The sequence below is a fragment of the Cupressus sempervirens genome, chromosome 7 (genome assembly GCF_028749045.1).
Source record: "Cupressus sempervirens isolate cs-2001-9-10 chromosome 7, ASM2874904v1, whole genome shotgun sequence".
Classification (NCBI taxonomy): domain Eukaryota; kingdom Viridiplantae; phylum Streptophyta; class Pinopsida; order Cupressales; family Cupressaceae; genus Cupressus; species Cupressus sempervirens.
The window spans coordinates 99,688,738-99,760,826 of NC_143124.1; the positions used below are offsets into that span (position 1 = coordinate 99,688,738).

The 72,089-nt window shown below is 33.9% G+C and overlaps 1 pseudogene across 1 annotated transcript; it reads right to left on the reverse strand.

The window, feature by feature from the left end:
* Nucleotides 1-29,299: 29,299 nt before the first annotated feature.
* On the reverse strand, nucleotides 29,300-33,228 carry LOC149545683 (protein VARIATION IN COMPOUND TRIGGERED ROOT growth response-like; annotated as a pseudogene). The gene is made up of 6 exons (XR_016354241.1): nucleotides 32,418-33,228; nucleotides 31,256-32,297; nucleotides 31,109-31,219; nucleotides 30,731-31,012; nucleotides 30,319-30,602; nucleotides 29,300-30,264 (listed from the first exon to the last, which is right to left on the reverse strand). The product of XR_016354241.1 is annotated as a protein VARIATION IN COMPOUND TRIGGERED ROOT growth response-like (transcript).
* Nucleotides 33,229-72,089: the final 38,861 nt, after the last annotated feature.

The window sequence follows — 72,089 nt, forward strand, 5'->3', positions numbered from 1 at the left end:
GATCCTCCTTGAATGATTTTCTTGCTACAGGTTCTTGGACTATCAAGGCCATAAAGGATTTAGCCTTCTGACACATGCAATAAGCATAGGAGTAGTTGCAAGATGGGCAAAAATCTTGATCTTGAGCCACATTCTTTTGGGGGACTATGGCCCTACTTTGATTTATATTTGAGGTTGAAGCATGGCCACCTTGCCTATTCTGATCAAAAGAATTATTCCAATGATTAGGATTTGCAGGCCTACCACCGCTTGGAGTCTGATACTACAATTGATGTGATTTATTACTTTGAGCTTGCTGTCTTTCTAAGGTTAGCACCGTCTTACTCACTTTCTATATTATAGAGGAATTATCCTCTAGCCTCTTTCCATGATTCTTTAACTCCTTATTTATATTCAGCATCATAGATTGCATCATCTCTTTAATTTCATCTATCCCATTTGAGGATGTGGAAGCTTGAGGGACTGGGACAAGGGATTGAGATGCAGAAGTTGTAGGAAGGGGAGCCACTGCAGGTTGATGATTTGGGACATCAGGAAAGAAGGGCATAGGAGGCCTTGGAGCTAACTTACCTCCTTGTATTAGGATGTTCTCTGATTTTATTGTTATTTCATAAGCATTAGGTAAGGTATCTCCTCCCATAGTTTGAATTGTGGTGGCAATATCACTATTAAAAGCTCTAAGATAATGCAAGAAGGCATTACCAGGGGTAGGCTTCACTGAAGCAAGTATTCTATCCCATGTCTTTTGAAATCTATAATTAAAATCAGTCATACATTCATGGAGGGCTCTTTTTATGGTATTCAACTACTCTAAAAGTGACAAATAGTCACTTTTATCCTCAAAATGTTTGCATAATCCTGCTCCTAATCCATCCCAATCTGTTATAGAACCATGAGCTAAACCTCCATACCATTGTAGTGCTTTTCCTTTCAAAGATGAGGCTAAAAGCCTAACTGCAACATCATCCTCTGTAACACCATGAATATTACAAACATTTGTAACCTCTTGAATATGTTCTAAGGGAGAAATAGAAGTCTCACCAATAAACTCAAGTATGCTTTTGAGAGTAGCTACTGGTATATCATGTCTTTGGGCTAATAAGGGAGGGCTCCCACCATTAAAGGTGGCAAAATTATGAGCTCTAGGCAATGCCATATAGACAAGTGATCTATTGATATGTGTTGATGGCAATCTAGGATGAGATCTAACAGTAGGAGGAGTAGAGATAGATCTTGTAGGGGTATTTTTTACTACTACACTCCTAATTGTTGATAAAGATATTCTAGCCTTCCTTCTTCTAGGACTTGAAAGTGAAAGTTCTTGATAATGAAACTTACCTCTAGAAGATGCCCTTGTTTCAGCTCTGGGCATGTATCACTGCAACTTTGGTCTGGAACCAGATATGTATTGAAGCTCAGAGTCACCAAGTACTTTGAAGAATGAGCCTCTTAAAGGCTTGAACATCGAAGCTAGTACTATCTCTTCAACATTAATCTTGAAATCTTCCCTTTTGATACCAGTAGGCTTGAAGTTTTTCTAAGAAGATATGTCCCACCGGGCATGCCAAAAATTGTTGTCACTTAGGTTTGCACCCTTGTCCAGAGCCTATGTGTGAGGAAAACCTAGTGAAACATGGAAACAACCTCCAAGCTATGGGACTTGAACTGTAAGGTTGAGTCTCCGAAGAAGGCCGGCTTCCTCTTACTATCCAGATGCACCTAACTACTCTTGGAGAGGAAAAGGGAGAAAGAGAGCATGAAAGCAAATCTACCTAATCTAGTCTAAAGAGGTGATGCACCAAAATAGAGTGTTCAAACCAATCTTTGCCCATATATGCACTATTGAACTAGAATGAAACTAAGGATATTACACATTTAGAACTATTTCAATCAAATAACCACATGCAGATTAGAAAAGCTAAATGAATGACACAAGGAAGAAGGATTCACTTATATATCATTCAAAGGCTGGAGAGGATACATTCATGCAAATTAAAGATTTCCATAAAACATCAATGAGAGGCAAAAGTTCTACACTTTCATATCAATGGCTGAAGGAGAATACAAAAAAATGTCATACAGTTCAAAGGGAAGGGATTTTTACACTAGAGTTGTAGAGCAATAGCAAAGAAAAATTAGAGAATGATCGACCTTTTCAAAATGTACAAAAATTGCCTTTATAGTGCAAGCATAACTAAGATATTTTCAGCTGGAGTTACCCTTCAACCACTGCATTGAAGTCCTATAATTATGGAAAAAATTTGATCACAGATATGGATCCAAGGAAATGATATCTGATCTTAACTAAAACTAAGCCTTGAGAAGACAAAAATGGCACCATTACTGCGCTTTGATTGGGTAGATGGATTAGTGGAGGTGGTAGAGTGTTCCTTCTTACTCAGGATTCATTTTTGGTGGTTAGAATCGATCATGTAGATCATATTCACATGACAAAACTTGATCTTCACCGCTTCTAGGGCATGAAACAATGAAATCAACAAGTTGAAAACTCATATCATCGGGCCTTCTCATTTTGGAGCCTCCGACCACATAGCTTAACTGTTCCTTTACGCCCTTACGGCTTCCTTCACCTCGTAGGCTCAGAGAGCCTTCACATCTGTCATCTCACCCTTACGTTTGCTCTATATCCGTGAAAGCGTAAAGCCTTCCTCCACCCTTTAGACCAAGCCTTTATGCCACAATGGGTATTATGCCCCTACGGGCTCCTTTTATTTCATAAGCTTGGAGAGACCTCTTCACTGTCATCCCACTCTTGCATTTGGCCTTTATCTGGAAGAGCATAAGGCCCTTTAAGCACTCTTCAAGTTAGGCCTTTATGTCATGACGGGCATTACGCCCTTATGGCTCCTCTTTCCCTCGTATGCTCAGAGAGCCTTCACAACTGACCTCCCCCTCTCTCATTTTCCCTGCCTCGTGAAGGCATAAAGCCCTACTTCTCCTCAGTCACCTTTTATGTTCTTATGGTGAGGCTAATCTCGTAACCATAGAGAGCAAATAACATAACCTCTCACCCATACACTTACACTGCAAACGTAAGATCGTAAAACATGCCACGCAGGCTGAGTCCAATTGTCTTTGGTGACGTGTCTTCATTTGATTCATTGTAACTGGGCCCATCTGACACCTTTTCTGCTTTATCAAAGCTTTTATGGTTGTCCACGAACTTGAGAACATATTCCCATGATCACAGCTGGGCCCTACCTTCGCTCTTTCGCGGACCCCTTATCTGTAAAGTCGTAAAACCCCTTATGCACCCTTCAAACTGGACTTTATGATAGCACAGGCATTACACCTCTACGAGCTTCTGCTCTTACAGGTTCCTTTGAAGTGCATCGACGTAGACCACTAGGCAACACCTCTCTACCCCTTTTCTTACAATGCAAACCATAGCCCCAAGAAATGTCTAGCCAAGCCATTCCGCCATTACAAGCAAAAAAGAATGTATGGCCATGATCATAGTTAAACCCTGTTTCTCTCTTTCGCTGAACTTCACCATGTGACCAATAGAATAGACCCGACATTAAAATAATGTTATCTCTAAAAACTAGCCATTAGCGGGCAAGATATTTAAAATTTGAATCTTTGGCGGGGGGCAAAAATGTATAACAGTTACTTTCACATGAAGAAGCTAAGTAAGCTTGGCACTAAGATAAATTTAACACAAAAGGATGTTGAGTGAGCTCAATCACCAAAGGGAAGGTGGAGCTCAGCATAGTGGTTGCCAAGTGAACTTGATCTCCAAAAGAAGGTGGAGTTTGACAAGCTTGACACCCAACCAAAACTTAGACCAAGAGATCTTGGTCAACAAAGATACCAAGTGAAATCGGTAGGAAGAATAGAAGACAGAGCTTGGTTAAAGAGTGAACTAAGTGACCTATTTAATAGACTTACAATTTGAGCATTATCGCCATTAAAATATAGAGTGGATAACTTCAAAATATGAGTGTATGAATATCTCAAGTCTAAAATATGTAATATAAAATAGAAGAGAGACAACAATATGCCAAGTGTGGTTGATTACTTCTTTGCTATCTATTCAAACTAGGTTAAGATTATTACAAAATCTAGGAGCACTGAACTAGAAAATAATAAAAATTCAAATAGATAAAACTTTAAACTTAAACTTACAACTCTAATGGCTACATACAAAGATGCTTGGAGCAATCGCGACTTCATAGAACAAAACAATATGAACTTATAGAATGAAAAGAAGATACAACACACTAAAAGTTAACCTTCTTCTTGTCCTCTGATCTTTGTTCTAAATATTCTTCCTTTACTCTAATCTATTGATCTTCTTTTTTTCTCTACACTCTTCTCTATTGTTCTTTGATCTCTCTAACTATTTTTCCCCTCTCTTTTTTATTTCAAACTCACCTACTAAGTTAATGAGGGTCAACTAGGTAGTTGGGCATTTGGCTCAAGGGGCAACTGACCAACCACTTTAAATTTTTGACACATTCACATGCCAAATTATGAATAGGGAGTGTTCATACAAAGGAGCTTAGCCTTTACCATCACTACTATATGGTATCATGTTTTAAGACACGTGTTTGAGACAACATTTTTCTTTTATCTTTTATGTTTTATATTTTTCTAAAAAAATTAGATTTTTTATTAACATATACACTTTTTATTTCTAATACAACAAAATATAAAAAATCATGAAAATTTTAAGCACAAATGGTAAATTGTTAGATAGAGGAAAGGGTGAAAAAGGGCACCAATATTGTTATGCAAAGGGTAGGGTTTTAACTAGTGCAAGAGAAATGCATTGAATGGAAGTTAAATAGAACAAAAGGGAAAGAATTTGGAAGTAGATCCATGCTATATAAGGGATTTGACAAAGAAGCCAAGCTTTTCTAGAGTCTTATCTTGGGTAAGACCTTAGTTCTTTATACGATACAATGGTATTTAGAGTCAGATCAATATTTTTTGTCAACATATGTTTGGCAACCAAAGATCTAGGGATGTGTTTCATATATGATTGTGTAACCAAAGGCACCAACATTAAGCATGCTCCCATTTCTATGCCAAGGAGATTTTTTCTGGTAAGATTTTATGCTCCACTCCTATAGTTCAACTAACAAATAGTCAAAGACATTTTTTGCAATATTGGTTTAAAAATAAGGTCTTAAAGTTCATACATTCACACAACCCAATATGTTTTAGGTAATATAAACATTTTTTATTTAGGCAGAAAGTTGTAGATGGGTCATAGATGTGACTGCGTAAGTATAAATCTAAGGGATTGAGTCAAATTTGATCATGTAATCCAAGGAACCAATATTGAGTGCATTTCTAGATCTATAGGCAGGGAAGGCAAGGAGAATATTTATTTTGTTAATATATTAAGCTCCTTTTTTATAGTTATATAGGACATGGATGGAGTGGATAATAGACAAACACATACTCAAAGATAAACATTCAAATCAATAACTAAAACACAAAGACTTATCAATATGTGCTACAACACTTCATTTTCATTAACATAACTAAAATCTATTATAAATCTTGAAAATGCCACAAAATTATTTATCCACTCAAGATCCACAATGATTAGATAAACATCTAATGCTTAAATCCTTAATTTATGCCTTTATTTATAGAAGAATAGGAACAATCTAGATTATAAACTATTGCAGTCAAATAACATGTGAGTAATATGGAAGATGGTGCTAGAAACTTCCATATTTATTGTGGTAGTTGATATATCTATAGTTTTTTTGGAAAACATTAGACAATGACTAAATATGGTAGTTAGTGGTTGGTAGAAATTATCACATGTCAACAAGTTCAACTAGTAAAGAATTTGAGGCATATGCTATAACAAGGGTACAACAAAAGATTTTTTGAGGTAGGGCTTTTCTTAACATAGTGTTCCTCATAAACCTATTCAATCTATTCTTTATCATAAAAATGGATCATATATAGAGAAAAGACTAAAAAAGCCTCCAAAAAACCATATTGTTTCAAACCATATAGCATTTGATATTTTTTTGGAGGATCATATAGTCTAGGATTATTTACCTAACAACAAAAATGGTACAAGATCAATAAGATCTAGGCCTATTATAGAGATCAATAATGCAACTAGGAGAATGGTGTTTAATCCTAAATATGACCTAATTGATAGCAATTTGTAACATGGCATTGATTCTTTGAAATCTCTCTTCAAGACAAATTCTCATAAAAAACCTGGACTTTAGTTCTCATTAGTGTTTCATTTGGGTCCCTACAAAGAGCATCCCAAGTATGAAATCACATAATCTTATTTTTGATATTGATAATCTTATTTTTATAAAGGTCTCATCCTTTGTTCTTTTTTAGAAGGAACCTTATATCCCTAATTTCAAGACCTACATGAGCTAGGGATTTATTTTGTAAACTATGGAATTTAAATTTGGATATTGAACATATCCATATAGTTTTTTAAATCAATGGTCTAATATCTATAAAAAAAATTATGTTGAAAAATTGAGAGGAACTTTTTTGTGTGTTATTTTGAGTCATCCCAATAGAGGGACTTGGTTCATCGCATCAAGCACTAGGTTTTTTATAGTGGTTCTATGACTATGCAAGCATTGTCTCCTAATTTCCAATCTTTGAGTTTCAATGATAGGTTTGTGTCATTCTAGATTCAGCTTCCTAGTCTAGTATTTGAATATAGATAGCATGAGATGATTGAAATTGTAACTAATCAAATTGACATCTCTTTAAACTAGACTCCTTATCCTACTATATGTGATATGTTGGATACAAGTGCCACTATTCCAAAGAAAATTAGATTATCATATGACGTTGGCTACTAGGATATGGCCATCTTTACTAAATCAATAATAAATTTATATTGCAATTACCATGTTTTAGGAACATACAAATAGTATATGAACTTTTGGAGTTTCTAGCTAACCATCAAATCAATAGTCTCATTTCAATGTTTTTATTCAATGGATGGAGAAAAGTTATGTTAATCTCACAATTCCTCCATCTTTAATTGTGGATCAAAATATTCCTTTGCTTGTCGAGCTATCTATAGTTTTTGTTTTTTCTTCTATGAAGATTTCTCTAAGAAACACTTGGAACTTAGTTTGGAATTCATCCATCTTCTATGAATATATCATCATAAAATGCACTCATTGCTTTCTCCAACTTATGTTTCTTCCTCATTTTCTAATCTTCATGCATCTTTTCTTTTTAATCTCCTCCCACTCTTTCTTTTCAACCCTAAAGCTTATATACATCTATGATTTTTCAGCCTTCCTCCCTTTCTCTAACAAAAAGAAGGCTCTTCCAATGATACATTCTTATTTTAGTAGTATTTGGGAGAAAAAATAGACCTAGAAAAGTATTCAAGAGGAAAGTTCAGTATGCTAACCTATTCTAGAGACAGACTTGGGATGGTTAAATAATTTTGTAGAGGAGAATTTTAATATGGCTAGTGAAGAATGTTTCGAGCAATAAAATCCTCTATTGGAAAATTTTAATAATTAATCTCTTCTAGTGAAAGAGAGATTCTTGTAAGTCTCACTCTATATACTTCCCAAGTGAGCTTCCTTTATTATATAATGGATCTTCAATCATTTTTGGGAATCCTGGTCCCTATTTTGTTATTGAGGTCTCATAGAAAGAGTAAACTAGATTATATATAGTTTAACACCCAATATAATAAATACTTAACATTTATATATTGAATATAATGCCACAATGCTTCATATTTCCTATTTCGAATATACATTGATGGAGTGTCATTAATCTTTGATGGACCTATAATTGAAACTCTTAGAATTTTTTAATTTTTTTTTGTAGAAACCTTAGTTGTTCTAGTTTTATTTCTTGTAATGCATGGAAAGCTTTAGACCATTCACATATTACATATTATTTTTCATTACTCTAGATTGTCTTTAATAATATATACATTTTGTTGAGATAATGGGTGTTGCACACATTGCATAATATTGTTATATTTTATTAATTTGTTTTATTATGTAATGTTGCATCTAGATGAATGTGCAACATGTAAAGATTCCCATGGAATATTCTTGATGAGTTGTATTGTAACATTGTGATAATATTTCATGTAATTATTTAATATTGGGGAAAAGGTTTAAATGCTCAATACTAAATGTGGGGTCAGTGGGTTAGGTAGCACATGATTTTAGCACATGGTTTATGTCATACCACTTAGTGGTTTTGTGGGACTTGCTACTATATAAGTAGCCACAAGGGTAGTTGTTGTAGAGTAAGAGTGTGAGAAAGGCAAGAGTCGTGTGGGACAAGGCTTGATAGGTTAACCAAGGGAGAATTTGTGAAGGTTGGAAGCATGGCACTGGATGTGTGGATTCATGCTTGTTCACATGGATTGCTTGGTGGTGGCTATGGCTTTGAAGGCTTCTATGGTTGTATGGCAATGGTATTTTTGCTGAATAATACATGGTGATGGATGCTTTTGGAGACTGGATTTTTCCCTCAGTGATTGTTTCCCAGGGTATATCTTGTGTCACAATTTAGTGGGTATGTTGTCTATTCTCTTGCAAGTGGATTTTAATTTTGTATTTATTTTATATCTATTATGGGTTATGTGGAAATGGTTATATTCTTTGTTGCCAAGTTTCCTTACAAGTGGTATCAGAGCTATGGTTTTATTATTGTAACCCTAGATTGAATCCATGGGAATGCATGAGAGGATAAAAGAAAGGGCAAGATATATGACTTTTATTGCAAATATGAGGGTTTTGGGTATGCTGTTATAATGGGATGTTAAAATATTTGGGCATGTGAAATTGTTGGACAAAAGAGTTTTTTGGATGTTTCATTTAAATGAGGGTTTTGAGGGGTAGCTTGCAGAAATGACCTCTTGGGTAAAAACAGACCTCACCATTGGATCCAGGTCAACATTTCCATAAATTTTGATATATAATATGCCCTAGTTTGGCCATGTTCAGAGGAAATGAAAGAGTTTTTTTGTTTCAACCCATGATGGCCGTCAAATTTAGTACTGTCAGAATTTTCTTAATAAAAAAAAAATGAAAAAATATCAGTGAAAATGGTAAAAATATTGTCTTAGTAAAACGACCATAACTTTCTCTCAGAATATCAGATTTCAGAGTTCTTATAGGTGTCAGAGTCAGATTTTGGACTTTGAGTAGTCAACGGATTTCAAAGTTCTTTACAGGCATATGGAGTCAGATTTTGGACTTTGAGTAGTCAATGGAAAGCTCTTAGAGAGCTCTACACATTGGTTAAGATTTGGTGTAGGTTTGGCATGATATATTTGTTGATATATTTATCTGAACAATTTATGATATATTTTTGACTATGGTAAAATTGTGAGTTTATGGCATTGGAGATTTAAGATTTGATGTCATTGTATACTTATTTCATATTTTAGATTGGTCTCATGATGATATGGTTATCAGTGTTTGGTTTGGATATGTATGATGACTTGTTGGATCTACAAGTTGTGCAGTGTTGTAAGTAGTCTATACTTAAAAGTTGCATTTATGGCTCGGTTATGGGTTGTCTTTGCCCATTGATCTTTCATTATTGATGCATATTCAGATTGGTGGCTTGGATTTGGGTTGTCTATCCCCTAAGTCACATGATTTTGTAATTTTTTCTTCATGTAGAAGGGATAAGATGTTGTTACCATGTACAATCATGGTGGAGGATTGTGGTTGACTATTTTATGCTGACAAGTTGGACACTTTGAAAGCTAGATGCTTAGTTCATGGATGTGATCATGGTGTCATGGATTTTGGCATGACATGATTGGTTATACAGGTATATCCTTTATGTTTATTAGCTTGGATTTTTTGATTTAGTTATGGTGGTATATCTTCTTGGTTGAGGATCATGGTTATTTGGTTTCTTTTAAGGAGATCATGATGTAAACATTGAGTTCTTTGATGGTTTGATGCTTTGGTTGATTCTCATGGTTAGAGGATGGGTTTTCATCATTTGTCATGGATAGCTTGGATATATGGTTTAGTGGGAGCTTGTGATAGTGATGAGGTGACAATGCATGATTAGTTTCAGGTTTGGTTTGGATCTTCATGTAGGAGATAGATTTTATGATGCCATAGGTGACTCGGTACCATAGTTGAGTGGGAGTTCTTGGCATTGATATATTTATTGAGTGTTTGTAGATGTTGGAGGTTTGTCTGAGATCCTATTGCTACAGAAGCATCTTTGACATTTTCATGGTGGACTTGTTAGCTTTATGGTGTGTGGAGATGGTTCTTCATGGTATGTGGAGATGGTTTTCTTCATGGTGTGTGCAGATGGTTACATCTTGAGGACTCACAAGGTTCTTGGTAAAGGTACGATTTATGCTTTTATTTCACATGTTATCCTTGGTATGAGGATGGTTTCATTATTATGTCATGGTATACTCTTGATATGCATTTAGAGTTGTGACATGTTATAGTATGTTCATATGGAGCATGTTATCTCTTTTGGTTGAGATGGTTAGATCATGTTGTCATGTTTATGTCCCTAAGGCCATGGTTGGAACTTTTACATTGATCTTGGTTTAGTTTCTTGATATTGAGTACACTAATCATAAGCTAGATACTTAGAGACGGTGATGATGCTGATTTCTTTTGGATTAGAGAAGTATTTGTTGGGATGGTTGATGGTTTCAACAAGAAGTTTGAGCGGCAGTCACCTGATATGGACTTGAGAGGAGATTGTTCTTAGATGAGTCTTGGTTGGAGACTTGGGTATCTTGATGAGAATTCTCATTCCCCACTCTTGGTCTACTCGGTGATTTGCTACTTGAGAGGTATAGCCCATTTCTTTTCTCAGTTGCATTATATTTATGCTTGTCTTTCATGGATATGGATCTTGAGCTATGGTACATGAGTTAGTTTTGGAGGGTTCATTTGAGATATGGTTTAGCATTGGTTGTCTCCATGTGCATATGTTGGTATGCTGGTTGAGTTTGGGAGATGGTTTTATATTGGGCATATTCTTTGGATTAGGAATGGTTTATTGAGTTTGATCTTCTTGTGAGAGGTTTACATCCATGATTAACTATTTTTTGGGTGTTGTTGAGGCTTCTTGTTGGGGTTTAATGGAAGAGACCATACTTACATAGTTTACATCTAGAGGTGTGTGTAGAAGGACATGATATAGGTTATGATTTGCATGATTTCTCTGGTCTTGGTTATCTTCCTGGATGTTTAGTTTTTCTTACATTGGATTTGAGATTGGTTGGAGATTGTGATCACTAGTTTGTGCTCATGTATGTCATGTGAGAGATGACATAGTTATTCTTTTATCTCTTTCCTCTATTGGTTGTGGAGAAGTTGGGAGACTATTAGAGACTTGTTACAAGAGTTGTTCTTGCAGGATATTAGTTTATGTATTGTGGATGTCCTTGATACTACATGGATTCACTTCTTTGAGATGTTGTGAGTGGATTGGTTATAGATTTGACATTATCTTTTGCAGTGGGAGCTTCTTGGTATATATGTGGTAGGTATTGCTCTTGAGGCTTTTAATTATAGGTTACAGATTGGATATGTTGACGATATAAGATTCACTTGGCATACCTCTGGAGGTATGGATAGTTGGATGGGTTTGGCACTTGCTGTGGGTGTTATTTCAGCTATGGATATTTTGACAACTATGGATACATGTGATTACCTTTGGATCAGGTTTTTGTGTTTGGAATTTTAGTTGGTACATGATTTTATGATCTTCTAATGCAACAGGTTGGGTGGCTTTCTCTTTGCATGGCTTCTATGTATGTTCAGTGGCAGTGGCATAATAGGAGGTGAGATCATTCATGTTTGAGATGTTGGATACTTTGATTTTGTTGTGGGTACTAGGATGGAGCACTTAGTGTACTTTTGATCCATGATGGTGGATGTGCCGGGAGGGATTGTTCCCTTGTTCATTTATGTGGCTACGGATTGACCCTATGCAATGTATACAACAAGTGGGAGATTGTTGAGATAATGGGTGTTGCACACATTGCATAATATTTTTATATTTTATTAATTTATTTTATTATGTAATGTTGCATCTAGATGGACATGCAACATGTAAAGATTCTCATGGAATATTCTTGATAAGTTGTATTGTAACATTGTGATAATATTTCATGTAATTATTTAATATTGGGGAAAAGGATTAAATGCTCAATATTAAATGTGGGGTCAATGGGTTAGGTAGCATACGATTTTAGCACATGGTTTATGTAATACCACTTAGTGGTTTTGTGGGACTTGCTACTATATAAGCAGCCACAAGGGTAGTTGTTGTAGAGTAGGAGTGTGAGAAAGGCAAGAGTCGAGCGGGACAAGGCTTGACAGGTTAGCTAAGGGAGTATTTGTGAAAGTTGGAAGCATGGCATGGGATGTGTGGATTCATGCTTGTTGACATGGATTTCTTGGTGGTGGCTATGGCTTTGAAGGCTTCCATGGTTGTATGGCAATGGTATTTTTGCTGAATAATACATGGTGATGGATGTTTTTGGAGGCTAGGTTTTTCCCTCAATGAGGGTTTCCCAGGGAATATCTTGTGTCACAATTTAGTGGGTATGTTGTCTATTCTCTTGCATATGGATTTTAATTCTGTATTTATTTTAGATCTATTATGGGTTATGTGGAAATGGTTATATTCTTTGTTTCCAAGTTTCCTTACACATTTGGCTTTAAAATGGACATCTAGCTTCCAATCGATTTAAATTTGTTTGATCAATCCCAAAATATTAGGTTCTGGTATAACCTATACAATGGAAGAAATATTTGGAGAATGCAAAAATAAATATAAAAGAGATATATTCTATTGGTAAGCCTTTTCATTCTATATTTTATCTACTTTGAGCAAGAAATTCCAAGTTTGTATTCTCTTATGTATTAGTTTGTGTTGTTAATGCAAAGAATCGTGTTTCCACATCCCAATATTAAATAAATTCAAATTTTGGAAATTGTGGAAATGTAGTTTAAAATAAAATTATTTTTCAATTTATTATCAACATGATTTTTTAAATTTATCTTTTACATTAGTTGAGCCCATTTTTCTTAGGGGTATTTTCTTTACTTTCCATTGAAAAATTAATAATAGCTTGTATAAGTGGAAACCTACAAGCCCATCTGCCTTGGCTATTTTGAGCCATTTTAAATTCATTTTTTATTATCTCTATAATAGTCTCATGGCATATATTTTTGAGTTCATTTAGTGTTGAGGGCAATAGTCTAAGAGAATGAACAATGGTAGCTAGTCAAACAATTTTGCAGATATCATTGATCACAATAATTTTGAGTGTCCAACTACATACAATAGTGTTATTTCACATTTTTGACTTATATGTTTTCAAGAGGAATCATGTAAAACCTATACTTGTTACTTTCTAGGGCTATGTTTCTTTTGATGAATTGTAGATTGCAATTCTTACAACATCCCTCACAATGAATCATTTGGATAGGTACTTCCTTTGAAAATGATCTCAATGTGTCGGAAGTATTAAATAGGAAACAAGATAGTAAGAGAGGAGGTATGAATTAGAATCTATAAAACCTTTTACTCGTTAACTATATTCACACCTAATCCATTTCATTTCCCACTCTCATACCATATAAGCATAAACATGTAACACCAAAATGAAAGCTATCTAAGAATAACATCCATGTTAAATGTCAAATTTTGGTTACCCAGAAACACTTCAAGTTGAAGGTAAAACTAGGGTGGGTAGGAAACCCACAAATTTCACAATTACAACAACAAAGTTAATCTATTAGGGCTATAATTTGATCATATATGATGATCTACCATGTGAGGGGTCTTCTTTGTTAAATTTTTTAAACCTATTAGGTCTTACCCTATTCAATGATTTTATACTTACAATAAAGTAAGGACTCTATTAGGAAACTTAAAATAGGTCTATTAGAACCACTTTGTTAAGAGATTCTCCCTCAATCAATCTGTTAAAATTGATTAAGTATTGTATCCTTCAATTTTCTTTAAAAGTTTATTATGGATCTCCTCTCTTCAAAATATCAATCTAATCTCCTTATCTGATATCTTAGTTTTGTCCTTCACTATTATGGTTTCCCTATCTAATATCCTTTTAGACTTATTTATCCTCTTGATGTAGGAGCATCCAACTTAGTTATCCTTTTGATGTAGGAGCATCTAGTGGTCTAAGGGAAATCCTGTATCACCCAGAAAATATGCTTAGAGATAATTTCTATTTAATGTGTTTTCATTTATGAATACCCATTTTGGGTCAAATAAAGGTTCGAATTCTCATTGTTCCACTATTAGTTTCCTAGGTTAGAGTTTTTGAGAACCTTGGGATATGTGTCAAAGTAAAAAATGGATTATTTTGTAAATGAGACAAAATTATGATGAGTTAGAGAGTACAAGTTGGAGGGATGATTATACTTGTAATTTAAAGTGCTCCAGAAAAAGAATCAGGTCAAAAGACTTTACAGTTAGAAAGTTAATGCAATTTTAAATTTCTTGGAGACCTCATTAGAGTGCTTCAAAGTCATATTTTAGGTACCAAAAAGCCTTATACAGGCTCAAAAAATGGGTGACAAGTGAAGCTGGTCCATAAGGCTATAGAGCACTTCAAGAGCTTTCCAAAAATGTAAACAATTCATCAATCAGAGTCTTGATTTGAAAGTTATGCCTCCTAGAAGTTGGGCTATTGTTTTTGGATTCTTCTAATTTTGTACTGACTTCTAACGTGACTTTTGGAACCTTTTTTTTGGTGGTGGATGACATCTGGCATATTATAGAATGTATTCCTAACCCTAAGCCCTTTGGCATCTATTTAAGAACATTTTTGGCACTATAAAGGGCAGTTATGAGTGCAGTTTTAGACAAGGCATTGTGAGAAGGATTTTTCTCCAGATTCATACTATTGTAAGCCCATAGTGCATATCTTTGAGTCTATTTTCTTTGTACTAAATGTAGTAGTAAATTTTCATTGATAATAATATTTCCCTTTTCTTGTTGTGTTCATTATGGTCTTGGGTTGTGTCCCCATCAAGTGGTATCAAACCAAGTTTTCTTGAGTGTGTAGATAGAGCACGGACTGTGAGGTAGTTTGTACTAGGAATATGTGGTTGTGGGTTTGAGTCAAGTAGATACCTCCTTGAAGAGAGCATGGTGGAAGGGTTGGATTTGTTAATCTTGAGGAGGTCACAACCCTTCAAAGACAAGTTCAAGCATTGCAAGAGGAGATTTGCAGAGGATTGAATGTTTTCACAAGCGATAAAAATGAGGAAGAAAATGAAGAAGAAGAAGATATTGGATAGGAAGGGGAAGGCAAAGGAGAGGCTTTTTAGGGCCATTTCTAAACTTGGAAAAAGATCTAAAATTGATGTGGGTATATTTTTAGGAAATCTAAAACTAGATGAATTGATTGACTGGATCAATGAGCTAGAGGAGTATTTTGAGTATAAGGATATCAAGGACCCATATAGAGTTAAGTTCGCAAAGGCCAAAATGAAAGGCCATGCCAAAATCTAGTGGCAAGATATTTAGCTAGAAATAAATAGAAGAGGAAAGGAGAAAATCACAAGATGGGATCACATGGTGGACAAACTAAAGAATAGTTCATTCCTGTTGATTACAAGCTTGATTTGTTAAAAAAAATGTAAGGGTTGAAGCAAGCAGAAAAATCTATCCAAAAATATATAGAGGAATTTTATCGACTTCTTATTAGGGTATGGCATGCAAAAGAAAATAAGAAGAAGGTTTCTTATTACCTCAGTGGGTTATGACCTAGCATTCAAGAGGAGTTAAGTCTAGTTAGAGTGACCAATGTTGAAGAGGCATATCGGTTTTTCCTATGAGTTGAAAAAAAGCTCAACAAAAGGCCTGAAGGAAGGAAAAGACGGTGCAATCAAGGAGGAAGGGATGGTGATAGGTCATTTGGAGGCTGAAATGAGACCCAGAAGAAAAATAAAGATGTGGGTACTAGCAAGAACCAGAGGAATGAGGGTTTTAACTGCTCTCATGATCAAAACTTTGAAGATCAAAGAGGAAGAGATATAGGATGTGAAGAAGCTTTAAGAAGAGGAGTTCTCCATGGTGCCTATTTTTATTACAATGAAGAAGGTCATCGTTCCTTTGAACACCCTCAATAATAAGGAAGGGTAGATAGGAGAACTGATGGTCAAGCAAGGGTTACTCATGTGGATGAGGATGCAAAACCATCATATTCAAAGGATGCAGAAAGAGGGGAGGTTCTAGTAAATGAAAGGGTCTTACTAAGTAGTGAGACTAAACTTGAACAAAGGAGGAGTTTGTTTCATACTAGGTACAAGTGTGAGGATAAATGTTGTGATGTGATTGTTGATGATGGAAACACTATTAACTTGGTGTCAGAGGAGATGGTCTATAACCTAAAGCTCAAGAGGGAGAAACACTCCCAACCCTATCAGATTGCTTGGGTGAAGGATGATCATAAGGTCCTAGTCAGTGAACAATGTTTCGTGAAGTTCAAGATTGGGAATTACCATGATGAAGTTCTCTGTGACATTATTCCAATGGTTGTTTGTCATTTATTGTTGGGAAGACCATGGTAGTTTGATAGGCATGTTGTACATGATGGTCATGCAAACATACACTCTCTAAAAAAGGATGGATTTCACCACAAACTGAAGCCCATAATAAGGGAAGGTGAAAAGGTACATAGTAGTGCTAGGATTTGTCTTGTTGATGGAAGAAATTTTTTGGATGGCATGAAACATCGATGTATGTGTTATGCTTTGATTCCTAGAAAAGATAAGGAAGGTAGTAGTGAAATTCCACTTGAAGTTGTAGACCTATTAAGTGAGTATGGAGATGTTATCTTTGATAATGTTCCAGAAGGGTTGCCACTAGTAAGGTAGATTAGTCATCAGATAGATTTAATCCTTGAAGCTAGTTTTCCTAACAAGGCTATTCATAGGATGACTCCTACTAAAACTGAGGAGCTAAATAGACAGGTTCATAAGCTATTGAGGAAGGGCTTTATTCAATAGAGCCTAAGTCTATGTGTAGTGCCTATAGTACTAGCACCAAAGAAGAATGGAGAGTGGAGAATGTGCATAGAATCTCAAGCTATAAATTGAATAGCCATCAAGTATCAGTTCCCTTTGCCAAGAATGGATGATCTTATGGACTTCTTGAGTGGAGCTCAGTACTTCACATAGATAGCTCTCAAGAATGACTATTGCTAGATATGGATACAAGAGGGAGATGAGTGGAAGATTGCATTCAAGACCAAGGAGGGTCTAAATGAGTGGTTAGTCATGCCCTTTGAGCTGACTGACGTGCCAAGCACCTTCATACGGCTTATGAATGAGGTACTAAAGAAATTCTTGGGAAATTTTTTATTATCTATTTGGATGATATTTTAACTTTCAACAAGACTTTGGATATACATTTATTGCACATTCGTAGTGTCCTTGAAAGGTTGAGGGAAGAGAAATTGTTGATTAATATGGAAAAGTTTAGCTTTGCTAAAAAAGAGTTAGTCTACTTGGTTTTTGTTGTATCATCTGAAGGTCTCAAAATGGATCCAAAGAAGGTAAAAGCCATCTTAGAATAGCCTACTCCAAGGTTTTCTACTGAGGTGAGATCATTTCATTGTCTAGTTAGTTTTTATAGGAAGTTCATTAAGAATTTCAATGGGGTCTATACACCCCTGACTGACATGATAAGGGGGGATAGAAAGAGTTCAAATGGAATATAGTAGCTATAGTTTTGAATTGTTCAAGAAGAAGGTGACAAAACAACCTATGTTGGCACTTCCTAATTTCAGTAAAGTATTCCAGGTGGATTGTGATGCTAGTGGCAATGATGTTGGGGCTATATTGAGTGAAGAAGGTAAGCCTATTGCATATTTTAGTGAAAAATTGAATGATGCAAAAAAGAAGTATTTTTTTTATGATTAGGAGTTCTATGCAAACATTCAAGCCTTAAAGAAATGGAGGCATTATTTATTAGCAAAAGTATTTGTCCTATTTACTGATCACCAAGCATTGCAGTATCTAAATAGCCAAGGTAAATTGAACCGGAGACATTTGAAGTGGGTAGAGTTCATGTAGAGCTATACATTTTTGTTGAAACATAGAAGTGTAAAGTCTAATATGGTTGCAAATGCATTGAGTAGGAGATAGTTGTTGCTTATAGTAATATAGGTTGAAGTGGTTGGGTTGAATCTGTACCCTGAGGATCCTGATTTTGCTGAAGCATAGAAGGCTTGTAAAGAACTTTTTACTGTGGACAAGACCAAATGGCTAGATTATTTCATTCAAGATGGTATGTTTTTTAAAGGTAGTAAATTGTACATTCCAAGGAGTTGAGGGAAAACTTGATCAAAGAGAAAAACAGTGGAGGGATGGCAGGACACTTTGGTTGAGATACGACCATTGCCGTTCTTAGAGAACATTATTTTTGGCTTCAAATGTCATAGGATGTGAAGAAGTTTGTACATAGTTGTCAAGTATGTCAAGTAGCCAAAGGATTTAGTCACAATTCTAGACTCTATCAGCCATTGCTTATTCCATCGAAGCCTTGGGAGGACATAAGTATAGATTTTGATCTTGGATTACCAAGGACACAAAGGGGTAATGACTTAGTATTTGTCATGGTTGATAGGTTCTCCTAAATGGCACATTTCATTCCATGCCACAAGACTCATGATGTTATACATATTGTAGATTTGTTTTTCAGAGAGGTGGTGAGACTACATGGTCTCCCAAGGAGTATAGTTTCCAATAGAGATGCTAAATTTATGGGGTATTTCTTGAGAACTTTGTGAAAGAATTTGGGGATGGAATTGAAGTTCAATTCTACACATCATCTGCGGACTGATGGACAGACAGAAGTGGTAAATAGAAGTCTAGGAAATTTACTAAGGTGATTAGTGGGAGATAAGCCCAAGGGATGGGATTTGATTCTATCACAAGAAGAATTTGCTTACAATAATTCTATAAATAGGAGTATCAGTAGATCACCATTCCAAATTGTGTATGTGTTAGTGAAATAGGATTTGAACTTGTAATAAGACTTATGGAATTTTTTTTATGTGTTTTCAAAGTTACTATATAAATGACTATATATGAGAAATAAAGAGGCATGTCTCTTTAACATATTAACTTACATTATTATAGTTATAACACAAATAATATATCCTTAACATATTATAATGGTTATATAATATGATATATATATCATTCTTAATATATGTTAAATATCCCATATATAATATTTGTCATATATTATATATCTTATATATATAATATATTTTGTTTCTCATTCCTAAAAATGAATCATGAGCTACAAGTTATTGTAAGGATGTCACTTTACAACAACTTCTCCTAATACAAGTGATAATCATTTAGAAGTCGTCACTTCTTCATGATGTACACAAGGGATAGGCTCATACATGTATGAAATCAAAATTTTTGATGAAGTGTCCATGAATACTATCATGTGGTGTTGTCACAACATTCACCATAAAACATGTCAGAGAATAAGGTTTCTCCCTCTTAGTTTGATATCACCTTTTCTGACCTCTTAGCAAAAGGTTCTTTTCGATGAAGTGTCAAACTTCCTCTAAATTTGTTATCATCCTTCTAACCTCTTGGTAGCAAGTCATGTAATTCTTTCCTAGTTCAATAGGTATCCTAATAGCATAAGGTCTTCTAGCCTACAATCATGAGACTTTATCCCATGAATCATAGTCCTATAGCTCTTATAGTTTCTGACTAGTGGAGAATCCATCAACAAGGTCTACTCCTAAATCAAGATGATCAAAAGTTTGATTGAAGAATTTTTATTTTCTTCTCCCTCTCTTTCTCCAAGGTTTCCTCTAATGAACTGTCAGACTCCCTTTCATAATGTCAATCATCAAGGATATTCACTTCAAGAGACTCAAATTTTCCAACTTGATCATTAGATGATTAATGAATCCTAAATCATAGCTTCTTTGAACCTAATATCATAAGATTGAGTCTGCACAATATTTGGTAGCATGCCTAATGTTCCAATCTTCTTTCATATCTACACATCCTTGATACATGAAGGTCCATATATGAAAATATCTTCTTAGATCCTCTTTTGAGTCAGCTCCTCACTAAGGATGGTTCAAGTGGGAATGAAACATTGTTTACTGCTCCCCACCACAATGTAAAATTCTCACTCTTTTATTGTTGAAAAATTTGAATCACATCAAATATTGCAACCTTATTTGTGCTCTTTTTCTTCTTCACAAAGAATCATTCCTAGGGCTTGTCTCAAATCAACACTTCTGATTTCCAAATTTGCCCTTGATTATCAATGCCACTTTCATCAATCTTCTCTATAAGTCTGATAGAATACATCACAAGTCTGATTTTTTATCCTTGAATTGATGTCATGTATTGCTTCCCAATTCACACATCAATTTTTCCCTTAATTCGCAGCCCATGCAATCAAAATCGCAGGTTATATATATCACAGTCCTTATATATATCACAACACTTATCTCAAGGCTCATAACCAAAATTTGCAGCCCTTGTTATGTATTATTTCTGTACAAAATCGTATGCTAGATTTGCAAACATGATCCTCATAAATTCGATCCTTAATTTGCGAATTATATTTGCACTTCAAGGGCTAAAAGAAATCTAACTTGCAATGCTAGAACATTCACTCATTCAAAGGTCTTTCTGGAGAGAGACTACAAAGAGAATGACTTGAGGTCTTGCATAAGGATCCATCCTTATGAATACCACCTACATTGTTGCATCCCTATGCAACTTAAAGTCAAACATAGTTATGATATAAAAACTTGCTTCATTTATTCAGTTTCAAAGACGCGCCGATGATGTGTATAATATTATTATAAAAAAATGTCAGTCCCACCGTCCACCTCTTTTTCAAACTCGACTTGACATCTATTTCATCATCCTTACTTGATAAGAGAGCCCCACGTTGTATTCAATTTGAGTGGCATTTGTCATGATCAAAATTCAAGGGTCTGACATATTACTAATCTAACTTCTTTGTCTGTGAAACTATATTAGCTTGCTACAGCTTTTAGACAGGTATGGCTTGCCAATCCCAGAGACATTCATTACTACTCTGATACCATGTTAGTGAAATAGGATTTGAACTTGTAATAGCACTTATGAATTTTTTTTTTAATGTGTTTTCCAAGTTACTATATGAATGACTATATATGAGAAATAAAGAGGCGTGTCTCTTTAACATATTAACTTACATTATTATAGTTATAACACAAATAATATATCCTTAACATATTATAATGGTTATATAATAAGATATATATATATATCACTCTTAATATATGTTAAATATCCCATATATAATATTTTTCATTTATTATATATCTCATATATATAATATAATTTATCCAACATAATTATAACATTAACAGTATGGAAGTAGCCCAAGGACTACACTAGAATTGAGGAAGATGGAGCAAGGGGAGAGCACAAGTGTCAAGGTAGAAGAATTTGCTAAACATATAAAGAGCCTACATGAGGAGGTCCATGCACACACTACCAAGATGAATAAACAGTATAAAGCTAGGGCTGATTAAAGGAGGAGATATAAGGAGTTCCAAGTAGAAGATTTGGTTATGGTACACTTACAAAAGGAATGGTTTCTAGTGGGCACTTACAACAAGCTGAAGATAAAGAAATTTGGCTCCTATAAAATTTTGAAGAAACATGACTCGAGAAATGCATATGAGGTGGAGTTTCCATATGGGATTCACATTTCTCCTATCTTCAACATTGCAAACTTAACAAAATATCATGATGATGGTGCAGATGAGGGGTTGAAGCTAGAGCCATGTCCAATTCCTATTTATAAAAAGGAGGACATAGAAGAGATTTTGGATAGTCGTGTGGGTAGGAGTACCAAAAATAGGCAGTATGAAGAGTACCTGGTAAAGTGAAAAGGACAACTAATAGAAGACTCAACTTGAATATCAGCAGCAAAGGTTTCCCATTTGGGCTTTCCTTTACCATCCATAAAGTGACAAAGTCACTTTTCAATCTACCCTGGGTGTCTGATGCAGGAGTATCCAGTGGTGTAAGGGTATTCCCGTATCACCCAAAAAAAAATGCTTAGAAATAGTTTTTGTTTAATGTGTTTTCATTTTTGGATACCCATTTGGGTCAAATAAAGGTTCCAACTCTCACAGTTCCACTATTAGTTTCCTGGGTTAGAGTTTTTGAGCACCTTGGGATACGTGTCAAAAGAGAAAATAGGTTATTTTGTAATTGAGCCAAAATTATGACGAGTTAGAGGGTGCAAGTTGGAGAAATGATTATACTTGCAATTTAAAGCACTTCGTAAAAAGAATCAGGTCAAAAGGCTTCACCATTAGAAAGTTAATGTAGTTTTAAATTTCCTAGAGACCTCCTAAGAGCACTTCAAAGTTAAATTTGAGGCACTAAATGGCCTCGTACGGGCCCAAAAAATGGGCTACCAGCTAAGCTAGTCCATAAGGCTATAGAGCACTTCGAGAACTTTTTGAAAATGTAAATAATTCGTCAATTGGAGTCCAAATTTGAAAGTTATGCCTCTCAAAAGTTGGGCTACCATTTTTGGATTCTTCTAATTTTGGATCGAGTTCTAATACGACTTCTGGAACCTTCTATTTTGGTGGTGGATGCCAACTAGCATATTCTAGAATATATTTCTAACCCTAAGCCCTTTGGGGTCTATTTAAGAACATTTATGGCACCGTAAAGGGCAGTTCTGAGTGGAGTTTTAGAGAAGGTACTATGAGAAGGAATTTCCTCTAGATTCATACTATTGTAAGCCCATAGGGCATGTCTTTGGGTCTGTTTCTTTGTACTTAATGTATAGCAGATTTTCACTGATAATAATATTTCCCTTTTTCTATTGTGTTCATTTTGGTCTTGGGTTGTGTCCCCATTACCTTTGCTCTATTATTAGCTTGTTTGCTCCTTCACTTTGTTTCCATTCTCTCGTACACACACTAAGAAAAATGTCACCCAAGCCAAAAAGACCTTATATTGTAAAAGGCATCAACTACTGTTTTCCTATTTGATGACTCATTCTAGTTGTAATTGTGAAGCAGTGAAAGACTTCTATAAAAAGGCTTAGGGTTAGAGATTTTATAATGTAATGGTGATATTGTAGCTTCTTACAGTGGTATTGAGCTATAAAGGATTGTGGATTGTAATCACTAGATAATAATAATATTGAACTTGTTACTAGTGGACATAGCATAGAGATTGGGTGAACCAAGTTAAATCCTAGTATCTTGTGTTCTCTTCTATGTGATCTATTATTTTTTGATATTTGCTATATTTGCATGTAACTATTATTTCTATCTAAGGTTAATCCTAAAAGCTTGATGTGTGGAATTGACTCTAGACTTAGTTGACTGACTCCCACATCTTTTGTATACTGTTGATGTGGCATCTATTTTTAAGGCTATGGTCTTTACATAATATCTTTAAAAGAATGAACCAAATCAAAATTTCACCCAAAATTACATGCATTTATGAATTCATTTATGAATCTTACACATAATCTTTTAAAGAACAATCATACAATTATCTTAAGTGTTCAACTACATACAATAGTGTTATTTCACATTTTTTACTCATATGTTTTCAAGAACAATCATGTAGAGCATGTACTTGTCACTTTTTGGAGCTATGATTCTTTTGATGAATTGTAGATTACAATTCTTACAACATCCCTCATAATGAATCATTTGGCTAGGTACTTCCTTTGAAAATGATATCAATGTGTTAGAAGTATTAAATGGGAAACAAGATACTAAGAGGAGGGGGCATGAATCAGAATCTATTAAAATTTTCACTCATTAACTATATTCACACTTAATCCATTCCATATTCAAGGTCTCATACCATACAAGCATAAACATGTAATGTCAAAATGAAAGCTATCTAAGAATAACATCCATGTTAAATATCAATGATTTTGGTTACCCAAAACCACTTCAAGTTGAAGGTAAAACTAGAGTGGGCAGGAAACCCACAAATCTTCACTATTACAACAACAAAGTTAACTTGTTAGGGCTACAATTTGATCATACCTGATGATCTGCCATGTGAAGGGTTTTCTTTGTTAAAATTTTTAAACCTATTAGGTCTTCCCCTATTCAATGATTTTACACTTACAATAAAGTAAGGACTCTATTAGGAAACTTGAAATAGGTCTATTAGAACCACTTTATTGAGAGATTTTCCCTAACTCAAGCTATTAAAATTGATTAAGTACCTTATCCTTCAATTTTGTTTGAAAGCTTATTACAAATCTCCTCTCTTCAAAGTCTCAATCTAATCTCCTTATCTGATATCTTTGTTTTGTCCTTCACTACTATGGTTTCCCTGTCTGTTCTCCTTTCAGACTTAGTTATCCTTTGCTCTTATTAGCTTGTTCACTCCTTCACTTTGTTTCCATTCTCTTGTACACATATTGAGAACAACACTCCTGAAGCTAAAAATGACCTTATATTGTAAAAGGCATCAGCTACTATTTTCCTATTGGATGACTTATTCTAGCCCTAATTGTGAAGTAGTGAAAAGCTTGTATAAAAAGGATTACGGTTAGGGATTTCATAATGTAATGGTGATATTGTAGCTTCTTGTAGCAGTATTGAGCTATAAGGGATTGTGGATTGTAATCACTAGATAATTTAATAATATTGGACTTGTTATTGGTGGACGTAGCACAGGGATTGAGTGAACCACATTAAATCTTGGTATCTTGTGTTCTCTTCTGTGTGATCTATTATTGTCTAATATTGGTTATATTTCCATGTAACTATTATTTCTGTTTGAGGTTAATCCTAATAGCTTGATGTGTGGAATTGACTCTAGACTTAGTTGACTAACTCCCACATCTTTTGTATACTATTGATGTGGCATCTATTTTTGAGGCTATGGTCTTTACATAATATCTCTAAAAGAATGAATCAAATCAAAATTTCACCCAAAATTATATGCATTGATGAATTCATTTCCACTATTTTCTTTAAGAAGCGCTAGTAGCATTAATTGCAACTTGAATTTGCTATTGTTCTAATGTGATGTCACTATATATGCTAGTTGGTTGGAAGACAACTCTAAACAGAGAAACAAATACCACATAACAACCTAAAATGGGTATTGTATGATTTATTTATTTTTTCAATCATATACTTTATTTATATAATTAATGACAGAATTGGAAGTTAATGTTTAAGTATTCCAACTTACTAGATAATTAATAAGAGTGAAAATATAATTATTTGTAGATATTCTAGTAGTACTTGTACATAAGATAATTGAAGGGATAAGTTAATAGGAAATTAATAGATGGCTTTATCATAGAGAGATTTTCCATCCATGTGAAAATGTTTTGTAGTTTGAGAAAACTTGTTTTATGTGATAGTTTATGATATGGGATAAGTTTTCTAGCATCACATTACAAGAACGTGCCCTTAATTAAAAGTTAATTAGGTAACTAGATTAAAAATTAATTCAAATTCTTGTGTTTAAAATTAAATAAATTTAATTAATTTTAAAAATCATTATTTTCAAAATAAAACAATAATTTGTAGTTCTTTTAGTTATTTAAAGATCCTTTCCAAATGGGAATCTATTATGAATTTCCATTGTACTTTGGCAATGTACAATATCGTACAAATCACAACATACAATAGTGGAACACAAAATATGTCCTCAAATCCTTTTCAAACTTAATGCACTATCCTGAAAGATTGAAATATTTAGAGACATTTATTGACAAGATTAATATAAATATTTTTGAATATAATATCAAATGATATTTATTTAATTTAATTTCAAATAATATTTCTTTATTTACTAGTATGCCTGATAAATTTTAAGTAAATAAAGGCAATCATATTTATTTTGAAAAGAGAGATAGACCTTGTAGATAACCATAAAATTTATGCATAATGAAAAAAATATTTTAAACTTATTATATTTGTAAAAAAGTTATTCAAATCTTATACATAATCTCTTAAACCATAAACCTAATTATATTCATAGTTTATTTATCTTTAAATCACAATCTTAATCTTAATTCAAATGTAACTATAATAGTTATTTTTAGCATAATTCTAATTAAGCCATAAAGCAAAACAAATCCAAATTGAATGAACATCCAAACCTTAACTATAAAAATAATTGAAATTCAAGTCTAAAGCTCTTTTGCAACCTACTATAAAATAATGATTTTTAAACAACTAAACTCTATACAAATTACCTAGTCTTCCCTTGTTTGGAGTCAACGTTCTCAAAACATGCAGCCAAAGCTCTTCCCGTTCGTTCTACCGCTGATGGGTTTTGAAATTATTTCCGTTCCTCTTCATCTCCCATGCCTCACGCTCTATCACTTATGTTCTGCTCCAAAAGACTCCTCTCTTCCCCCTCACCTCCTCTCTATGCTCTTCCAAATCACTGTATTTCCTCTTCTCTTTCCCTGTGAAATTCTTCCTTAGGCTGCCTTTGTCAAGATTCAAATGCCCCAGTTTTGTAGAAAATGAACTGTAAAACAAGTTTTCTGCTTAAAAATTAGAAAATCTGACAGTTTTTAAGGAACAGAGTTCCTCATTTGAAATCTTCTTACCCTCTTTGTGATGATCACTGTTGATAATTGTATACGTAATACAGTTATGGATCAAAGTAAAAGGCGTAGAATAATTTTCAGTTTTTGTGTGAATAAAGGAAAACTGAAAAATAGAATAACAAATGAAATAAGTTTCGATTTTGTGTATCCGTCTATTTCTCTTCCAATTCTATTGTTCATTCATCTCTCAATTCTATGCAATTGTAAACTGTTCAATATATATTTCTTTCAGTTGTTTACTACTAAGGTTGCTGTCATTGTAGAAGCTTCTGAACTTAATAAAAAGGTCAATTGTTAATTATTAACAACTAAAATTATTGTCACTTTAAAAAGCTTCTAGATTTAATATAAAAATATATATAACTGAATCTTATTTAATAAATATTATAATAATCTTCATAACCATAAATATTTAAGGGGAAGATGCATGGGAAAAGCAAATTGAAAAAAGAAATAAAAATAAGATAATAACATTACTAACATTTTGTATTCATGTTTCAAATCGTATATATATAGCCTTAGATTGCATAGCAAATAATTGACAATTTCTTTTCTTATATTTATATTGATCAATGACAGGAAGGTTGTATGGGTACATGTACCTAGACTCTTGATAAGTATACTACTGCCACGAGCATAATGATGTTTAAGTTTTGTTTCAGCTTTTCATTTGCATATCAGTTGGTTTTTTAAAATTTCAATATATAATCAGTTTGAAACTTTGATACTAAATTGATTAACAATTAACTATTAACTTTTTCCAATTCTCACTATTCAAGTTAGAACTTGAATATTCAGTAAATGAGTCAAGACTCTTATCGATTTTTGTTTCAATTTTTCATTTGCATATCAGCTGGTTGCTTATCAGGCTAATCAATTTCAAACTTTGATTCAATTTTGATTAAAAATAAAATATAAACGTTTTCTAATTTTCACTGTTCAAATTTAACCGTTATACATATGACTTAAAGACTCATATTTTCAGATTTCTCATTTCAAAAAATTAAAGTCATACCTAACTCTTATTTTCAATTTTTCGATAAAATATCAAAAATTTTATTTAAAAAAAAAAGCATACCAACATGTCCTATCCTCTGTCTTGAATAATAGACAGTACCCATAGCAGCAATCACACCCAAAGTACCCAATTATCCTGTACCCGTAAAACCTCATATGACAGTCTAATGAAAATTGTTAAAAAATGAAAAAATGCTTTGAATCAGATTGAAAAATTCCATCAGAACCAACTACTTGACTTTCCCTATTGCAGGGGGTTGGTCACAGGTTCTAGTCTCCCATGTCCTCGTGGTATCGGTGGGCGTGTCGCGCCAGCGCTACCGGTCACGTTAAAAAGTTTACCAGGCACAGTGCAGTTTATAGGGGGCCCGTGTTGCACCGATTCTTGCAGTCTAAAAAAAGAACAATATACAATCCCAATTTGTTATGTTATCTATGCTACACAACAACACATATGTTGTCTCTATCATATTTACAACAATAATATTATTCAAAATATATACCAAGCAAAGTGACAGCAACCAAAATCAAACTTACATAACCAAATGTTAAATAAACAAAAATATATATAATAACATGAAATTATATTCTATGAATAATTTTTTACAATTTTACTGAACTACATAATAATAATTATCAATAATTATCAAGATAAACATCAATTCTCTACATAAAATTAGTTCATAGAGAATGTAGATGGACAGTTGCACACAGAAAATTTCTCGGTTTTCATGACTCTTCACCCCTACCCAAAATCCTCAGAAAGAATGTAGATGGTCAACAACTGTACACAAAACTTTTCTCATGTCGTCATTGTTCTTCACGTCTATCCAAAACCCCTTTTTCATTATTCCAAACCTTCCGAATACATTCTCAATGTCGGTGTAACTGCATGAATCACACCCTACCATTGTAATTATCCATTCTCCTTGACGAATGTCAATGCTATGGCCATTGCCAATGTCAGGATCATAGCAGTAGGCATTCTGTGGAAGTGATTTATTTATTTCTTCTGCCAAAATAGAGCCATCAATCACAACCAAATAGCATCTAATACTTGCACTCGATTTTGACCACTTGAGATAATTTTTGTGAGTACCAATTTCGGTGACTTCATGAACGCCAATATTTTCATCACAAAACAGTTTTTCATTTAAACATGGAACCACTCCATCCACTGCTCTTCCAATCATATCCAGTTCACTTGGCACACTCTAAAAAACAGAAAATAATGGTCTCGGTTAATACACATTAATAAGAATTCATTTACAGATCATCGAAGCGCTTCGCAGCAATACACACTATCTCAAAACAACACAACAAATAAATGACAAAGGAAAGCTGAAAGTCAATTATGGGCATCTTTCTTGCAGGTGTAAATGTTCACAAGAAGAATAAAGATTATTTATGAAAGATTAGATCCACAGCTTAGCGATTCTTTATCTAGAAATTACACGTAGATTAGACTTAATTGACGAAAAATATGATACTTATGATTGTCTATATAAAACAGTATTGAAATCACATGCTAAAGGAAAAATTAAGCCTAAAAATGGATGAAAAATGTGTGAAATGTTTAAATCATCCTGAATTATTACCTTTAACTTATAAATGCAACTTCGTATAATTGCACTGCTGCAATAACCAAGTTTCAATAACCAAGTTTCAAGTACTCTGATGCATGCAACTCTTCAATCCCTGACAGACTTTGCAGCTTCTCACACGACTCAATGACAATTTTCTCTAAGCAGCTAACTCTGCCAGAGCTCAGGGCAATTTTCAATGCTCAGCAATTTAAGCTTTGTAAGATCACCATTCACTGGTACACTCTGCAAATTTCTGCACCACTTTACAGACAGACTCTGAAGTGTTGCCGGCAATTTAATGTTTTCTAGCTTTTCACAAGAGTCGATATTAATTTCCTCCAAGCAGCTCACTCTGGCAAGAAATGGAAACTCCTCGAGCTCAGGACATTCTTTTATGAACAATCGTCTCAGCTTTCTAAGATCACCAACTACTCCTACTCGTTGCAAATTTCTGCAACTTCATGCATTCAGACTGATGAGCGTTGTTGGCAGCGTCATACTCTATAGCTTTTCACAGGATTCAATATTAATTTCCTCCAAGGAGCTCACTGTGCAAAGAAATGGCAACTCCTCAAGCTCGGGGCACTTTTCAATAATCAGCCTCTCAAGCTTTGAAATATCACCAGTTCCTACTACTCTTTGCAAATATCTGCAATTTCTTACGCACAACCTGGTCAGTGTCATTGGCAGCATAATATTCTGAAGCTTCTCGCAATTGTCAATCTCGATTTCCTCCAAGCAGGTCAGTCTGGCCAGACCTGACAACTCCTCAAATTCAGGACAATCTTTAATGTACAAATATGATAGTCTTATGAGATCTCGTGCCAGTGATAATCTTTTAACTTTTGTACAGCCGGTAATGTCGAGAAAATTCAACGTCTGTATCCTTGCTAAATCCACTTCAACAAGTTTTTCCATATAAGAAATTTTTAGAGATTGTAGACGTTGACAGCAAATGCCAGTAATTAAAATCTTTGTTACAAGATTACACCATTTAATCTTTAGATTTTTCACTTCCTTCATTATTGTTCTGGACCACTTCATGTGTATATTTTCATCGCCGCTAGTTGTTGTTCTAGACCACCACTCATTATTGAAAGCCACTTCCCCCTCCAGAATGGGTTTGAAATCATTGATATATGAAGACTCAAAACAGGCACCCTCTGCAGTATCCCCTGTAAATCCCCAGCCCATCATAGATAAACTACGAAGATTCAATCCTAGAGATCCTAATAAAAACCATACATTCATTTCAAATTCCTGAAAACTTAATACTACATCTTCAATATCGTCTGACTTTCGTGACAAATCTGGAAACTCTTTCAGATAGGATCTATGAATGCGCAGCTCTTTTAAGTGGGAGGGTGCCTGATAATCAAAATAAAATTATTTTTAACATTGGCGGTACCCAATAGTCAAGACACTCTCATCACATAATACAGATCTAAGTATATCATTATTGAAGGCTTAATTTTCGATGGAGAAGGACAAAATACCTGCACATCGCTCTGCCATAGTCGTTGGAAACATCCATTTTTTATACCAATGCACTGCAAGTTTTGAAGAGGAATCCATGAAGGAATGCAGCTTGCGTTTATATTGCCTCCTGGTCTAGGCCCTCTAGGGTACTCAAGCTGAAGCCAGAGCGGGGAAATATCAGAACCATATTCCGACTCCCCTAAAAAGTATGTAATTTTACAACCCATGGATTCATCCCAAAATGACTGGAAACATCTGCCTTTGATTTGTGCAAGGATGTTTTGGAATCCCTCTAATTCCTGCATTTACCAGAATACGGCTTACATTTGTGCAGTGGTAGTAATTTTGAAATTTAAATATAGATAAAAAACTAGTATTTGGAGTGGCATGCTTACCAAAGATTGCAGGTGTTGGGGTTGCCACACACAACTAGGATGGCTCAGTTGATTTGCCATTTCTCTTCCCAAGTCTTGCAAGTGGTCATGCATCGTCAAATAAGACCTGTCCTACCTAGTCTTCAGTCTGACTTTCATGACAGGCACTCTAGCGCTTTTACATTGACATTTAAATGTTTCTCTTTCCTCCAGCAGACATTTATCTTTTAAATTTTCCAAAACATGGTGAGAACTCCATCCAGACGCTTCCCATATCCTCATGGCCATAGTCGCTGACTTTCCAATGAAAAAGCATGCCACATCCATGAAAACCCGTTTCTCTTCATTATCTAATGAATCAATGCTTATCTTCAGTCTCCTCTTCACATCTCCTGGCAGCGTCTTACTCACTTTTCTCAATTCATCCCCCCAATATTGCAAATCTCTGCCAAAAACATGCCGGCCCAGAACTTGTAGTGACAGAGGCAAGCCTCCACACACCTTTACAAAGGCCTTTACAAGATCTTCATATCCACTACATGGATGGGATTGGCGGAACACATGCCAACACAACAATTCTTTCCCATCTTTTTTATTTATACCTTTCAAATGGTAAGCAGTTTCAATACCGGCCATTATGAGAACCCCTACATCACGGGTTGTAATAACAGCCAGATAATTATCAAACTTATTTAATAAATCTAGGGGTATTAGAGCTTCTAACTGGTCCACGTGATCGATATCATCCAAAACAACCACGAAGCTCAGAGAGGGCGGGCTCCTTCGGAAACAATCCCTCAGACGGCTTTTCCCTTCCTCGATACTTACAAAATTGTGATCTTCACAGAAGATATGTCTGAGGAGATCACTTTGGAATGCAGGTAATTTACCACTGGCAGAGGCTTCCCGAACATCAAACAGAAAACTTTCTGTTGATTATTTTAATATATTTTGGTTATACAACTCTTTGGAGAGAGCTGTCTTCCCAACTCCGCCCATACCAAAAATGCCAACAACATTGGGTTTTTTATCTCCTGATTTGTTCATTGGACACTGGCTTTCAAAATCTTGAACAAGATCTCGAAGGCACCTTCTTTCAAAATCATTTACAATCTTATCCAGTCCTACTGGATTTTTGGCGACATGCAAATGTTTGGTCCTCTGTACTTCTTTTTCCACAGCGGACACTATTTCTCTGCAGTGACTAGAACTGCGACAGAGAGGAGAATTCTATCACTATGAGGAAGAAAATTCTAATTAATCTGATCGAAAAATGAAAAAATATAAAAATGGATATGCCAAGTACATCGGAAATAGGCATAAAACTTACTCGGAATCCTTGACCTCATAGCCTGTGGTAAATGAAGCTTGTTGCAGGGCTTCCTTCCACCCTTTCAGCTTGTCGAGATATCTGCCCTTCTCTTCATATTTACTGAATGCCTCAGCATATACTCCTTTTTCGACATGGCGGAGCTCCCATGGTTCCACTTGATAAAACACGGGAATAATCCTACCTGTACTTTGTAACATGAGAACCAGTTCAGCCAGACACCAAGGGGATTGTGCGTATCCTTTGGAAAAGATGGCAATGTGTGCTGAAGCGGACAGAATGGCAGTCTCAATAGTGGAAGGAAAGGAAGCTCCAAGTTCTTTCTCTTCTGAGTCAAGAAATGATCTGATATTCACCTTCTCAAGAGCTCTGTAAAGCTGTGTAGCCAATGTCTGTTTGACATCGGGGCCTCGGTGGTTGATGAACACATCAAATAGTCTGGAAGATTGTTCTACTTTTCTTCTATTTCCTGGAGGTTCAATTCCAGAGAAAGCAGTTTGCTGGTGAGATGACGAAGTTGAAGCCATAAATGGAAGGATGGGTATTAAAAAAGAATTGCTCTGTGAAACTCGGAAGCGATGGAGATGTTTGGAGGAAGAATGGAGTGAGTTGGAGTAGGTCAAGACCTGTGTGCCACTGCAGCCTCCTTCCAGTATGGGAAAGTGAAGGATGCAATTACTGCTTCTTTCTTAGTGCAAATAGAAGGATAATATCGCGAGAGACGAAACCACTCTCTGAAAGGCAGAGAGAGGATTGATCCGTCTTTCTTCTTCTAATGAGAAAAGTTTCTGTTAAAAGAAGTATACAAAGATAAAAATACTACTGTATTTTTTTTAATTTTTAATAATTGCGAATAAACTTAGTCACATCCATTAAAAAATAGGCAAATTTTCAGCGCCTTTCTGAATTATATAAATAAATAAATAGATAAATGAAATTAAAAACAAATAGAAAATATGAAATTTAAATTCTAAAAATATTTTTGAATCAACACATCCTTAAATAATATACTCTATGCACACATTCAATTATTTTATTTTTCTAATACATACTATGTTCAAAAATAAAAAAATTATATTTATGCTTACCTTTTATTTTTATCAAATATATATATATATATATATATATATATATATATATATATATATATATATATATATATATATATATAATTTATTTATTTTCTCTATTTTATGATTAATTATAAGGAATGGTGGGAACATAGTACTTCTATAATTTGACAATAGAAATTTATTTATAAAAAATTATTATTAATTGATATGATATTTTAACTATTTTAATCTAAATTAGAATACAATATATTGTGAATCTTAAATAATCATTTTTTTAAATATTAAATTAAAAATTAGATAAAATTATTCTAACAAAATATATCAAAGCAAATAGATTTAGATTATTTTTATCTTCTCTACCTACACCCCCACAATGTTTAAAGAGTTCTTTTCTCCTCATGTCCTTTTTGTCTCCCTCTCTCTTCTTCTCTTCTTTATAAATGCAAATGTAACACAAACACAAATATCATATTTTCCTAAACAACTTTACACACAACTCTATCTCCTTGTAAAGTCTCTCTTCCCCTGTCCCTCTCCTCCATATTTTTCCTAATAGCGCATCACTAAACGAATGTCACATTAAAATATAATAATACACATATCACTAAATTACTGTCACATTAAAATATAATAATACACAAATTTAATTTGGAAACTATTACACCTTGATCTTTTTCCAACTATCTTTTACTTTTCATGCTTTAACATTGATATCTGTCTAATTTCTATCCTGCAGCTTTGATGCATTTCTAATCAATTTCCACGCATTTTTTAATTTTTCGGTTCACTTACGCTTGACTTTCTTTGTTTGATGCATTTCTAATCAATTTCCACGCAATTTCTAATTTTCCGTTTCACTTGCGCGTGACTAACTTTGATTGATGCATTTCTAATCAATTTCCACGCAGTTTCCAATTTTGCGGTTCACTTGCATACTGATCACAGCATACTTGATTAAGGCGTAATCTTTGGGTACACGTTACAAGAGAAACTTGTTACGCAATCTAATTTCCTTTGTGGGGACTCATCGCACTACTTAATGAGTGTGTTTTCTCTAAAAGAGCGTGGAAGGAACGACAGAAGGAAGGACCGAGGCAATGATGTTATGGTCTTATAGCTTTGGTGCATTTCACTTTTCGTACGTTTTGGCCTCTTTTGCGTCGAAGGAGACCAACTTGCATTTTCTTCCTTTTGAAGTCCCATTCCCACTAAGTTGTGACTTTGGGTAACGACTTAGTTTGGGGATAGGAGTTCTACAATTGTTATAGTTTTTGTCATAGATATTTTAAAATTATTATTATTTAAAAAAATAGAAAATAAAAATACATGTATTAATAATTAGTCATACATGTATTAATAGTGACTCATTTTTGGCTATCTTTTTTGTTGATGATTATTCTATTTTTGCACTATTATTGCGACATTTCATAAAGATTGGTGAGACATTTAGCTACAAATATTGACATATTTTAATGAGTGACTAGATTGATGAATGTACATAGCAAGTATTGGATGAGCATTTTAAAATGACACTTTTGGACCACTTTGTGCTCAAGAATTCCTATAGAGAGATTTGTGAATACCCAAAAGCCAAAACCTTAGCTTTAAACCCTTCACTCACCTATAGAGATACATTAAAAAAAAATGGCAAAATTTGACTTACAATTAAAGAGTTCTAGGTGCGCAAAGTTAGCCCAACCAGGGTATTTTATCATATTGAGAAAATTAAAACATAAATTATACAAAGTTTGGAAAAAATATTAATTAGGGGAAGATATTCAATATTGAATCGGATATAGGTTTACTCACTTTTAAATATTGAATTGTCTAACGGTAAATCATGTATATGCCAATAGTTGGTAACTTTTCGGCTTTTGTCTTTTCTGAAACATGGTCAACTCATTTGTACACTACTACTGGTGATTTATGAACCACTATTAGAGATTTGTGAAGTACTATTGGATATTTTGTGAACCACTATTGATGATTGAATGAATAATTATTGGTGCAATGGGGGTCAAATATTGGTGGACACTTTTTAGGACCACTTTTTCACTTTTCTATGCATAATTTATCTCTTGTAGAGTGCATTTTTATTGGTGGGAAGTTAAAACATTATCTTTAAGCAATTAAGTCGCATACAAGAATAATAACAACCAAAATTGGGATATTTAGACATCGTCTGGTACCTCAACTGGGCATGCAAAGTTTTCTATAGCCACTACTAGGTATTTGTTACAAATAAGCAATACAGAGAGGGGGGGTTGAATCAATATTGTAGCACTTTTACACCTATTAATCATCTCAAAAATTAACCATAGGAATCCACAAAGAACAGTACAAAAAGAAAAACACATTATAATAATGAACTCATAACACCATGATTTATTTTCTAGGAAGCTCTAGCCAAGGGAAAACCTCGATGGGATGGTACCCATAACTATATACTAATCTAAAAATACTTTTTTAGGAGTTTTGAACCTATTATGAATCATCACATATATTTAGTACATTATTCCTTGTAGAGGACTTGAACCTATTAGAGCTTTCAACCTTGTTAGGAGTTGTTTTACAAAGAGAGCTCATTGCTCAATAAGGACTCACTGTCCAATATGCAAAAAGTAACAGATGCAATACCAAAATTATTGTTTTGACATCACAATGCTTGATTAGTCCTTAGAGTATCTTGCATATTATTTGATCAAACATCAAATCTCACATCTGATCATCAATATATCATTAAAAAAATCCACATTTAATTATCCATGCTTACTTACAAAAACTATTATTGCTTACACCCTTCCAAAATAATTCTTCAGTTTGTTGTGTTCACTTAACATGTAACACATTAACCAAATCTTGATATTATAATCTTTTATCCATGGGTTAACATCTAGGATGTCATCCCTTCAATGCCAAATAGTTGAACTGACAAGGAAACTCAATTCCTTAAGCCAATTTTCCTAATAGCTAACACTTAACCTAAATTTTGCAATATCGACTAGTTAACATATTTTCCATCCAAAATAGGTATCAACCACTATTTTAACATGAGTGAACATACTTATACCATATATACCTTATAATACCAATATCAAAGATTATGGCTATAACTAACTATCCTTCTAAGTTCGCCAATAGAAACAATCTAATTGTTCACTATTTCTTGCATTATACTTAGACAATTTTCATATACAAAACTTGATCATAGATGAATCTAATGTTATACGATCATTCTTATTATCTTAGTTGTCATCAACAAAGATAGCTAACTCATTATATTTGATCACTGTCTAACAATCACCTCCTTTGGAATTGATGGAAACACTTACTGAAAAATGACTGTGTTAATGTCAAAATAAAACCTTATCATAAAAAAAATTATTAGTACATACTACTCCCCCTTTATACATATTGTATGACTTTACATTCATCACTTATTTTTCACTGCCTATTCTATACTCCCCCTTTGACATCAATTACAAAGGAAATAATCCTAATGGGTACTATATATATCTAGTAAAAATTTGTTTAACCAAAAGCAAACACAAATCTTAGCACATATGCAAAATTATACTTGAGGGCTACAAAATCAATATCACATACCTTCTTCAAGTTTTCTACAACTTGAATTTCACCATAAATTGCATATGCCTCTATTTATGTTTCTTGTAGATCTATTGACCTAAAAACTTCATAAGAATTCTTGGATGTCTTCATAAACTCAAATTCCTTTTGGATAATCTCTAACTTTGGTTAAAGAAGACTTTGCAGTAGTGAAAATATTTGTATCACCCTATCTCACTCCCTTTGTAATACACTAGTTGTATCAAATGTTTGTTCAAATTGTCAATCTCTATAACACGTTGGTTTGATTTCCCTAAAATTTATGCACTTTTCTATAAATTATAAGTCTTTCTCCCTGATTCCCTTATCTACCTCTTTCACATGCTTAACTGAATTAATATAAGTACTATAAGTTATATATATATATATATATATATATGTTTCCTTCTTCTATACATCCCTTAATATTTTTATATTAACTTCATGTTGTTTTCTATAGAAGCACATACCTTGAGGAATTTTTCTGTAATGTAGTTTTGTTATGCTTTTTCTTAAGCAGATCTATCTAGTGAAGTGTAGTGAACAACAAAATCACTAAGAACTATGTCTAAATTTTCCACAATATAATTTCCTTCAAAGGTTATGTGCATGGGAAATGCCTTATGCAATCTATCCAAAGCTCTTCTTATAATATTTGTATTCTTTTATGATTTCTTTTGTTATTTCTCTTTGACCTTAGCAAATTTCATTAATGATATCTTCATAAGAGATTCTTCATCAAAAGATTATAGATCATCATCCTTATGTACACTAGAAAGAATTTTTCTTAAGCCATTTACCAACAATGTCACCATGATAGATGAAGTAGCTGTAACTATCATACTATCCATTACTTTTCCTTCAACCCCTGTACTAGTTGTGATACTGTCATGTGTTATTGCATCCTGATTTGATAGTGTGACTCATGGAATGTCACCTTGTTCAACTATGTCAATTGTGATTAATGAATATTTGTCTTCATTGATAACATTCCTTATTTCTTCATTAGTCATAACATCTTTTCTCTCTTTTTCTTTTTCCTTTTCCTACTCTTAATCATTACTCATTCCATCTACCTCATTTATTGCTTCAAATATGATGTCTTGGATTTCATCATTGGAGATAAAGTTATCCATAAAACCTTATTTTTCTTGTTCTTATTCTTCCTACGAATCGTCAACTGTTATAGGTACACTAGAGAAAAATATGTTTGGTTTCTTAATTATATTGAAGAAATGATTTGCATCCTTTGTTTCATTAGAAATATTCATTGTTTTTTCTCTAATTGTTACTCTAACACATTTTGGTGTAGGTACATGTTCATCGATCATTTTGCATGATGTCAATGAAAGAAACTCTTATCAATTTTTCTCTTGAAAATTTTATCTAATTGGCCAAATCCAAGATACCAGATGGTTATTTTTAAACCTACTAGGTAACCCAATTGAAGATAAATGTGAATGTTCACAAGGAGGTCTTTGTTGATACTTTAATCTACAAGACTTCTAAAGGAATTTAATCCATAGACAAATGAAAAAAATAAAAATGGATATACCAAGTACATCAGAAATAGGCATAAAACTTGCTCAAAATTCTTGACCTCATAGCCTATGGTAAATGAAACTCGTTGTACAGCTTCCTTCCACCCTTTTAGCTTGTCAAGATATCTGACCTTCTCTTCATATTTAGTAAATGCCTTAGCATATACTCCTTTTTCAACATGGTAGAGCTCCCATGGTTCCACTTGATAAAACAAAGGAATAATCTTATCGGTACTTTGTAACATTAGAACTAGCTCAACGAGACACTAGGGGGAGTGTGCATATCCTTTGGAGAAGATGGCAATGTGTGCTGAAGTAAAAAAAATGGGAACTTCAATAGTAGAAGCAAAGGAAGCTCCAAGTTCTTTCTCTTCTAAGTCAAGAAACGCCCTTATGCCCAACTTTTCAAGAGCTTTGTGAAGCTATGTAGCCAATGTCTATTTAACATCAGGACCTCGGTGGTTGACAAACACATCAAATATTCTGGAAGATTGTTGTACTTTTCGTATTTTTCCAAGAGGTTCAATTCTAAAGAAAACATTTTTCTAGTGAGATCCTAGAGTTGAAGCCATAAATTAAAGGATTGGTATTGAACAAAAAAGCTATGTGAAACTTTGAAGCAATGGAGATGTTTTAAGGAAGAATAGAGTGAATGGGAGTAGGTCAAGTCTTGTATGCCACTATAGCCTTCTTTCAGAATGATGAAAGTGAAGGATGTTATTTTTGTTGCTTTCTTTGTGTAGATAAAATGGATGATATCGCGAGAGATGAAATGACTCTCTAAAAAGAAGAGAGATGATTGATCTGTCTTTCTTCTTCGAATGAGAAAAAAAAGTTCGAGCTAAGTTTTTGGCTCCTTTCTGAATTAAAAATAAATAAATAGATAAATGAAAATAAAAACAAATAGAAAAATAAATTTAAATTTAAATTTTTTTTTTGATTCAAAACATGTTTAAACAATATACTTTATGCACACATTTTACTGTTTTGTTTTTCTAACACATACTAAGTCCAATAAAAAAAAAAAGAATTCACAAGTTAATATATTTTAAAATGGAATGTTGCGAGATAAGTGCTAGTCTTAAATGATAGAGAGAGTGTTTAAAAAGAACTTACTTATTAGTTTAAATTATTTATCTTGGGAAGAAGTATTAGAAGAGGTCAAAAGAGACCTATGGGAAGAGAGTTTACATTTTTTGAAATTTAAGATATGAAAATCAAACAATACTTTATTTGAGAACATTATGTCTTTAAGGATTTTAGAATGTTGTGCATTCAAGGATAGAACAAATAAATTTGTACATATTATATCTAATAGCTCTTGACATGACATATTCAACAAAGAGTACTTTGAGAAGTAGGGTCTGAAAACAAATTATTTAGTTGTTTGAATCTTGTAACACCCTGCCAAGGGATCCAAAAGAATTAACCTAAAGTTTTACTAAGTTTGCCAAACATTTTTTTTTTTGAAACAAGAAAGATAAATCATTCACATCAAACACATAGAAGCATAAGCAATAACATACAATAAACTAAAAGCACACATAACAGCTTATATTCCTTAAGGATCCCATTACGTTGAATTACTTTTAAATTTTAATTAATACTAACTCTAAAAATTACTACATCCACATGAAAGAATGATTAAAAGTCCAAAGTCCATTTAAACAATAAACATTTGTTCTAAATGCCTCTTGGCAAATGAAATTCGACATGCTCAATCATCCATTGTACATGTCATAGAGTATGAAAGGCTATATACATATATAGAAATAGAAATACATCATCCTCCTCGGATCCATGATACAAAGCACAATACAAAAAATGAAACCATCCACCACACATGATATATCGATCCATCATAAAAGATATAAACATCCATCATAAGATATAATCGTCCATCATAATGATACATAGATAGATTGAAAGAAAATGCAAACAAGGAGGCTCCAATCATAGTAGAACAGACAGATCTTAATGGTAAGAGTGAAAAAGCACTACCACCAGATTGCGTGGAATCTAAATGGCTCACTCCCACCACACTGAGGAGATAGTCTTAGGTCCCAAACAAGATATCAAACCAAATATCAAAAGTACTCTCTAAGTCTCAAAAATCCTAAAAGAAATCTAACTCAAAGGTTCTAAGATAAATCAAGATCTATAACCAGAGGCACACAAAGACACGTAGGAAACCTACTATGTAAGTGGGCAAGTGTCATTGCATGAATCACGCTAGAGTTATCCTAGTAGTCTCTCAGGACCCAGGCCCCCTAGTGATCCCTATGCAACTACTAGTATCCTCTCATACTGACAAGGCATACTATGAATGCAAGGTCCCAACCAAGCATTCTCTCAACTCCCATCCTAGTTTGTACTAGCATGCAAGGAATGGACTAGAACATACAAAGACTCTTATTAGGTTCATTTTATTCTCATTTAGTGTAATATTTTCACTTATTAAACGACTTACAATGGGTTACTCTGGGAACCACTTAGGGCCCCAGCCCTCATTGCAAGTCACTTCCTGACATTAGAAGCAGATAAACTACCCTAGGCTTATAAAAGTATAAATCAAAGAATAATATAAAATCACCTCTGTCCTATACAAGAGACTAGAGAGCATCAAAAGATAAATCACAATAATCACATCAGTTCTCTACGAGCAACTAGAAAGCATCCCAAAAATAATATTGACTGTAGACTCAAAATGGTTAAGTCAAAGATGTCATAGCATGACATCACCAAGAGAAAATTACACAAACACCTTAGTCCTATAAAAGTGACTGGAAAGCAATCCAAATACAACTAATTGAGGACTTAAAAATGGTTAAGTCAAGTAGGTCATACATTCACCTCAGTGCAACACAAGAACACTGGAAAGCAATAACAATCAACAAATCAATACACATCAAAGAGCATACCAGAGACATTACCATGATTGGGTTTTAGAAGATCAAAATCAAACAATATAACATCACAATCACATAACCCTCAAGCCTCTATTAACATCCTAAAATTGGTCAAAGCTAGGTCAAACCCTGAAAACCCAAACATATAGACAACACACATGGAACAGAGTAGTCATATAAATTGGTTTTCTTTTGAAAATATGTTGAAGGGTTTCAAGTTCTCGTTCAATGTAAGAATTTGAACACCTAAGTTTTGTATTTTAAGCCTTACAAATTAATCCATTTTTTATGTTTGAATATAATACAAAATTACCCCCATTATATTTTAAGTCAAATAATCCTAATTGAATCATATTTAATTAAATTAGTATATAATTCACAAATTTATGATTCCAAAAAAATTTCAAAATAACTTAATTAAGACTTAATTAAATATTATTAAAATTTAAGTCAATTAAATTATTAATAATAATTGTTTATTTAAATATAATTTAAATTATTACTAAACAACTATTAGTTTAGATAATAATATAGTAACTAATAATTATTTATTAACATTTCATAAATTACAAACTTATTAATATTTAATATATATTAAATAATATTTTAATAAAATTAATTAATTAATATACTAATAAAAAAATTAATAACATATGATAAAAACTATGATAAAATTTTAAAAAAACAAACACCATACATTTTTAAAGGCCTATCGGCCTACACAACAACTTTGTTGTTGCCATAGTAGAGGACATTACATCAGTAGTCCTACCTACTGTGTCAGCAGTAGGGTCCACTACGAATGCATGTGGACAAAGGAAATAGAGTGGAGGGGGTGGGGTGTGGGGTCTCCCCCCTACCCTTTCCAAAATTATTATTTTGTTTTTATATAATTTATATTTTTTTAAATTTTTTTCTTTTATATATAAATTTATTTTATAAAATTTAATTATAAAAATTTCCTTTTCCATAATAATTTTGTTTATTTGAAACAAAACCCCCCTTTATATAATTTTAATAAAATTTTAATTAATTAATTAATTTTTTAAGAATCTCTTATCACAATTATGATAGGAAAACTTGGGCAACCATTTGAATTTTCCAACTAAAATTCTATTAATTTCAAACCCATATGAATTAAATACAATTTCCTTTTACCTATGGACGAGGTTTTCAAATTGATTTTTTTAATTTCAATCTTATCATACAGATGAGATATAATAAAAATAAAGATTTTAAACAAAAGTGCGATAGATTCATGCAATGAAATCGAGAGAATCGATTTCAACAATCATGAAGAAGATAGGATTACCTAAATAACATAATTCTAACTAGGTGTTAAAAAATCAAGAACCTACCTAGTTCTGATGCTAAAATTGTAAACACCTAAGAAGAAGGTAGGGAAATCCCTTCTCTCAAAATTTTCTCCCTTCCAAAATTCTTTCCTCCTCCAAAATGAACCCTCAAGTGGTGATCGGGAGTTCTCTCCCAAAATTGGGGCACTAATCGTGCATACACCTGAGAGAACTCTTCGCTCACCAGACTTCAACTCTTATTAACGTTTCATAATATTTAGAATTATAAAATAACTTTATTTAAATTTTACTTGACTTCTCTTTTAATTAATTTATTAAATTTCAATCTCATGCAACCATGAAACTTTTAATAAATTAATTTCCTTTTTCACTTTTTGATTAATTCGTTATATTTTAATCTCATGCATACTTTATAAAAAAATTTAATTAATATCTTTTCATGCTTTAATTAATTTTTGAAATATTAATTGATAAAATATGTATTATGCAAAGATGAGAGATGACATGTGATTCTCAGTCTTCTTCTAGGGCCTGCATGCCCTAGCCTAACCTGTGACAAGTCTCTGCTCCCTACAACACATTTTTTGCTAATTTTGAAGGCTTCTACTTTCTTTGGCTTGGTTGGGCATTTTAGGAGTTGATGAAATCCAACTCCACAATGTGCCAAGATCACCTGCATGCAAATACCTTGCTGAAGAGAAACTAAAGGAGCAAGTGCTTGAATCAAACAACGCAAGAGAAAATATTTCACAATAGGAAAATGAAATTGCTATGTGAATGAATGAATTTACATTGAGAGAGAGATTGAATATAAAGGCCTCAAGGAATCTTGTAGAACTAGCTAGAAAGTGCTAGAGGATAAGGTTGACAACTAAGCATATGTCCACAAAAAGGTGGAATACACTAGAAGGGAACAAACTCCCATGTTGTCAACAACTCATCAACTACAACTATTAACTAAATACATTAACCTAAGTAAACTTAAGTAATAGAATAAATAATCATTTACTATAACACTCCCCCTTAAGTGCAACTTAGGGGAATGCCTTAAGCTTACAAAAACTAAGATGTAATGCAAAATGGGTTCTAGCAACAACGCCATGTTAGGTACCCATAAAGAATGCAAAGAAATGCAACCTCTCAAAATGGGGAAAGAGGGAAAACCTCATGAGAAAAACCTTCCCCCAAAAATAGATAAAAAAACATGTTGGAAAGAAACATGAAGTGAAGGAAGGAAGGCCTCAACAAGTCCCCGCAAGGACAACTTTTGTAACCCCAAGCATAGACCGCAACTAAAGATATCATGGCAATGCAAAAGGTTTAGTGAAGATGTTAGCAACCTATGCATTTGTGGGAATGTACTCCAAGGTGATAACACCATACTAGATTAGCTAATGGATGAAGTGCATATGTAGCTCAATGTGCTTGGTATGCTGATGCTCCACCAAGTTGCGAGAAATGTTGATGACACTTTGATTATTGCACCATAAAATAGTGGGATGATTAGGAGGAAAACCAAACTCAGTCATCAACTTTCGAAGCCATAAAGCCTCTTGACTAGCAAGTATTATGGCCTAGTACTCAGCCTCTGTAGATGAAAGTGCTCAAGCATATTGCTTCTTACACAACCATGTGATAGGACCAGAGCCAAGACAAAACACAAAGCCATAAGTAGACTTCTAATCATCGACATCACCGACCCAATTTTAGTTAGTGTAGCCAACAATGTGTGGAGTCCCCATGGATTAATGAATGCCATACATGAGTGTTCCATAAATATATCTCAAAATATGCATGGCAACTTACTAGTTACTCTGATGAGGGTCCTGAGAAAATTGAGAGACAAGGCCAACTGCAAAGGAGAGATTAGCATGTGTGTGTGTCAGTTACAACAAGCTGCCAACCAACTACCAATACAAAGTAGCATCCATGGAAGGTGAAGAGCAGGAGGTACACAAAGTGACACCCAACTAAAAGGGTGTGGGAGTAGGCTTGCAATCAAGCATGTCAAAGTGGCAAAGCATGTCAAGAGCATACTTTTGCTGATACACAAAAATCCTAGTAGAGGATTGAACAATCTGAAGACCAAGAAAATAGTGTAGCAAACCAAGATCAATCATCTCAAATTGGTCCATCAATGCATGCTTAACATCCTGAAGCATAGATGATGAGCTACCTATGAGGATAAGATCATCAACATATAGGATAAGAATCAAGATCTCATCTCCAAAATGTTGAATGTAACTATGGGATCTAAATGGTAGTGAGTGAAGCCTGTAGAAAGTAGAAAAGAGTCCATCTTCTCATACCAAGACCTAGGGGCTTGCTTGAGACCATACAATAAGCATCAAAGTCTGCACACCAAGGAGGAATCCTACACAAATCCTGAAGTCTGCTCCATATAAATCTCCTTAGTGATATTACCATGTAGGAAGGCACTCTTCACTTCCATCTGATAAATAGGCCATCCCTATGAAGTTGTGAGGGATAATTCAAGGAAATAAAATTCATCTTGGCGATAGGAGAAAATGTCTTGATGTAGTCAATACCCTCAACTTGTGAAAAACCCTTCACAACATGATGAGCCTTATACTTATCAATCGAACCATTAGTAGTACACTTAGTATGATAGATCCATTTGCATTGCACTAGCTTTCTCCCCTTAGGAAGAGGAAAAAGATCCCATGTGTGATTCTTCATCAAAGAAGAATATTCTTCCTCCATTACATTATCCCATTCAAAATTTCCTATCACTTTTGAAAATGTTTGAGGATCATCAGTGATAGCATGACTAAGAAGACTGGAACCTACAGTATGAGATCAAGTACGACAGGAAGTGGAAGGGTCACCGGCTAGAGATCCTATAGCCTCAATTGTAGCTCAAGCCCATTTAGGCATTTGGGGAGGATCCTGTAGTGAAGGTAAATGGGAATCACCATGATCATCATCCTCATCATCCATGGAATAAACTAGAAAATAGAAGAGAGTAGTGGGAGATGAAGTATGCATTGGAGGTGAGGTATGAACTGTAGGAGGGCTCTCATCAAATCGAACATCCTGTTGAAATAGGATCTCTCTAGAATCAAGATCAAACAACCTATAATCCTTACCATCCTCATAGTAGCCAACAAAAAAGAATAGTTAACTCTTCCATTCCATTTTTTTCCTCTAAGCATCAAGTATAGATGCCCATGCTACACTCCCAAAAACTCAAAATGATGATACATCAGGCTTGACATGAGACCAAGCCCCCTCAAGAGTCATATGTTGAACTGCCTTGTGAGGCATCTGATAATAAATATAGTTGGCACAATTGACTACCTTTACCCAAAAACATGAATCCATGGACCTAGACTAAATCATACAATTAGCCATCTCTCAAAGTGTTCTATTCTTTTGCTCAGCCACACCATTCTGTTGAGGAGTGTAAGGCACTAAAAACTAATGCTGAAGACCATGTTTAGAACATAAATATCTAAAAGCTTGGTTTATGTACTCCCCCCCATTGTCTATCTGTATCTGTCAAATAGAAAGACCAGAATGCTTCCCTACAAATGTCTTAAAGACTCAAAATGAATCAAACATCAGACTTGTACTTGAGAAAGTAACCCCATGTGCATTTGGAAAAGTCATCAATGAATGTAAGCACATATGAAGTGACATGAGGTCAATTTGAATCAACTCCAAAGGTGCCAAAGCACGAGTGGCTCGTCCATGTGGAAAATAATCCCTTTGTTTCTTGCCAATTGCACAACCTTAAAAAAAACCATTTGGACAGGAAATCTAGGGAAGCCTAAGAGCAAGTGCCTATGTCCTCATGTGCTAAAGATATCTATAATTGACATGCCCAAAATGTTCATGCCAAAGTCTACTTACTGAATTTGCATGTGCAACTAAAAATGAACTTGTGTCATCAGAAGATTCAAATCCATCAAATCTATAGAGGCAAGATGTAGAATCAACACTTCTAGTAGCCACAATCATCTCAGAATCAAGTAATTCCTAGATAACCACATCATGTGGTGAGAACTCAACTATCTTACTAGAGCCAGAGTGGAAAATCTAATAGATGGACAATAGGTTCATCAAAATGTCAAGGACACAAAGAACATCTTGAAGAGAGCCCTCAGCTAGTTCAATAGAACCAGAACCTAGAATTGAAAGTTGCAATGAGTTCCCAATAAAAATCTATGTGGTAGCACAAGGAGACAGTAAAGTAAGTAACTTAGGAATGTTTGTCATATGGTGAGAAGCACCGGAATCAAGAATCCATGTAGGCCCTAAAGTCGTATCTCGAGTAGAAAGAGCATGACCTTTCTCTGCATGGGGGATGAAGACTGAGGGGTTGAAATATGATGCTCCTTCATGGCTTCCTCTAAAGCCTATCAATGCTTCCAACACCTAGAAATGAGATGTCCATCCTTACCACAAAAACTCCAGGTTTCACTATATTTCTTCTTGGTCTTGGAGGTAGACTCAACAGACTTCAAAGAATCTTTACCCTTTGGAGGGTTAGCTGGAGGATTAAGTGGAGGCTTAAGATCAGATTTTGATGTATCTTTCTTCAATTTTCATTTCTTTTTGGATTTTCCCTTAGAATTTTGAGCAACCAATGCTTGGTTGGAAGAGCTAGAGGAATCCACCTATTGGATATTTGCTTGTTCTTGTGTCAATCGATCATAAAATATCTCAAATTAGGCATCCTATGTCTATCACCAAGGGCATCGATAGTGGAGTAGAAAGTAGAAGAAAAAATCTGGTACTGTCCTCATAACTTTGAGAGTATTAAAAAATTCACTCATCATCTATTTTGGTTTTCCCACATCCCTATAAAATGGCACACAGGGATTTGAACTTCATCAAGAAATCTTCAACAATGGGAAAATTGGCTGCTGACAAAGAAATCAACTCTACATCAAGCTAAATTGTGTGGAACTCATTCACTGTGCCAAAAAAAGTCTAAAATTTGAGCCAATAAGCCCATGGAGTGGTCAAACCACCAAGTGAAATAGAAGATTATCTGAAATATTCAGTGCAATCAATCCCATGGCCTCATCCATTTTATTCCTATGTTGAAGAACCTCAAAAGGGCACATAGGAATAGGTCGATTCTCATCTAGATATGACCATAAGCCCCTTGACATAAGAAGCCTAGTTATTTGTGCCTTTGAGGTGTGATAGTTTCTTGGTGTGAGACAGGTCACAGATGGATCCTCCATTGAGGGAGAAGAAGACAGAAGTAGAAGGGTCTTATTCTTAACTAAATTACAAAAAAGATAATGTCCCTTCCCCACAACAGATAATGATATCCCTCAAATAATATAAAAAAAAACTATGGAAAGCAAGAAAAATTTAAAAAGAACTTGGATTCTAGATGTAGAGAAGGAGGAAACAAAAGCCTCTACTTTGATGCCAAAAATGGAAGCTCAAATGAACTTAGAATGTGATGAAACCAACATCATTGTCTCCATCTCTGAATCATCTTTTAGGTGCTTCTTTCAGATTAGAAAAATACCTATGTATGCTCAAGTTATGGCCAAAAAACCAACTATTTCTCTAAAACACAACCTTGCCAGAAAAATACAGTCATTGGAAAAAATTTAACAGTTGTACGGTCATCAGCTAGATGTCACTAGCAAAAAATTTTGGTTGCCAATTTGCTGATGTTAGCAACTAACAAGATGATATCAACACACCAAAAAATGATGTTAGTTGACTAGGTAGGGTTGCTGACATTAGCATGATGTCACATAGGTATTTGTTGACATCACAAGAAAAAAAATGATGACATGGCTACTGTTGATGATGTAGGGCTAGAAAATGGTGAAGTCACTCACTAGACTGGTGATAGGTAGTGGTTTGCTAGTGGTAGTGGCACCTAGGAGGAGAACCTAGCAGTGCAACAGTTGCGCCACTGGCAGAGGTAGAGAGAAAGTTGCACATTTGCAGTAGCTAGGGCTGGGCATCACATGGACAATGTGGCTAGCTTTCGCTAGAGTTCGGGTGGCCCTGCAGTGGCACATGCCATTTTAAATTTTTTAATTGCTAAGTCTATACAGTCTGTACAACCGCTTGTAGGGGAGCTAAATTTTTTTTCCCAAATGCTTGGAAGCCAAAACTTATTTTTTCAATATAAATCTTGACTATAACTAGCATTCTAGATCTAATGGTAGCGTCCATTTGGGCTCAAAGTGCTCAAAAGAATTTCTCTAACCTTGGATTGAAGAAAAATACACAAACAAACTAGGGTTTGTGTCTCTGAATCGCGGCTTCAAAAATCCTTCAACCAAGAAGCTATAGGGAGGCTCTAATACCATGTAGGAGTTCATGAAATCCAACTCCATAGTGTGCTAAGATCACCTACATGCAAATATCTTCCTGAAGAGAAATCGAAGGAGCAAGAGCTTGAAGCAAACAATGCAAGAGAAAATATTTCACAATAGGAAAATAAAATTGTATTGTGAATGAATGAATTTACAATGAGAGATAGACTAAATATAAAGGCCTCAAGGAAGCTTGCAGAATAAGCTGGAAAGTGCTAGAGGATAAGGTTGGCAAATAAGAATATGTCCACAAAAAGTTGGAATACACTAGAAGGGAATAAACTCCCATGTTTTCAACAACTCATCAACTAGAACTATTAACTAAATGCATTAACCTACGTAAACTTAAGTAATAGAATAAATAATTAATAAATAATTATTAACTCTAACAGGCAATGTTGGTTCAGTTGGCTTGGTCCTTCTTTGGCTATGGGTGGTCATTTGCAACCCAAACTTCACCATTACTGCATCCTTGGTGGGGGTCTATGGTGGTGTGTGGTTGTGGAGCTTCTGCCTCATCTTTCCCTCTTTTGTTTGCTGAGTCTGGATTTGGGGTGAATGGGGGATCGTGGTATCACCTCCTCCTTGCCTTTTGGTGGAAATTTGGAGATGGGTGAGCCAACTTCAGTGTTGCATGCCAGTAGTATGGACCTAAATGGTAAACCCCAATCTAGGGAAGGAGAATCCTCTCCAAATGGGAAGCTTCGATTACAAAAACTTAATTGATGTTTGCAGAAAGCCAAGGCCCAGCCAATTTTGATTATTCAACTTGAAAAAGTTTTGGAGGATGTCAAGTACTAGAGTAATCATGCTCTTATTTGCAAATTTTTGGGCCTTCACCTTTCATTGCCTGTATTGGATTCTTGGGCTCATCGGGTGTGGAACCCAAAAGGAGATATGGATATTCTGCTAGCAACTAATAGTTATTTTATGGTTATCTTTTCAAGCATGTTGAATAGGAATAAGGCTTTTGAAGGTGGCCCTTATTTCTATAATTAGGTGGGGCTCCTCATCAAGTCTTGGCACATGGGCGTTAACTCTATTGAGGAAATCCCCTCTCAAGTTCTAGTGTTGGTTCACTTGCTGAGAATTCCTTTGGAATTCTGGAGGGAAGATATTCTTCACTCAATCTTGATGCTTCTTGGAAAACCTGTGGGATTGGCTACATAGACTCAAGATCATAAGGTAATCTCTTCTACTTGTATTTGTCTAGAAGTTGATTTAAATAATCCATTGCCAGATTCTATGGAGATTTTTATGGGCTTAGTTTCTTGGATCCAGTAGCTAGATTACAAGACCCTACCATTTAGATGCAGAATTTGCCATGAATATGGGCATTTACATTGTAGATGTCCCAAGAATAAGACCCCCACCTTGGATGCTCCCAGACCCCCTAGGGAGGACAAGGAGAAGGCTACTTTCTCTAATGGACCTATTGATAGCAAGGGTTTTACTTAGGTTAAGTCTCGTAACAAAGGCAAAGGTAAGAAGAGAACCTGGATGGACAGGCAGACTGATGGCACCTTTAATAGGTTTGACGCTCTTAGAGACATGGTCCAAGAGGAAGGTATCCAAGTTGAGCTCTCTTTTGGGGCCAAAGGTCAATAGGAGATTCAGGTTGGGGATATGTAGAGGGAGGATCAAATTCTATTTATAGGGAACCAATAGGCCAAACAACTAGATATTGATTTGCCTCCTCTTGTTCAAGATATTGGAGATCTTTGTGGGCCACAGTGTTTGAAGGGCCTAGTCTTGGTGGCTCCTAACCCCCCTATGCCCAAGGGGACCTCTGATTCAAAAAAGAGTAATAAGGCTCCTCTTATCTTAGGAATACAACATAAATCTTTCAATAAGGGACCTTTAGATAAACTGTCAAAGAGTGGTAGGAAGATGGATTAGGAGAAGGTTAAGATAATGGGTAAAAATTTGGTTGAGTCTAGGTCTATAAAACCCATTGATTCTCATTTCTCCCAACCCTACAAATGATTGTGCTATCATGGAATGTAAGGGGGTTAAATAGCATCCCTAGACAAAAGATTGTTCATAGATTAATTGAGTCTTAGTCTCCTGGTATGGTCTTTAATCAGGAAACTAAGATTTCATTGGATGGATTGGCTAATTATATTGTATGTATCTAGCCCTAGGGCTCTTGGCAGGGGGTGGGTGCCTTGAATAGTTCAAGGAGGATGGCTTGCTTCTAGGGCCTAAGGAAAGTTTCCCCCTTATGGTGGATCTCCAATTGTTCCTCCATTTCTTTGGTTGCCACTAGCTTTGAGGCTAGAGAAAGGTGCCTTTTATCTAATATTTATGCTCCTATTGATTTTTCAAGTAAATCCTAGTTATGGGATCATATTAAATTCATCCGGTCTCTGAACCCTTTTCTTCCATGGATTATGGTTGGAGATTTTAATGCAGTTAATAGTCTAGAGGAAAAATGAGGTTGGCTAGCTAAGCTGGACCCATCTTTAAATTTGCTCAAAGATATGATTGGCTCATTAATTCTCATTGATGTGAAGCCAACCAATGGTGTCTTTACATGGAATAATTAGAGATGCGATGGTGATGCTATCACAGAAAGGCTTGATAGATTTTTTGTTTCTTGCTATTGGATGGACAACAGGTGGATCATCAATTCTAAAATTCTTGACTAGAGTGGCTTGGATCACTAGCCCATTAATCTTTCAATCACTTCATACAAAGTCACTAAGAATCCCTCTTTCAAATTTTAGTTGATGTGGCTCAGAGACTTGTCTTTACCTGATCTTAGGGTAGATTGGTGGTATGAGGGGATGCCTGCCCATGGTATGACCATGTATACTTTCTATAATAGGCTTTAACATGTGAAGTACAAACTTATGAGATGGAATAAATAGTGTTTTAGGAATCTACATGTTTAGAAGACTACTGCTCAAACCAAGCTGGATAATATTACCCTCCAAATTGGTGATCATGGGTTGAACTTTGAGCTAAGTAAAGATGAGTCCCCAACTCTTAAGGATCTAGAAGAATTGGAGTTTCGGGAGGAGATTTTCTGGAAGTAGAAATCTCATGTTGATTGGCTTCAAGAGGGGGATAGGAACATTGCTTTCTTTCGCAACTCTATCAAGGCATGAAGGCATGGGAACTCTCTCTCCTCTCTTGTCTTAATTAATGGAGCTCAGATCTTTTCTTGTGAAGATATTTCTAGGGAAGCAATCAATTACTTCTCTGATCTCTTTACTCAAGAGGATCTATCTATTGGGCCTGAGGAATAAGACATGTTAGATTGTATCTCTCACCTTGTCTCTATAGAAATGATTGGTGCCTTCTTAAGCCCTATCTTGCTTCCTAAATTGGAGAAAGTTCTGTTTAATATGAAGAAAGGTAAGGCCCCTGGCCTAGATGGCCTTTTGATTGAGTTTTTCCATGAATTCTAGGAGCTAATAAAGTATGATCTCCTAGATGTGGTCGAGGAATCACATAGGAATAAACAGATGCTGAAGTCTTTTTATTCTACATTATTGGCTCTCATACCTAAGAAGGAAGGGGCTAATCAATTGGACCAATTTAGACCTATAGCATTATCTAATGTTTTCTACAAGATCATCACCAAAATAATAGCTAAGAGAGTCAAGCCACTCCTTGGTTCTTTGATCTCTAATAAATAGGGTGGCTTTGTTGATGGAAGACAAATTATGGATGGGGTTGTGATAGGAATGGAGGAAGTCCACTCTATGGCTACTTCTAAAGAGAAAGCTATGTTTATTAAACTGAATATGGCCAAATCTTATGATCAAGTGAGTTAGGAGTTCTTATAGAAAATTCTTTTGACTTTTTGGGTTTGCTGAGGAGTGGGTGGTGTGGGTTCTTAGCTATGTGACCTCGTCCTCCTTCTTAGTTCTTATTAATGGAGAACCTTCAAATTTGTTTGGTGCCTCTTGAAGACTTTGGTAAGGGGACCCTCTATCTCCCTACTTGTTCATTATCATGGTAGAGGGTCTTGGCAGATTTCTAAAAACTCAGTTGTGGTAGGGTCTTATCGAAGGTTGGAGCTAGAAAAATGACCATCCTTCTTACTTTCATGTTTAGTTTGTGGATGATACTAGATTGTTGGGTATGGCTAGAATCCGTGAGGTAGTGAATATCAAGATAGCTTTAGATACCTATTTGAAAGCTTTAGGTTAGAGAATTAATGATGATAAGTCTTCTATTTATTTTTTTAATACTCCTAAACTTATTTAGAGTAGGATTGCTAGAAGTCTTAGATTTCAAATTGGTTGCCTTCCTTTGATGTGCCTTGGGGTCCCTATGTCCTTGGGTGCTCAGTGAAGGGACTACTAGTTGGGGATTTTGGATAAATTTAGGAGTAAGGTTAGTCACTGGACTTATAGATGGTTATATTTTACTAGGAGAGTGGTTTTTCTAAAGATGGTGGTGCAGTATCTCCCCATTTATAGGTGTTGTGTTTAGGTCCCCCCTTCTAATTTTGTGAGGGACTTTGATGGTTTATCTTAGAAATTCCTTTGGTCTGGTAGCCTTCTATCCTCAAAGTGGAGCCTAGTCAAGTGGGAGTTTGTGTGTAGGTTGAAACATACCAAGGGCCTTGGGCTTAGATCAATGGCTCTTGTTGTCACAACCTTGGCTGCCAAGTTGTACTAGCGATGGTGTAACAATCAAGATCAAGATTGGGCCAAGATTCTTACTCATAAGTACTTTCCTAGTGCAAATTTCTCTGAGGTTTCATGACTACATTTGGTGGGTAAAGGATCATGTATTTGGGATACTCTTGAGAAAGGAGCCCAACTTTTTAATGAGGCTCTTTTCTAGATTTGTAACAGAGGCTCAGATGCTCTATTTTGGCAGGACTCTTGGGATGGCCACCCTCCCATTCTCTCTAGCTTTCTTTAGCTTCTACCCCTTTCCCATACTCTTACTAATGTTGTATGGCATAAGGTGGAGCATTTTAAGACCTTCAAATGCCTGGTTCAGGTTGAGGAGACTTGCTAGAAGGATTCTCAAGAGTGGTTGGTTGGTGGATTTGATGAGGATTGTGCCCTTCTTTCTAAAGTTTTGGAGAATAGGTTTTGCAGCTCCCTTAATGGGAGGGGATAGCTTGGCTTGGAGTCTTAGTCCAAAAGGTAAATTTACTATGGCTCAAGGCTATGCTATACTTGATAGGAACTTACACGATTTGGTTGAAGTGCATTGGTGGAAGAAGGCTTGAGGCAACTTTTCTTGGCCCAAATGTAACATTTTATTATGGCTGTTGCCTTAGAAAAAATGCCTTACTTGCGAGAATCTTCGCAAACAAAGTTTTCAAGGACCTTCAGTTTGCTTTCTTTGTTTGCACAATGAGGAGTGTGTTTCCCACTTACTTTTTCTTTTCCCATTTTGAGAGAAATATGGCATAGATGGTGGGAGGCTTGCTGTCATGGTTTTATTCATGCTACTTCTCTTATTGATTTATGGGAAAGCTTGGGTAGACCTCTAGTGAAGACTTATTTCTTATAGGTTTCCTGGATGGTTGGACTGATCTTCATTCTCTAGAACCTTTGGCCAGAAAGGAATCATAGAATTTTTTGTGATGCCAAACTAGGAAGCTTTCAACTATGGAAGATAATCCTTAATAGGCTCCACGAGACCATTTATGTAAAGTGTAATATGTTTGATACTATAGATCCTGGGGATCATATTTTTATTAGGAATATGAACCTGAGAGATAACAGCCAGGGATGCATTTGTGAAAAAAGACCTAGCCATGTTAAGTAGTGGGTTTTTCAGGATGGGAGGTGGTCTCCCCCCCAATAGGGATCTTGAAGATCAATACTAATGGTTCTTCTTGGGGGAACCCTAGTCATGCTAGTATTGGGGCTATTGGTAGAGGCAATGATGCTGGTGTAGTTTTTCTCTTATCTATTTACAAGAATCAACATTCTAATAATCTAATGGAGGCCCTAGCTATTAAGGTTGCTATTGAGCACGGTTACTCTTTAGGATGGTAGAAGATCATCTGTGAGCCTGACTCTTAGATTGTTGTGGATATGCTAAATAATAAAAGATTAGAGGATGTTAGTTGGAAACTTGCCTCTTTGGCCAAACAAATTCTTAGTCTTTGTAGTTCCTTGGACTTTGTCTCCTTTTGTCATATCCCTCGCGAATGGAACAAAGTGGCAGATTGTTTGGCAAAGTGGGCTTCAGAGAATCTAGGTAGATGGGATATTAATGGTAGGGATGAGTTACCTCCTAAGTATTGTGGGATCATTGAACAGTTGTTACTGGAGGATGGGAGTATGTGCTATTGATTTGGGCCTTTGGCCTTTGCTCTCTAACTTGGATTTGATTGAATAAGATTTTACCCCTCCTTTTCAAAAAAATAAAAATTATTAACTTAAATAATAATAATATTTAGCATTTTATTTAGAAATGAACTCTAAATATATTATTAGTAAATAAAATAAATATTATCACATTCTAAAATTAAACTTTTATCTTTAAATTGAATTCTTTTTATTTAATTAATTTCCCAATTAATTAAATATAATTAAATATTAAAAACTACAATTAATAATTTTCTATTAAATTAAATTATTAATTTAATCTTTTAATTAGAATTAATTAATAAAAAATTCACCAAAGACTTATAAAATAAAACACAAAAACCCATCATAGGAAAACACATACAAAATCAAACTAAAGGGTTATAATCACGAAGTAACATCATTTGACACATTCAAAGGGTAGTCAGCTCATATACTTGTAATTTTCTAAGACAAATGGCTTAAAAGTTTAGGATTTGGACTTGAGAATTTATCTCCCCTCTCTTACCATTGAGATAATGCAATAGGGTACACTCATCCTAGCAATGTAGGGAAGTCGATACCCGATACCTGCAACCTGCATAAAATCCATGCATGTACAAACACAATATTCTAAGCTAAATAGGCAATGGTAGGAAGTGGTGCATCGTGTAGATCCCTGCTAGCAAGTGACTATGATTCCCATCCTTAACCACATTAGAAATTCCATACATAAAGAAAGCACACACACACACACCATACACATGTAGTATGGGGTAAGTATCCATAAGAAATCACATGATAATCCATCTAACTAATCATCGTCAATAACTGAAAACGCTGTAATAATCATCATACACACATAAAGTATAGAGTACCAAGTAATCTCATCATATAACAATTGAATCTGATTTTTTTTTTTATAATCTCTAAACAATGCTACTAATAATCAAGCATAAAAATGGCCTAAAAGAGTTCAACAATAATAGAAAAAACGTAAACTAGGGGCAGGCAGTACAAATCTAATTATCTCTTTTACAATTAATATTAAGTTTAAGGGATTATTATAAATGAAACTTTCTACATTTCAAATTCTTGAATTTAATTAATTGAAACTTTAAGTTATAAGTAATTAATAAATTTTTTAAATATTTAAAAAGTTCTTAATTTAATAGATTGCTCTCTAAGAAAAACTTCATATATGATTAAAATGTGTCTTTTCAATTATATTTATGCTTTCCTTATATATATATATATATATATATATATATAGTAAATTTGTGTATTCTATTTTATAATTAATTATAAGAAATGGTGGGGACAATATTTTTATAATTTGATGATAGAAGTTTGATTGTTAAAAAATATTATTAGTTAATATATTTTTAAAAATATTTTAATCTAATTTAGAATACAATATATTATGTTTCTTAAATAATCATTTTATCTTTAAAATATTATATTAAAAAATTAGGTAATATTATTTTAACAAAATGTAGTAAATGAAATAGATTTATATTATTTTCATCTTACTTACACCCACAGTTTGCAACCTTATATAAAACATATAGAAGAGGAAAAATATTTTAAAAGTTCTTTTCTCCTCACCCTCCGTCTCCTCTTCTCCATCAATGTATATTTCTCCATATTTCTCTTCATGTGTGTCTCTCTCCCTTCTTCTCTATCTCTCTTCTTCTCTACTTTGCAAATACAAATGTAACACAAATACAAATATCATTTTTCCCTTAATGGCTTTACACAAATGACTCTATCTCCTTATAAAGTCTCTTCTTCTCTATCTCTCTTCTTCTCTACTTTGCAAATACAAATGTAACATGACTACAAATATCATTTTTCCCTTAACGACTTTACACACACGACTCTATCTCCTTATAAAGTCTCTTCTCACCTGTCCCTCTCCTCCATATTTTTCCTAATGGCACATCACTAAATTTACTTTAAAATATCACCTCAAAATATAATAATACACAAATTTAATTTGGAAATTGTTACATCTTGATCTTTTTCCAACTGTCTTTTACTTTTCATGCTTTAACATTGATATCTGGCTAATTTCCATCATGCAGCTTTGATGCATTTCTAATTAATTTACATGCAATTTCCAATTTTGCGGTTCACTTGCCTGTGACTTTGGTTGCATTTTCTTTTTTGTATGAAGATTGAATAATCACGACTTGACCATGTTTTCTTAATGATGCGCACAACATTAATGATGCTCACAACAACTACAATGTGAAAGCTCCTAACTGATCACAGTAAAACAGCGATGAGTATGTTGACTACAATAAAGATCGTAGACTTGATATATAAGGCGTAATCTTTGGGTACAAGTTACAGGAGAAACTCGTTACACTATCTAATTTTCTTACGCTTGGACTCATCGCACTATTTAATAATAATAAAAATAATGATAATTGGGTGTACTTTCTCTAAAATAGCATGGAAGAAATGCAGAAGGAAGGGTGGACAATGATGTTATGCTCTTGCAGCTCTGGTGCATTTCACCTTTCGTACGTTTTGCGCCGAAAGGAGACAACTTGCATTTTCTTCCTTTTGTCGTCCCATTCCCACTGAAGTCGTGATTTTGGATAATGCCTATGGGAAAACTTTGGGGATAGGAGTTCTATAATTATTATAGTTTTTGTCATGGATATTTTCAAATTATTATTGTTTAAAAATTTTAGAAAATGAAAATATATGTATTAATAGTTAGTCATATATATACTAATAGTGAATCATTTTTTAGTCTTTTATCTTGGTGATTAGTCTAATTGTGTTCTATTATTGTGACATTTCATAAAGATTGGTGAGACATTTAGCTACAAATACTGACATTTTTTAATGAGTGACTATATTGATTAATGAACATAGTAGATATTGGATGAGCATTTCAAAATGACACTTTTGGACCACTTTGTGCTCCATAATTCCAATAGAAAGATCCACAAAATACCCAAAAGAAAAAACCTTAGCTTTAAACCCTTCACTCACCTATGGAGGTACATCAAAAAAAAGGTCAAAATTTCACTTATAGTTAAGGAGTTCTAGGTGCGCAAAGTTAGCCCAACAAGGGCATTTTCCCATACTGAGCAAATTAAAACAAAAAATATACAAAGTCAGTTTGTAAAAACTATCATGTAGGGGAAGGTATTCAATAGTTAGTTGGGGTTCAATATAGGTTTAATCACTCTTAAAAATTGAATTATCCAATGGTATATCATTTATATCCCAATAATTGGTAACTTTTTGGTTTTTCTGTCTTTTTTAATCCATGGTTGACACATTTGTACACTACTACTGGTGATTTATGAACCACTATTAGAGATTTGTGAAGTATTATTGGATATCTTGTGAACCACTATTGATGATTGAATGGGTAAGTATTGTTGCACCGGGGGTCAAGTATCAGTGGACACTTTTTAGGATGATTTTTTGACTCTTCTGTGCATAATATCTCTTGTAAAGTGCATTTTGTATTGGTAAAATGTTAAAACCTTATATTCAAGAAATTAAGTCGCATACAAGAATAATAACAACTAAAATTGCGATATTTAGACATTGTTTGGTACCTTGATTAAGAATGCAAAGTTTTTTATAGATGCTACTGGGTATTTGTTAGAAATAGGCAATCTTGAGATGGCGTCAAATCAATATTGTAACACTTTTACACCAATTAATTATCTAAAAAATTAGCCATATGATTCCACAAAGAATAATACTAGAAAATAAAACACATAAGAATAATGAACTCATAATACCATGATTTGTTTTCTAGGAAACTCCATCCGAGGGAAAACCTCAATGGGATGGTACCCACAACTAAATACTAATCTAAAAATACTTTATTAGGAGTTTTGAACCTATGATGAGTCATTGCATACTTTTAGTACGTTAGCCCTTGTTAGAGGACTTGAACTTGTTAGAGCTTTCAACCTTGTTAGGAGTTGTTTTACAAAGAGAGCTCACTGCTCAATAAGGACTCACTGTCCAATATACAAAAAGTAATAGATGCAATACCAAAATTATTGTTTTGACATCACAATGCTTGATTAGTCCTTAGAGTATCTTGCATCTGATTTGACCAAACATCAAATCTCGCATTTGATCATTAATACAACATCATTAGTACATCATACACAGTCCACATTTAATTATCCATGCTCAATTACAAAAACTATCATTGCTTACACCCTTCCAAAATACTTCTTCAGTTAGTTGTGTTGACTTTACGTGTAACACATTAACCAAATCTTGATATTATAATATTCTATTCATGGGTTAACATCTAGGATGTTGTCCCTTCAATGCAAAATACTTGAATTGACAAGGAAACCCAATTCCTTAAGCCAATTTTCATGATAACTAACAATTAATTTGAATTCTGTAGCATCAACTAGTTAACATATTTCCATCCAAAATATGTATCAACTACTATCTGAACACAAGAGAATGTACATATACCAAACAGACCTTATAATTCTTATATATAAGATTATGGCCATAACTAACTATCTTTCTAAGCTTGCTGATAGAAAAAATCTAATTGTTCACTATTTGTTGCATTATACTTAGACAATTTTCATATACAAACTTGACCATTGTTGAATATAATGTTATACGATCATTCCTATTATCTTAGTTTTCATCAATGAAAATATTTGACTCATTATATTTGATCACTTGCCAACAATCACCCCCTTTGAAATTTATGGAAACACTTAGTCAAAAATGACTATATCAATGTCAAAACAAAACCTTATCATAAAATAAATAAAACCATACAACTTCCCCTTTGTATTCATATTGTATGACTTCACATTCATCACCCATTTTTTATTACGTATTCTATACTCCCCCTTTGACATCAATTACAAAGGCAAGAACCCAAAAGGGTAATATATATATATATATATATATATATATAGCGAAAAATTGTTTAACCAAAAACTTACATAAATCTTAGCACATATGCAAAATTAACCTTTATGGTCTACAAAATCAATATCACATACCTTTTTCAAGTTTTTTGCAACTTGAATTTCAACATAAATTCCATATGCTTCTAGTTATGTCTCCTGTAGATCTATTGACCTAAAAAAATTCATAAGAATTACTGGATGTCTCCAACAACTCCAATTCCTTTTGAATAATCTCTAACTTTGGTTAAAGAAAACTTTGCGGTAGTGAATAGATTTGTATCACCCTATCTCTCTCCCTTTGTAACACACTACTTGACTCAAATGTTTGATTCAACTTGTCAATCTCTATAATACTTTGGTTTGATTTCCCTTATATTTATGCACTTTTCTCTAACTTATCTTATTCTTCCCAAATTCTCTTATCTACCTATTTCACATGCTTAACTTAATTGATACAAGTAATATACGTCGTTTTCCTTTTTCTATACATCCCTTAATATTTTCATATTAAATTCACATATGGTTTTATAGAAGCACATACCTTGAGGAATTTCTCTGTAATGTAGTTTTGTTATGCTTTTCCCTTGGCAGATTCCTCTAGTGAAGTGTAGTGAGCAACAAAATCACTAAGCACTATGTCTAATTTTCAACAACATCATTTCCTTGAAAGATTATGTGCATGGGAAACACCTTGTGCAATATATTCAAAGCTCTTCTTAGAATATTTGTATTCTTTTTCTATTTCTATTTTTTATTGCTCTTTGGCCTTAGCGAATATCATTAATGATATCTTCATTAGAGATTCTTCATCAAAAGAGTATAGATTATCATCCTTATGTATACTGGAAATGGATTTTCTTATCTCATTTTCCAAAAATGTCACGATGCTAGATAAAGTAGGTGTAACTATCATATTGTCCATTACTTTTCCTTCAAATTTTGTACAAGTTGTGATGCTATCGTGTGTTATTGTTGTTGGAAATATAAGGTAAGAAAGGTTACTAAGAGGGGAGGGGTGAATTAGGAACCAATAAAATTTTATCTTACTTCTCCAATTAATCTTTCATTTAATATTCTAATCTAATTATATGCATGAAAGAACTAAAGCAATAAAACATTCATAACATTTTGACATAAGATATGGTGACCCAGAAACCTTCCCAATTTTCTTGTAGTACCTTTCTTGCATGTAAATTAATCTACAATTCTGTTGATAATTCCATCATGTGATAAACAATAGAGAAATTATTATCATGTATGAGTGTGTTTTCATGTTCAATGTGTTTTTGTAATGCATTGATGTTCGGAGGAATCATGCCCTTGATTTCTACAAGTTTAGCCCTGATCCTAGCTTCTTCCTTCAATAGTTTTGCCTATAGATTTGTTAGATATTTGATCTTTGTATAATGTGTTGAGTTATGGCTTGGGTCAAGTGGCAACTGGTGTGCACTGCCCTTCATATCTTCATCTATCTTGGACAATTTATCCTTAATCTCCTTTGTAAAGATAGATGTGTCACTTGACATATAGTAATTAACAAAGGTTTCTAGTGAACCAAGAATAGTAGCTAACTCTACTTGATTTATTGCAATTCTCTATGCAGTTTGTTCCAACACTCTATTCTCAAATTTCCTTTTTTCTCTTTGAAGTAACTTTTCTTGTCCATTCAGGTCTTCATTGAATTTGTGGATAATATCTGCTAATTGGTCCAAAATAGGTTGAGTGCCATCAACCTCAATACTTAGATCATCAACAAATATTCTCTTTATGTCTTCAAAGACTTGGATTTCTTTCTTCTTTTCTTCTCTGAGCTTTTTTTGCTTAGCTTACTTCTTTAGTAGCTCACTCATGGTGTTCATTTGATCTAGAGTGAGGGTAGAGATATCCCAATTTGGAATAACTATATCCTCATCTAGATCAACAACTTCTACATCTTTGTCCTTTTCTCTTAGAATGGTGGAAACAATTTTCTTTCCCTTGTCTAGGACTTCAATACTCAGTTGAGGCTAGTTCTCAATTGTCATTGTACTAGCTATGAATACATTTGGAATGGAAAAAATTGTAGAAATTGATGGACTAGAAACAAATTTTGAAATGGCACTAACAATAGGAATACCTTGTTGTTGCACAATTGAGCTTGGTGATGGAGGACCTTGTTGCTCGATAGATGAAGTTTTGGTCACTTTAGTCATTGTAACTCTGGGATGAGTGGATTTAGAGCTTGGTTGGGTGCTTGGTATAATTGTGGTATCTATAGCTAACTCAATAGAAGCTTTCTTAGAGCTAGATTGCACTAGGGTTGTGGTTAGAGAGTGAGGAAGTGAGGCCATGACTTCAACTACTATTTTCTCTACATCAGTTTCCTCAATACCTTGAATCTTAGGAAGGCTTCCTCTACTAGCTTATTGTTCTTCCTCCTCATTATTCAAATTGACCACTTCAATGTCATTGTCTCTTATTTCTAGATCCTCTTCCTCATCTTCATTATCCTTGACATCAATATGCATAGCAAAGTCACTCAGTTGATGTAGCTGATAGAGATTTTTCCATATAGTAGTGGTTGATTTCACTACAGATTCAATGTCATCATTCAATATCATGCAGGTGTCAAAATTGAAAGTAAACTTCTTCTCATTTTCCTTCAAGGATTCCTTCACTAAGATTGGGCATAATTTTCCTCAAAGTTTGTTCAATGATGTCCTTGGCAATTTTCTTCACATTTTCCCATCTAGGTTTTATTGCCTCCATAAGCTCTTTAGGAATTTGTTGTGAGATCTCACTTGGTGAATACTTCCATTTACCCAATATTGTCATAATTACATCTTCTATTTTCTTTTTCTCTTCTTTTAGAAATTTGAAACATGCCATGTTGGTTCCTTCTTCCAATTTGTTTAATCTTTCTTAAAGTGCAGGTGCAAATCTTTTGAAGATTACCTGCTCAACTTCATCTTCACCTGACTTTAGTTTCTTTCTACACTTAGCTGCCCTCTTGTGAATACAACATGGGATGACTTAGTAGGTCTAGTTATGATAACCTTACCTTTCTTCCTTAGAGGCTCTTCTTCCTCATATTTTGCTTCTTCTTCTCCATCCTCTACATCATCCTCTTCAATATCATCACCTTTTCCTTTGATAAGCATTAGAGTGGAGCTTGGTTTGGTTTTCTTCATTAGCTTAGCTATCCTCATCCTTTCTTTATTCACAACCTAAGGTAGCTTGATTTCAAGCTCTATTCTAGCTTTTTCTTCATCAAATATTTTAAAGTATGTGGCTTTGGAATCAATGGACTCATTTACAAGAGCCTCTATAATATCTTTTTTGTCATCAATGTTAACCTCATACTCTAGAGGTTTGACCCATGACAATCTATGTCTGATTGCCTAAATATATATTTTATTATAGTGTACCATGAAAAAAATATCATCCATGTTATCTTCTAGAAGTTTCTTAGGGATCGTAAACCTATTATTCATCTTTTTCTTGAATGAATCAAAATAGTTATCCATGATGCTATAAAAAATTTCACCCATCTCTGCTATATACTCATTAAGTTCCATTCCCACTGAAGTCGTGATTTTGGATTATGCCTACGAGAAAACTTTGGGGATAGGAGTTCTATAATTATTATAGTTTTTGTCATGGATATTTTCAAATTATTATTGTTTAAAAATTTTAGAAAATGAAAATATATGTATTAATAGTTAGTCATATATATACTAATAGTGAATTATTTTTTTAATCTTTTTTCTTGGTGATTAGTCTACTTGTGTTCTATTATTGGGACATTTGATAAACATTGGTGAGACATTTAGCTACAAATAATGACATTTTTTAATAAGTGACTATATTGAGGAATGAACATAGAAAGTATTGGATGAGCATTTCCAAATGACACTTTTGGACCACTTTGTGCTCCATAATTCCTATAGAGAGATCCATGAAATACCCAGAAGCCAAAACCTTAGCTTTAAACCCTTCACTCACCTATGGAGGTACATCAAAAAAATTGGCAAAATTTCACTTACAGTTAAGGAGTTCTAGGTGTGCAAAGTTAGCTCAACCCGAGCATTTTCCCATATTGAGCAAATTAAAACAAAAAATATACAAAGTTAGTCTATAAAATATATTAAGTAGGAGAAGGTATTCAATAGTGAGTTGGGGTCCAATATAGGTTTACTCACCTCTAAACATTGAATTGTCCAATGGTAAATCATTTATATCCCAATAGTTGGTAACTTTTTGGTTTTTTTCTTGTCTTTTTTTATCCATGGTTGACAAATTTGTACACTACTACTAGTGATTTATGAACTACTATTAGAGATTTATGAAGTACTATTGGATATTTTGTGAACCACTATTGATGATTGAATGGGTAAGTATTGGTGCACCAGGGGTCAAGTATCGATGTACTCTTTTTAGGACCATTTTTTGACTCTTTTGTGCATAATATCTCTTGTAGAGTGCATTTTTATTGGTAAATTGTTAAAACCTTATCTTCAAACAATTAAGTCACATACAAGAATAATAACAACTAAAATTGGGATATTTAGACATTGTTTGGTACCTCAATTGAGCATGCAAAGTTTTGTATAGATGTTATTGGGTATTTGTTAGAAATAGGCAATCCTAAGATGGCATCGAATCAATATTGTAACACTTTTACAAAAATTAATTATCTCAAAAATTAACCATATGATTCCACAAAGAAAAATAATAAAAAATAAAACACATAAGAATAGTGAACTCATAACACCATGATTTGTTTTCTAGGAAATTCTATCCAAGGGGAAACTTCAACGAGATGGTACCCACCACTATATACTAATCTAAAAATACTTTGTTAGGAATTCTAAACCTATTATGAGTCATTGCATATAATTAGTACATTAGTCCTTGTTAGAGGACTTGACCTTGTTAGAGCTTTCAACCTTGTTAAGAGTTGTTTTACAAAGAGATCTCACTACTCAATAAGGGCTCACTATCCAATGTACAAAAATTAATAGATGCAATACCAAAATTATTGTTTTGACATCATAATGCTTGATTAGTCCTTAAAGTATCTCGCATCTGATTTGACCAAACATCAAATCTGACATCTGATCATTAATACAACATCATTAGTACATCATACACAATCCACATTTAGTTATCCATGCTCAATTACAAAAACTATCATTGTTTACACCTTTCGAAAATACTTCTTCAATTAGTTGTGTTCACTTAATGTGTAACACATTAACCAAATCTTGATATTATAGTATTCTATCCATGGGTTACCATCCAATATGTTGTCCCTTCAATGCAAAATACTTGAATTGACAAGGAAACTGAATTCCTTAAGCCAATTTTCCTAATAACTATCACTTAAGCTGAATTCTACAATATTGACTAGTTAACATATTTCCATTCAAAATATGTATCAACTACTATCTAAACACAAGAGAATATACATATACCATACATACCTTATAATTCTTATATATAAGATTATGGCCATAACTGACTATCTTTCTAAGCTTGCTGATAGAAAAGAATTGATTGTTCACTATTTGTTGCATTATACTTAGACAATTTTCACATACAAAATTGATCATTGTTGAATTTGATTTTATATGATCATTCCTATTACCTTAGTTTTCATCAATGGAAACATTTGACTCATTATATTTGATCACTTACCAATAATCAGCCCGTTTGGGATTGATGGAAACACTTAGTCAAAAATGACTATAGTAATGTCAAAAAAAAAAATTATCATAAGAAAATAAATATCTGTACATACAACTCCCCCCTTTGTATTCATATTGTATGACTTCACATTCATCACCCATTTTTCATTGCCTATTCTATACCCCCCCTTTGACATCAATTACAAAGGCAAGAATCCAAAAGGGTACTATATATATAAAGCCAAAAATTGTTTAACCAAAAACTTACACAAATCTTAGCACATATGGAAATTTATCCTTTAGGGGCTACAAAATCAATATCATATACCTTCTTCAAGTTTTTTGCAACTTGAATTTCACCATAAATTGTATATGCTTCTAGTTATGTCTCTTGTAGATCTATTGACCTAAAAAACTTCATAAGAATTCTTGGATGTCTCCAACAACTCCAATTCCTTTTGAATAATCTCTAACTTTGGTTAAAGAAAACTTTGTGGTAGTGAAAAAAATTGTATTACCCTATCTCTCTCCCTTTCTAACACACTGCTTGAATCAAATGTTTGATTCAACTTGTCAATCTGTATAATACTTTGGTTTGATTTTCCTTATATTTATGCACTTTTCTCTAACTTATCTTATTCTTCCCCGATTCCCTTATCTACCCCTTTCACATGCTTAACTGAATTGATACAAGTAATATATCTCTTTTTCCTTCGTCTATACATCCCTTAATATTTTCATATTAAATTCACACACATTTTTATAGAAGCATATACCCTGAGGAATTTCTCTATAATGTAGTTTTGTTATGCATTTTCATTAGCAGATTCCTTTAGTGAAGTGCAGTGAGCAACAAAATCACTAAGCACTATGTCTAAATTTTCCACAACATCATTTCCTTGAAAGGTTATGTGCATGGCAAACACCTTGTGCAATCTATTCAAAGCTCTTCTTAGAATATTTGTATTCTTTTTTTATTTATGTTGTTTATTGCTCTTTGGCCTTAGCGAATATCATTAATGATATCTTCATTAGAGGTTCTTCATGAAAATATTATATATTATCATCCTTATGTATATTGGAAATGGATTTTCTTCTCATTTTCCAAAAATGTCACCATGCTAGATAAAGTAGGTGTAACTGTCATATTGTCCATTACGTTTCCTTCAACCTCTGCACTAGTTGTGATGCTATCATGTGTTATTTTTTGTTGGAAATATAAGGCAAGAAAGGTTACTAGGAGGGGAGGGGTGAATTAGGAAACAATAAAATTTTATCTTACTTCTCCAATTAATCCTTCATATAATATTCTGATCTAATTATATGCATGAAACAATGAAAGCAATAAAACATTCATAACATTTTGACACAAGATATGGTGACCCAAAAACCTTGCAAATAGAAAGTAAAACTAGGGTAGGGATGATACCCACAAGATTTAGTACTATGGTATAAAGTTAACCTATTAAGGCTTATAATTGACTACTTCTGATGATCTACCCTATTAGGAGATATAGGACTATGAAGTCCACCTTGTTAAAGGATTTAAAAACATATAATGAAGTATGCACTCAGTTAAGAGATTTAGAAAAGACTATTAAGTCTACCCTATTCAAGGATTTAATTGATACACCTATTAGGATGAACCAGTCGTTGATCTCCAATCTACAACTTGATTTGGTTGTCAAGATTCCTTGATTTGCAATGATCACCTTGTTGTGATAGATATAAATTTTATATCCCTTATACTATTTGTAGCCTTTAATTCACACTCATATACTCCTTATTCATCTTCGCATGCTCATTTTTTAGATATAATATAGAGTATTACACACACACACACACACACACACACACAAACACACACACACACACACACACATACACACACACACACACCAATACAAATTATAACTAACTAGAGTCGGCTACAATACCAATTTCATCATAATCCACAAAGTTAGCTCAACTGCTATGACTTAGGTTTTGAAGACAAACTTGGTGATGTTCTAATACTCGAAAAACACTGTCAATGCTCATCAATCTTTGGCACTTAGTTGAACTTGAAACTTAGTCAATTCTAATCACTTCCAAGTGGCTTGAATTTGGTTAACATTGTGTGACTCAATGAACTCTGAGAAACTCAGTAGCAACTAGATCACTCAGTTGACACTCCATAACTCGATCAACACTAGATCCACTTTGTTAACTTTGTGAGCTCGATAGACATTGTTGGACTTGGTTAACACCACAGAGCTCGATTGACACTACAATATTCTTTACTTCTATTGACTAGCTATGTAGCTTCTATTATGGTTAGTTTGCATTGACCTTTATCTCTAAAGCTCGATAAACATTGTCTACTACCTCGAAAAACACTACAAACTGACTTAGGTGCTTGATAGATACTATATTCTAACTATTTAGTTTAGGAATAATTGAATCACTTAGTTAACACTACAAAAAGAATAATAAGCTTGGTGGGTATCTGCAGGATCATGGTGTGCCAAAAAGTGGCAATATGAAAAAATTGTAGTTCTGAAATATCTCAAACCATTTCAAAATCTATTTCAACTTTTATCCCACACACCGTGATACTAAATGAAAACAATTAATATCTTTATAAGGTCTACTATATATTTTGATACCAAACCTATATGGTCAACTTTAGAAACATCCTAAAAATGTGCTTTTGGCCTGTTTTTATGTGATTTTTACTTCAAACATGTAGTTGAAGACTTTTTTTTCACCAAAATTTGATGAAATGAAAAGTGTTTCTTAAGACTATTCTTATCTTTCCATAAATGTAAGGTTTTTCAAATTATAAGTTTAGTAAGTAATTATTAGTTATTTTCTAATGGAGTTATGTATAAAGTGTTGACTGACACACTACTTGAAAAACAACTATAACTTTCAAATGGTACAACATTTTTTTAATCCAAAAGATGCATCACATTCTATGTTTCTTCTACTATAAGGGAACAAAATGAAAAATTAAATTTTGTAGAGTTTTGAATTAGTTAAGGTGGTCAGACATAAGAGTTTTTTTATTCCAAAAATACTAAAGTCAAAAATTAATTAATTATTATTTATTTAGAATAAAGTACCCAAAAATATGTGTCATATCTAGGCATTAGTCTACTATTTATATCTAGAATGTTATTAAAAAATATTATCATTTGATTTTTCTTAAGGTGGTCAGCCATACGTCTACTTCTTATTTTTGTTCTAAAATTTTTGTAATATTGCATTAAAATTCAAAATTTTGACTAATCAATTTTTATTTTTTTGAGATAAGTCCTAGTATTTTAGAAACAAGATTCAATTTTTTAGAGATTCTTTTCTCTCAACTTTTTGATATAAAGTTAATAACAGGTAGAAAATTGCACATCAAGTTGACATAACCTTGATTTTTTGATTTTTTATTGCCACTTAAGAGCATAGTTTGGTTAACCATGATCTTGCACATACCCTGGTAGCAACTATAGAGCTTGATAGCTATGTAACCAATTGAACAAGTGTTGAGTCAATGATAAGAAAATTGACTTTAATGTCAACAATCTTCCCCTTTGGCATTAGTGACAAAAACACTTATCAAAACAAAAGTGTGATCAACAAAATTATAAGTCAAAACATATTACTCATTATTCTATGTCTTCAACTTGATTTTGACTATCATCTACTATGGCTTGGTAACATACTTTATTTTTCTAATTTTTGAAAATTTGTGTTGTAAAGGTATTTTTTGTTTATCCATACTACCCCCCCATACATATATCTCTCTTATGTACATAAAAATGAAGTACAGTATACTTCTTTTCATTTACATATTGCTTCTCCCCCATTCTTATAGTAATATACACTTCTCCCCCTTTTTGACATAAATGCCAAAGGTGTATAATATCTATATGTTAATACCAAAATGTAACTATAATTTAGAGTGTACCTTTAAAATGAGTACCATTGTCTTGTTCCAATTTTCTTGTAGTGCCTTGCTTTCATGTAAAGTAATCTATAGTTCTAATGATAATTCCATCATGTGATCAAAAATAGAGAAATTGTTATCATGGATGAGTGTCTTTGCATGTGCAATGTGTTTTTATAATGCATCCATGTTTGGAAGAATCATGCCCTTGATTTATGCAAGTGTAGCCCTGATCCTACCTTTTTCCTTTAATGATTCTACCTATATATTTTTCACATATTTGATCTTTGTATAATGTGTAGAGTTATGGCTTGGGTCAAGTGATAGCTGGTGTGCACTTGCCTTCATATCTTCATCTATCTTGAACAATTTATCCTTAATCTCCTTCATAAAGATAGATGTGTCACTTCACAAATTGTAATATGACATTGCTAACAAAGGTTTCTAGTGAACCAATAATAGTAGCTAACTCTACTTGATCTATTACAATTCTCTGTGCAGTTTGTTCAAACACTCTATTCTCAAATTTCCTTTTTTCTCTTTGAAGTAACTTTTGGTGTTTGAAAATGTTAAAACAATGCTAAAACTACTAAGCGACAAAAGGCTTAATACCTAGATATCAGTACATACACAACCTAAAGAATAGCCAATTCTCATTGTCACTTGCCTATGCAAAGTACTAGGACCCAACTTCAACAAAACCTCAGACGATTTTCTACTCTTTTGGCTCTATAAAGACCAGGGCGGGTGTACCCAGGGATGGTTCAAAAATGGAACAATCATATGAGAATTATTCTTAGTTTCATTTTGATTCTCATTTCTAAATCCTCAAACATATACATAACTCTTACCAAATTGGTAAACACATCCCTTGAACAGATATGGCCAAGAAATCTTCTATAGATCTGCAGATGTTTTCAACAGCAATGGCTAAATGAGGCTAAAACATTCCATGCAGGCAAGTGCTGGCCAACTTTGAATATCTTACAGGAAATAAAAGTAAAATTTGATTTTATGATGTATTTTGAAAAAACTAGTCATAATATACTTCTCTTTTGGCTGAAATAACTTTCGATCAATGCCTAATCCATTGGGGTTCAGAGTCTATAGTAAATTCTTAGATCTAATTTATTGCTTTGCAACAAATTCTTATCAGCAATTCTTATCAAAATTTATCATTCAAAAATCCTTTTCAATACCTAAGCAATCTCATCACATTCATTAGAGCCCTTATTTAATCCATTGAATTAACAACAATAACAAATGGATGTACAACCCTACTAGATTGCAATCAATTGCATAAGCTTTTACTCACACAACATCAAGGTAGCTAAGTATTTAAAAGGAGACAAAATTCAGAAAGAACTGATATGGGGATAGTTCATAATTTGTATTCATTTCCTTTGAAAATGGTATATCCTTTACAATAGACCCAGAAAGACCTTTAGAAAAGAAGCACAGTTCTTTCTACATTCATGTATTCTCAGAAATTTTGACAGAAAAGTATACTACAAACTTGCTTTCCAAATGTTTGGACCTAAAATAGGACTAAACACAATACTTAGTAAAAATAGAATTCGGACCATTCTTTAGCCTTGGGATCTCACTCAAATAGTGTGAGATGCAACAAGCTTCAGGCTAAAGAAGGTGACAGGTGTCCTTTCAAACGAAAGACAAAAAAAAAATAACAGAAAGATTAACAACATTTCTTGGCGGGTCCCTTTTTGTTATGCTTCTGAATTGTTGAGACAAGAGCATGATCTGACCTTGCAGTCATTCTTCACTTTCAGAGTACATACCCATGAGGTCTGTAAGTGATGTATCATCTTCTGTTACCTGCAAACTCACTTTAACCTCAGGATTTTCCATGTAATCATTGCTGATTACAAGGGTAACTATTACTTTTGCATCTTCTTCCTCATTGTCTCCTGACATCAGTTCACTAAACTGATTTTTCCACTCGTTAAAGGTATCATCATTTGGCCAATCAAAACTTAGAGTTTCTCTTTGTATCTTTATTAAAGAATTTGCATTTTCCTCTAAATCATCAAATTCTTTTATTATAGCAGTACAATACAATTGTACTTTTACCAGA